The sequence below is a fragment of the Quercus lobata genome, chromosome 1 (assembly GCF_001633185.2).
Source record: "Quercus lobata isolate SW786 chromosome 1, ValleyOak3.0 Primary Assembly, whole genome shotgun sequence".
NCBI lineage: Eukaryota > Viridiplantae > Streptophyta > Magnoliopsida > Fagales > Fagaceae > Quercus > Quercus lobata.
This window is the reverse complement of record NC_044904.1, coordinates 9,737,200-9,807,002: the sequence shown is the minus strand read 5'-3', so window position 1 is coordinate 9,807,002 and position 69,803 is coordinate 9,737,200. Positions and strand designations below refer to the sequence as shown.

At 35.9% G+C, this 69,803-nt stretch overlaps 3 protein-coding genes across 3 annotated transcripts; 1 reads left to right on the top strand and 2 right to left on the bottom strand.

Annotated features, from left to right (window-relative positions):
* The first annotated feature begins 13,804 nt into the window (after positions 1-13,804).
* Positions 13,805-21,906, top strand: LOC115977670 (putative E3 ubiquitin-protein ligase LIN-1). The gene is made up of 9 exons (XM_031099689.1): positions 13,805-13,869; positions 14,640-16,381; positions 17,099-17,389; positions 17,491-17,530; positions 17,610-18,258; positions 18,936-19,080; positions 19,615-19,875; positions 20,511-20,820; positions 21,653-21,906. The coding sequence occupies exons 2-9, from the start codon at positions 14,666-14,668 to the stop codon at positions 21,769-21,771; spliced, it is 3,531 nt and encodes a 1,176-aa protein (XP_030955549.1). The 5' UTR covers positions 13,805-13,869; positions 14,640-14,665; the 3' UTR covers positions 21,772-21,906.
* An 8,465-nt stretch (positions 21,907-30,371) lies between these two features.
* Positions 30,372-32,084, bottom strand: LOC115994828 (signal transducer and activator of transcription C-like). Its single transcript, XM_031119109.1, has one exon. It carries the CDS (start codon positions 32,013-32,015, stop codon positions 30,372-30,374), a length of 1,644 nt encoding a protein of 547 aa, XP_030974969.1. The 5' UTR covers positions 32,016-32,084.
* A 23,360-nt stretch (positions 32,085-55,444) lies between these two features.
* Positions 55,445-60,855, bottom strand: LOC115977653 (delta(12)-acyl-lipid-desaturase-like). The gene is made up of 2 exons (XM_031099665.1): positions 60,714-60,855; positions 55,445-56,784 (listed from the first exon to the last, which is right to left on the bottom strand). The coding sequence occupies exon 2, from the start codon at positions 56,757-56,759 to the stop codon at positions 55,611-55,613; it is 1,149 nt and encodes a 382-aa protein (XP_030955525.1). The 5' UTR covers positions 56,760-56,784; positions 60,714-60,855; the 3' UTR covers positions 55,445-55,610.
* Between the last annotated feature and the right edge of the window lie 8,948 nt (positions 60,856-69,803).

Here is a 69,803-nt window from a genome sequence, read left to right as displayed (position 1 = left end):
TCTTTCAAGCCCATACCATGTTTTCCTTCTCTTTTGTTGGTATAATCAACGTCTTTTCTTAAATCCCTAGTGTTACTTTCTCTCCTTCTCTTCTTCCTTTTTTCTCTTCAGTTTTATGTGTGTTCTCCTTTTTTTCTCGATTCCCTTCTCCATGTTCCTCTTTTAGTTTATATACTCCCCTGCGCGATCCATCTTCACCGAACACGTGTAGATTGTGCCCAGGGGATTTCTTTCTGTCCCATCTGGCGCCTCCTGGAACTTCCTATGGGCAGCTGTAAGGCTGCTTTCCTGCTGCTCAGGTATCACCTCCACATTAATGCGGCCAGAGAGTTGGTTGAGAGGTCATTAATGCAGAGGCAGCTATAGTTTTAGATATTTGTTGGCCTTATCTCTTTCATCTTTAGTCGGCTACTCTACCCCTTGAGATGACCTACTTCTGAGGTCTGATCGTGGTGATACCACGTCCTGATCGTCTTCGGACGCGATTGTCCTCGGACGCATACTGCCGAGGAGGATGGCATCCTCGGACGGGTGCACGACCTCGGATGGGCCACTGGCCCAACAATCCTCAACCAATTCTGAATCCTATGGGCCTATCGACTGAATGATCCCCACAATAGCCCCTCAAAATCCTACTTTTCGACTCCTCAAGAGAAAAGGTGGGTTTTGACGTCATGAGCCTGCACCTGTGCGCGTTTCGGGGCATGCCCCTGACGCTTCAGCGCCCCGATTTTGGCAGTATTAAATTCTGACAACTCCCTTGTCTCCCACGTTCGACGGTTAGATCCAAATCGAACGGTAGGGGGCTTCTCTTGTTCTGTGAGCGGGAATTTCGCCGCTCACAATCTTCACATGACTATAAAGGCGTTCCCAGATTAAACCTGTACCTTACCCTTAATGGTTACGCGGTTCCAAGGCCTATACACTGAACCTGCCTTCTTCTTGTCTTCACTGTTCTCCTGGCGACTACAAATAATCGTACGTTGTCCGAGGTCCTTCCTTTGAACCTGTAAGTCCTCTCGAAGCTTTTACCATTTTTATTCAAAATCAAAAAGTTTTTTCTCTACTAAGTTTCTTTAGAAAAAAAGAAAAAGAAAAAATGGGGAAGCAGAGGAATCCCTTTCGGTGTCTCGTCGACTCCGAGGAGGGTATTAGAAACTTCCGCATGAAGTACAGTATCCCACCAACGGTAGGGATGAGGTATGCGGCCCAAGGGGAGTGGGTTGACGCCAGGCAAACTGGGGAAGTGGTTATCCCCATGATCGCCTTTATTGAAGGAGGGATGACCATCCCCATGGGTAGTATCACCAGGGGTTACCTTAATTTCTTTAGGCTATCTCCCACCCAATGCGCCCCCAATATGCTTAGGATTCTGGGAAGTATAGACGCTCTGAATCAGAGAATGGGTCTAGATCTATCCCATCACGACGTGAATTGGGTGTATAGCCTTCACCGCTTAGCTGACCAGGACTACTATCTCAAGTCGAGATATCCTGAAGTAAGGTTGATTCAGTGCCTTCCTACTTCAAATAAGCACCTAAAAGAAGATTTCCTCATTTTTTCTGGGGAATGGCATGATGGTCTATCTTGCCCGACTGTGGAGGGAACGCCAGGTGGGTGCGAAGTTATAGACCTATGCTACTTAGCTCATAATCACATTTTAATCACCTTTACTATTTTCGCGTCTCGCAACTTTTAACTTTAAAATCAACGGTCTTGCAGATAGACGCTACACAAAGCCCAATCTCAGATTGGTCAATAAAGCGAGCCTAGACAGATTATTGAGAGCTGAAATATACGTGAACGAGGCTGATGGTCAACTACGAGCAGCACATTTAATTCTCGGATATACCCCCCTTTCTTTTGGCTTTCAGGCACCGAAGTGCGTGATTAGGGCACGCGATCCTCGGCTTCGCCGTATCAGTGTTGCCTACGAAGGATTCATTGTCCCCGAGGGTATTCCACTTCCCGAACACACACCTCTCACAGAACCTCTTTCCGTGGCCAGCATCTCAGCGGGGCTTTCTTTACCCTCACCTTCCCTCAAGAAAAGGGGCACCAATAGGAGAAGGAAAAGGGAAAAAAGCAAGCAAACCGTTGTAACAGTATCGGAATCTACGGACAATTTTGAGATTTTCGATCAGCTCTCAAACCCCGAGGAAAGTTCTGACGAGATGGGGGTAAAAAGGATACCCCAAAAAAGCCTAATGGAGCTGATAGGAGGTCAACAGGGAAAGTCTGCACCTGCCCAAACAGTACCATCCCAGGTTTCATCTCTTCCAGCCAGGTCTCCTCCTCCAGTCACCCGCCACCCTCCTCAATCATCCTCGCAAACAGCACCGCCAAGCATTGCCGAGCCAGAGAAGCGCAGAGAGCAAAAAAGTAAGGGGGTGGCAGATGCGAGCAGATCCCGCCCCACTCGAGAGGAAGATGTCCAACGAGCGGCGAAACAGCAGAAAACCAGACAATCTTCTACGCGGGGCCAAGAGAAATCCGATTCCCCACATCCCGATTCACAAGCATGGCTGCCAGTTCCTATGCTCGGTGGGGAACCCCTGCGAAACGACGCCTCTGTAAGGGATTATAACGGCGGCATAGGGTGTCATGTGGCCTCGGCCATAGAGGAGGCCTTGTTGCTCCCAAAGGATATGGCCGAGCTAAAGAATGTGAGGAAGAATCAACTCATCCTTGACAATAAACGATATTTGGGCATGGTGGGAAGCTATCTTTTATACTGCTTCATTCTGTGACTGCTACTCACTAATGCGTACTTTTCATTAACTATAACACTAACTCACCCCCCCCCCTTTTATTTTTTACAGATCATCCAAAATACCTTCAAGCTAGATGAGATGCTTAATGCTTGTTCTAACCAGCTAGATGGTGAAAGGAAAAGAAGGGTAATGGCTGTTCAGACCTTGTCCAAATCTGAACAGGATCTAACCGTCGCAAGGAAAAAGCTACTGGTCGAGGAAGAAGCTCGCAAGAATGTTGAATCGTCATCAGAAGGCTACCAGAAGCAGGCCGAGGAACAGGCCAAGCTTCTGCGCGAGGCGAATGCCGAGCTGAAGAAGACTCAGGAGCAAGTTCTTGTTTTTAAGAAGCATCTAGAAGAAACTCAGAGGTTAAGGGAGAGAGCTGAAAAGCTTAAAGAACAAGCCGAGAAAGCAAAAATCGAGTCTGAGAAGGCAAAGGATGAAGCCGAGCAGAGGGGCTACAAAATCGGGATAGCTGAAACTGAGAAAGCGTTAAGAGCCGAAGTTCCAGAGGTTTGCCGTACTTTCTGTGCGAGAACCTGGAGCGAGGCTCTTAACCGGGCTGGGGTTGAAGCCTCATCTGAACTACGTAAGCCAGAGAACGTATACTACCCCGAAGCGATACGCCCCTCCGCTCCTCAACCACACCAAGCTGATATTCCAGCCCCAGCCATTAACCCCAGCGAGGAGGTTTTACCTTACACCTCCTCTCCAGGAGCTTCCCCAAGCAAATCCATCACTGCTTCGAAGACCTATACGGTCTCACAGGGTTTTCAACAAGAATTGGACTCTACAGTTCAATCGGCTGGGGGCATCATCAAAAAGTAAAAAGATAGAAACTGCTTTGTAATTTTAGTTTAGACACTTAATAGAGGACTTTCTTGCTTACTTTCTTATCATTCTAATGGTTCTAAGTTATCTTTACACTTACTTACTTTGTCGTCGTAATTTTGGATGGATTTATTTCAGACGCCTCTTTCATTGTACGCCAATCTTGCATTTGAAGCTCTCTCTTTCTGACTCCTTAACGAATGTTCATAAGGCATTACTTTTACTAGGATTATGATTTAGAAAAACTCATCACCACTTTTTCTGCCGTTTAATAATTCAATGCACAACTTAACAGGTAGGTTTCTACCGAATTAGTGATCTAAGAATTTGACATAACATAGTTTCTGTTTAGCAATTCAGTATGAATGACAGGATGTTAATTTCCACTAAGTTTGCGGTCCTGGGACCTGGCATAACTCGGTTTCTGTTTAACGATTAAGTATGAATGATAGGATGTTAATTTCCACTAAGTTTGCGATCCAAGGACCTGGCATAACTCAGTTTCTGTTTAACAATTCAATATGAATGATAGGATGTTAATTTCCACTAAGTTTGCGATCCAAGGACCTGGCATAACTCAGTTTCTGTTTAACAATTCAGTATGATAGGATGTTAATTTCCACTAAGTTTTGCGATCCGAGGACCCGGCATAACTCAGTTTCTGTTTAACAATTCAGTATGATAGGATGTTAATTTCCACTAAGTTTTGCGATCCGAGGACCCGGCATAACTCAGTTTCTGTTTAACAATTCAGTATGATAGGATGTTAATTTCCACTAAGTTTTGCGATCCGAGGACCCGGCATAACTCAGTTTCTGTTTAACAATTCAGTATGATAGGATGTTAATTTCCACTAAGTTTTGCGATCCGAGGACCCGGCATAACTCAGTTTCTGTTTAACAATTCAGTATGATAGGATGTTAATTTCCACTAAGTCTGCGATCCGAGGACCTGGCATAACTCAGTTTCTGTTTAACAATTCAGTATGATAGGATGTTAATTTCCACTAAGTCTGCGATCCGAGGACCTGGCATAACTCAGTTTCTGTTTAACAATTCAGTATGATATGACAGGATGCGGAAATCATAGAATGCATATTTGACGTAAGTTAAAAGAGAATATTTGAATTAAAACTTCTTTACTAATAATAATACCTTCTGAGATTATTTACATTCCAAGGATGGAGTACAGGTTTTTCGTCTAGATCCTCTAGATAATAAGCCCCTATTCCAGCTACAGAAGTAATTCGATACGGTCCCTCCCAATTGGGTCCCAGTTTTCCCCAGCTTGGATTCTTAGTGGCCCCCAGGACCTTTCTTAGCACCAGGTCGCCTATGGCTAATGGCCTCATCCTCACATTGCTATCGTAGCACTGCTTGAGTTTGTGCTGGTAGTAAGCTAGCCGAACCATCGCGCTTTCCCTCCGTTCTTCAATCAGGTCTAAACTTTTTTCCAACATCGCATCATTATTACTCGAAGAGAATGCACTGGTCTTTAATGTCGGGAATCCAGTTTCCAGCGGAATAACGACCTCGGCTCCATAGGTCATGGAGAAAGGAGTTTCTCCCGTCGAACGCCTAGGCGTTGTCCGATACGTCCAAAGCACATGTGGGAGTTCCTCCACCCATCTTCCTTTCGCGTCGTCTAGTCTCTTCTTAAGCCCATGGACAATGACTTTGTTAACAGCTTCAGCCTGCCCATTGCCTTGCGGATAAGCTGGAGTGGAATATCTGTTTCTTATTCCCAGTTCTGAACAGTAATTCCTAAAGGCATTGCTATCGAACTGGAGCCCGTTGTCCGAAACAAGAGCTCTTGGGATTCCAAATCGCGTAACAATGTTCTTCCAGACAAACTTCTTCACATCTATGTCCCGGATGTTCGCCAAGGGTTCAGCCTCAACCCATTTGGTGAAGTAGTCTGTGCCGACCAGCAGGTACTTCTTGTTTCCTATAGCTTTAGGAAAAGGGCCGACGATGTCTAGCCCCCATTGTGCAAAGGGCCAAGGACTTGAGAGAGGGTTAAGAACTCCTCCAGGTTGGTGGATATTCGGAGCATATCTTTGACACTGATCGCACTTCTTAACGTACTCCTGCGCTTCTTTCTGCATATTCGGCCACCAATAACCTTGCGTCAGTGCTCGGGATGACAGGGATCTTCCTCCTGTGTGGCTTCCACAAATACCCTCATGCAATTCTTCCAGGATTAATTCTGCTGCCTCGGGAGACACGCAGAGCAAGTATGGCCCAGAGAAGGACCGTCTATATAGCTTTTTATCTTCGGATAACCAGTACCGAGGTGCTCTCCTTCGTATTTTCTCAGCTTCTACCTTATCTTCGGGCAGCACATCACTGTCGAGAAATTTTAATATAGGGTCAATCCAGCACGGCGTCAAACTAGCTTGACGAACTTGGCAAATCTCCTTTTCTGGTGAAGTGGGAGTATGCAAGTCTTCCACGATAATTACCCGAGGGAAATTTCGTGCTGAGGAGGTGGCAAGGGTCGCTAAGGAGTCCGCGTGGGTATTCTCGCCTCGTGGAATATGTAATACGTCGAACGACTCGAACTCTGTTCGCATATGCCTAACCCGGTTCAGATACCCTTGCATTCTCGGGTCTCTGGCCTCCAACTCTCCAGTCACCTGGCCAACGACCAGCTTCGAGTCCGAGAACAGTTTTACTGCCTTTCCACCCATTTTACGGACCATACTCATTCCCATTATCAGAGCTTCGTACTCTGATTCATTGTTAGTAGCTGAGAACCCCAGCCTTAGCGACTTCTCAATGATGACCTCTTCGGGAGATATCAGGACCAATCCCAGTCCAGCTCCCCGTTGGTTTGCGGCCCCATCCACATATGCCCTCCATACCGGCCCTCCTGGCGCGGATATTATGCCAACCGATTTTTCATCCATGTGTTCTTGACTCCTACTAACTTCTTCAGGGCACTCAGCGAATTCCGCTACTAGATCGGCGAGTACTTGACCCTTCACAGAAGTGCGGGGCATGTATTTGATGTCAAAAGCACCCAGAATCGTTCCCCACTTGGCAATTCTGCCGGTATAGTCAGCACTTCTAAGTATGGATTTGAGAGGCAATTGGGTCAAAACAACTACAGTGTGAGCTTGAAAATAGTGTGGGAGTTTACGTGTCGCATGGACGACCGCCAGTATGGCCTTCTCCAACGACAGATATCTCACCTCCGCTTCATGGAGGGATTTACTTACATAATATACCGGCCTCTGGACGCCATTGTCTTCTCGCATCAAGACAAAACTGACCGCGTGTGGAGCTACCGCCAGATAGGCATACAATATCTCATCCACTTCAGGGCTAGACATGATCGGCGGTTTGGATAAATAATTTTTCAACTGCTGGAACGCCTCAACACACTCCTCGGTCCATTCGAATCCCTGCCACTTATGTAACAGACGGAAGAAAGGACGACACCTTTCGGCTGACCTGGAAATGAATCGGTTTAACGCAGCTGTCATCCCCGTCAACCTCTGCACTTCCTTTGGATTCCGGGGCGCTTGCAAACTGTTAATAGCCCTAATCTGATCTGGATTAACCTCAATTCCCCTATGGGTCACCATGTACCCCAAGAATTTTCCTGAGCCTACTCCAAAGGAGCACTTCGAAGCATTCAGGCGCAACCTGTGTTCTCTCAGTATCCCGAAGATGCTAGTGAGGTCCTCCACATGTTCAGTCACTACCTTGCTTTTCACCACCATGTCATCAATATAAACTTCAATACTTCTGCCCAGCTGTGGCTCGAACATTTTCGTCATCATGCGTTGGTAGGTAGATCCAGCATTTTTCAGACCGAAAGGCATCACCTTGTAATGGTAGTTCCCAACCGGGGTCACGAAAGCGGTCTTTTCTTGATCATCGGTGGCTAACGGTATTTGGTGATACCCTTGAAAGGCATCCAAGAAGCTCATTCTAGGGTGGCCCACGGTCGCGTCCACCAGCTGGTCAATCTTTGGCATAGGAAATGGGTCTTTGGGACATGCCTTATTAAGATCCGTGAAATCCACGCACACTCGCCACTTCCCCGTCTTCTTCTTCACTACCACCGTATTGGCCAGCCATTGGGGGTAAAAGACTTCTTTGATAGCCCCAGCCTGTTTGAGCTTGGCAACTTCACTTCGGACTGCCTCGGCATGCTCTTTCGATGGTCGCCGAGGAGTTTGCCTTCTAGGGGGAACGGCAGGGTTTACATTGAGTCGATGACAAATAAAATTTGGGTCTACTCCTGGAGCCTCATACGGGTCCCATGCAAAGACGTCCACATTAGTTCGAAGGAACTCCAGCAAACTCGCTTTCTCTTCCAGAGGCAACTTGGCCCCAACCCGAAAGAATTTCTCTGGATCATCAGCAACGGTCACCTTCTCCAGATCTTCACACTCTACCCCATTGGTTGGTACGTCTAAACCTAATGCTGGGGTCTTTAATTGCTATGACTCATTATCGGCTGTAGCCGAGGTTTCTTCCTCAGGCCGATGCAGTATAGCCGCTACCTGGCATTGCCGAGCAACCGCTTGGTTCCCTACTATCTCCAGCACTTGGTCTCCGGACGGATACTTCACCTTCTGATGCAAGGTAGATGAAACCGCTTTAAGTGTGTGAAGCCAGGGTCTGCCCAGGATAGCCGTATACGGAGAAAAAACATCTACGACAATAAAATCCACCTCCACCACCTCCGTGCCTGACTGTACGGGCAACCTGATTAGTCCCATGGGAATGACTAATCTTCCCTCAAAACTGACCAGAGGGGAATTATAGGTTGTCAAGTCCTGCTGCTTCAAACCAAGCCCCTTGTACAAATCCGGATACATCACATCCGTTGCACTTCCCTGATCAACCATCACCCTTCGGACATCGTACCCACTGATCCTCAGCGTTACCACCAAGGCATCCTCATGGGGTTGTATGGTTCCCTCCAAATCTTCGTCTGAAAAACCCAAAACCAAGGGGACACGCTTCTTGGCTCTCTTCCATGCTTGAGAACGATCCTCAGCCGGGGATCGGGACACCGATAACACTCTGGTGGGGCAAGATCCAGTCCTCCCTGGGGCCGCAAAGATGACGTTGATTGTTCCCCGAGGGAGCCTTGATGAAGCATCCCCACGCACCTCGGAACCTGCTTGGCTCACCCTTCCACTAGAGTGATGCAAGAGCTGCCTTAATTTTCCTTCCCGGACCAATTACTCCAAATGGTCCCATAAATTTCTGCAGTTGTCTGTCGTGTGTCCATGGTCCTGATGGTAATGGCAATACAAACTTGGGTTACGTTTTGTAGGCTCTCCTGCCATCCTGTTAGGCCATTTGAAAAATGGCTCGTCCTTTATCTTCTCCAAAACCTGCTGAACAGGCTCCCGAAATACCGCATTAACGACCTGGGCATCTGCCGAGACCGACTGGCCAACAAAGTCCCGCCTTGGTCGGTTGTTATTATAACGATCCGACCTGAAATCCCTCCTCTCCTGAGGGATCATCTTGGCCTTTCCTTTCCCCTGAAACTGATCCTCCTCTATCCTTTTGTACTTCTCTATTCTGTCCATCAGTTGGCGCACACTGGTAACAGGTTTACTCGTCAAGGATTTCCTCAAGTCGTGATCAGCTGGGAGGCCGGCTTTGAAAGTAGTTATGGCCACAGCGTCATTCTTCCCTCCTATTTCGTTGAACATCTCCCAGTACCTATCCGAATAACTCTTGAGAGTCTCGCCCTCTCGCATAGACAAGGTCAACAAGGACCCCAGCGGCAAAGGAGTCCTGCTGCATGTAATAAAACGAGCACCAAAAGCTTGGGTCAGTGCTTTGAAAGATCCAATAGAGTTGGCCCTTAAGCCATTGAACCACCTCATCGCCGTCGGACCCAAGCTCGACGGAAAAATCTTGCACATCAGGGCATCATCCCTGGAATGAATAGCCATCTTCTGGCTGTAATAGCTTACATGTTCCACCGGATCCGAATGGCCATCATACAGAGATAACGTAGGTTGACTGAATCGCCGAGGATGGGTAGCATCATCTATGCTTCTTGTAAAGGGTGACCTGGAAATTTGACTCAAGGCTTTGTTCATGGCATTGTTTCCCACGCCCCTACTGGTTGGACTTTTACGCCTACGCCTATGGCGACGCTCCTCTTCGTAGGAGAAAGTCTCACTCCGCGGAGTTCTCGATCTCCGCCTGTAACTAGTTCCATCCGACTCCCCGGATGATAGTTCGGAGCGAGGTGGGGAACGCTCCCACCGTGCATGACGTAACTCTCTCTTCAAGTCCGCAATTTCTCGTTGCAGATCCCCATCATGCTTCACGTGGGAAACGTGACTCTTCCCGCGTGTACGGGTTCTCGTGGTGTGAGTAGTATGTATGCTCTCCTCTTGGACCTCCCTCCGTTCGGGACTTTTTCGAGGACCATCATGCTGAGAGCCCCTTGACTCCGCCTGATGCGGGCTGATATCACCCTGATGCAGCCCCGCTGCGGGGTGAGGCAATTCCACTCCTTCCATCGAAAACGTTGTGTCGGAGGTTGTACAAGCTAACACAAGCTCTTCCCACAGACGACGCCAATTGTAAGGACACGATTTGGTGACGAACCTAAACAGTATTGGGTTCGTACGTAAAAGGCCCAGACAATATGATTTGTAGAGCGTGGGTGTAAAGAGCTAGATTAACGGTGGTATCTACCTCCAAAATTTTCTTTCAAGCCCATACCATGTTTTCCTTCTCTTTTGTTGGTATAATCAACGTCTTTTCTTAAATCCCTAGTGTTACTCTCTCTCATTCTCTTCTTCCTTTTTTCTCTTCAGTTTTATGTGTGTTCTCCTTTTTTTCTCGATTCCCTTCTCCATGTTCCTCTTTTAGTTTATATACTCCCCTGCGCGATCCATCTTCACCGAACACGTGTAGATTGTGCCCAGGGGATTTCTTTCTGTCCCATCTGGCGCCTCCTGGAACTTCCTATGGGCAGCTGTAAGGCTGCTTTCCTGCTGCTCAGGTATCACCTCCACATTAATGCGGCCAGAGAGTTGGTTGAGAGGTCATTAATGCGGAGGCAGCTATAGTTTTAGATATTTGTTGGCCTTATCTCTTTCATCTTTAGTCGGCTACTCTACCCCTTGAGATGACCTACTTCTGAGGTCTGATCGTGGTGATACCACGTCCTGATCGTCTTCGAACGCGATCGTCCTCGGACGCATACTGCCGAGGAGGATGGCGTCCTCGGACGGGTGCACGACCTCGGATGGGCCACTGGCCCAACAATCCTCAACCAATTCTGAATCCTATGGGCCTATCGACCGAATGATCCCCGCACTCCATATTTGCAAAATTTCAAGAAGATCAAAGATCAATAGTTATGCCATCAATGAAATATTTAAATTTCAAGTTTTTGTAGTCTAATTATACACAAAAAATAAGTTTATGGATTAAATAGTAAATAATATCCAATTGACATGAAATTTGATATATGTTTTAAGAACATAGAGAGAATTTGCAATTCAACTGTTAGATTTTCAAAATATGTAATAATGTTAATTTTTTTAGTGAGAGTTGTAGCCTTGTATTACAACTTAGTTTATAGTCAAACTCTGTCCTTAAACTTTAGTCCCCTTAACATATTAGGTCCTTACTAGAAAAAAAAAAGTCAATTTTATTTAGATAAATTTTTTGAAAGATATATAGCTTGCAACATTGACGATGAAACTATCCTGTAACAATTTCAAAATAAGAAAATTTGTAGAAGGAAATTGTAAGACTTTAAGTATTTGCATGTGTGTGTGTGTTTGTCATCAATATATGAAGATTTTTTTATTAGATTTTTTATAGTTTAAGTTTCTTAATGAGCACCCTCAAATAAATTTTTGGAGCCGTCACTATTAACTAGATCAATTATTTTGGTTCAATGATTATTTTTAGGCATTATTTTATTTGTAAGTGAGTGGAAGGATGATGTAACATAATCTTGACTTTTTATTGGTAAGGGAGGGTAAAGATTTAAAGAACTCTAAATGGTAGAGTACTCTAAGAACTTTAAAAGATCTTGATCGGTAAATTTATGGATAAAGGTGGCTTTGTGTATTTTGAATTTGGAGTTTGGTGATGACAACTTTGGTTGTCATTGGCTTTTGAGGTGGTGATTGATTTTCACCGGTTACCTCATAAACATGGATATTTTCATCGTCAACACCTTAAAATGAGTCTTTATTTTTACTGTCACTTTGATTTATTGTAATAATTATAGTGCTATTCAAATCACTCACAACAATGTCTTCCATGAATGTGCAAAGCATATTGAGATTAATTGTCACTTTATTGAACAAAGTTTCTCTCCAAACTTCTCATATATCTCTATATTAAGTGTGAATTTTGAAAATCTAGCCGTTGGATTGCATGTTCTTATTATATTCTTCATGCATGTAAAATTTCAAGAAGATCAAAGATCAATTGCTATCTCATCAAATAAATGTTAAAATTTCAAATTTTTATGATCTAAAATTGTGTATAAAAAATAAGTTTATTGATTGAATAGTAAAAAATATCTAATTTGAATGAAATTTGATATGTATGTTAAGAACATAAGGAATATGAAATTTAAAGGTTAGATTTTCAAAATTCACACAAAAAAATAGATAAATGAGAAGTTGAAAAGTTTCTCTCCAAACTTTGTTCCACTTTATTTGTCATCATCTCCTTCACGACCTTCTCCCACTTCAACCTATTTCCAATATCTTCACTATGTCCCTTTCTCTTTGTCGCTTCTAAATGCTTTTCTCCAAACTCAAGGTAGTCTTAGATTTGCTACATTGAATTTGAGTGAGATGTTAGATCTATTAGGGTCCAAGTTTATAGCAATATATCAATGAAGTTTGCTCTATTTTTACACCTCAACCATACAATCATCTGAAATTCATAATACATATATATATGTCGAGGCGGTGCAATATTTGCTGGGCCAATAGCCCCACAAAGCTTAACATTCGACTAAACCTTGAAGTTCAATTTTGCCTTTTCAACTAGCTGGACTTTCATTAACAGTGAACTGGTGAAGTAACCTTAACAAATGATTAAAAAAATAAAAATACGGTGCTGAGACATCAGCCACAGTAAATTGGCTGAGTTTTCACCCTGTTTAAATGAAAATTCAGCCACTTCAAAAAATGAACAATTCCATTGACCCCATTCAAATTACTTAAGCAGATAGATTGGGCTTAGGCCCCCATATTCTCAAAACTATTCCACTATTTATTTGTTTATTAGACATTTTTTTTTTTTTTTGGACAAATAAAGGTGTCAAAACTTTTTCAAATATTCCACTATTCTTTCATGTATATGCAATCTTTTATTTCATGAATTATTATAGAGAAGAATCCTATGAAGTGACCTAAGATGCTGACAAGAGGGATAAGATGGTCTATAAAATTTGAGACTTTCGAGTTTAATAGGACATGCATTTGAAACCTTCGAGTTTAGTACATGTCCTCTTTTTTTTTTCTTTTTTCTTTTTTAAGTCTATTAAACTCACCACCCGTGCCTAATGTCATAGAATACTTATAAATAGCTAGGAATAGTGGAATACTGCAAGAGTTTGAATAGTAGTAGAAAAATATGACAGTGACACCCTTACTACTAAATCTTTTTCAAAGACCCACCAGAGACTCGAGAGGGAGAGAGAGAAAGGACGGCAGTTGAAACAGTTACGTTTGGAAACACCAAAGAGCCTTTTTGAAGTGCAAAAATAAAAACAAAAACACGTACACAAGCAAAAACAATTGGACATTGAAACAGTCAGAAAAAACACACACACCAAACCTCCATTTCTTCAAAACACACTGTTTTCATTTGTCAACTTTCGTTTGTCTCCCTCCATAATAAGCTACTGTCACTCGCCATGTTGCCCTATTGCTACAATTCTCCACCTCCATCACTTTCTCCTCCACTTGTTTTTGTCTTTTATCTTGCTTTGCAGTCCTTTTATATACTTCTCTCATGTCTTTTCCTCACCAGCATCTCCAACATTACATTCTTCTTTTTTTTCTCTTCTCCCAAGATTCCTCCATATTCCTTGTTTCTTCTCTAAGAAACATCGATCAAATCCACAGCTGTGAAAAAAAAAAATACCCAGTCTCAGTTTTTGAGGTTTTTGTAGTGGAAACTTCATTGAGTAGGGATATTCCTTCAAAAAAAAAAAAAAAAAGGCCTTGGCTAGCATTTGAAGAATTGGGTTTTGCGTGAACTTTTGTGGTCTCTGCAGTGCTTTATAAAAAGGAGCTAAAAAGGTATACAAGTGACATTTTTTTGGCATGGTGTGTGTTGTATATTTGTATAGTTTTCTATGCTAATGATTTAGTGGATCTGTGTTGAAAGAAATTACTGGATGTTAATGAATAGTAGTTGAATTCTGTGGTCCTTACTGTTGTTAAAAGAAGCTCAAAATGGTAGAAAAGAAAAATGTTCACAAAGTGGACTTTTAGCCTCTCTATAACTCCTTTTATTTTTTCTCTGTTTTTTTTTTTTTTTTGGGTTCTATATTGATGAATCAAAGAGAATATGGTATTATTTGAGTTCAATAGGTTCAATTATAGGCTTCTAAATATGTTCAAGTTATTTTGGTTTTGAATTGTAACATGGAACTAATAAAGTAGGGAGAATTGGATTATGCAGTAGACTCTAGCTTCATTATTTTCCTCCAATTTTCATGATATTATGCAAATTCTAAAGTAATTTTAAGGTACAGGATTCAGAGAACTTTGCTTCATATTACATGAATGATATTATAGGTAGGTTATATGGCAACTTCAAAGTAAATTTAGCATTTGATGGATTAAACCTTCATTGCAACAAATCTGCTTGTAGTTAGTCTTAAATGAGTAATTTCAAGATGATATTTTTCTTCCTTACTTTTGGTAGCAAAATTTGACCCTGTCTGGATTTTCTTGGTTAATAAACATTCTTTCATCTAAAGAAGAGATTTAATATCAACTCATGAGTGTATGCATGTATTTTTTACAATACTATTCATTCATCTTTCCTTGTGGATCCGGTGTAGAGGACGAGGTTCTAATATCAGTGGAAATGGCATCATCTTTGGAGGAGCTTCTTGCAGAGGAAGGGTTTAAAAGAAGATCAATGAATAGGTCAAGTTCATCCTCCAAAGCAGTTGGTGCACGTATGTCATTCTACACTTTCCAAGATTCAGTCAAGAGTGATTCAACATTGGGTCACAGGAGTAGGACAGGCAGCGCAAGGTCTGATGTAGATCGATACAGTCCAAGAGGGGAATCATCATCAAGTGATGATGTTAGGGATCCAAGACCTAGGGATAGTCCAGTTAGAAAAGAGAAAAATGATGAAAAATTGAAGAAAGAAACTAGGGAGAGACTTTTTAGAGATATAAAGGAAGGTAAAGGAATTAGCGCTAATTTATCAAAAGATATGTCACGAAATGAAATAGATGAGGTTGGTAAGCATAATACTGAGAGATTTAGGGATATATATTCAAATAAAATGTATAGGTCAGATGTAGGGAAAGATAAGCATTCTATTGGAGCCAGGGAAAAGGAAGTACACAAAGAGAGGTTAGGCATGCAGACAAAAGGTGACAAGAGGCATGACTACAATTTGAGAATACAGCTGCTTGGACATACGAGTTTTATTGCTAACAAGAAGAAAAGCATTAAAAAGCCCACCACAACCTCTTATAACACATCTAATAGGGGTTCAGAGAATAGTAAAAGCTTTGAAAATAATCAGACTCAAAATCGTGATAATTTTGTACAACTAATTTCTGAACCTGCTCTTGATGAAGTTGCTATCCAAGCCATAGTTTCCATCCTAAATGGATATATCAAACGCTTTCTATATGATGAAGATTTTCGGACAATGCTCCGTCACAACTGCTTCTCTTCCCTTATTAATTTTGAACAAGGGCAAAGTACTGAGAGCAATGTCACGGCCAGCCTTGAGAAAGCAATTGAAACAGTAGAAAAAGCTGCTGAGGACACTTCAAGTGCTAAGGACTTGAAAAAGGCTTCGTTTCAGCTGAGGGAGATTACGGGGTTAAATTCAAATAATTTGAAGGATGGGTTCACATCTGAAATTCCTACTGCAAAGTTGTCAGCTTGTGCTCATCTCTACCTGAGTGTGATATATAAGTTACAGAAGAAAGACAGGTTTTCAGCACAGCATCTTTTGCAAGTATTTTGTAGTTCACCTTTTCAGGCCCGAACAATGTTGTTGCCTGAACTATGGGACTATCTATTTCTTCCACATCTTTCACATTTGAAGGATTGGTGCAACAAAGAAGCTGATTCTGTAGCAGATACACTAAGAAGGACAAGGAAACTGAAGCTTCTTGAAAAAGTGTATAATGAAATTCTGGATTCTGGTACTTATCAGTTTGCAGTTTACTACAAGGATTGGCTCACAGAAGGGGTTGAAGCTCCTTCTGTTCCTTCCATTGACATCCCATCAGTCACTCTTTGGGGAGCTCGGCAGGGAAGTTCATTTAGTCATTCTTCAGAGTTGTCTAGTTCAAGTGGTCCATTCTCTCCTCAGCCTATGGTCAGCAAAAGACTGTATGATGCTGTGTTTAGGTCTTCTACTAAAGCAGGAGTTAATGAAGCTGAGGATAGTGGGGAGGCAGAGAATATTGATGATTGTACAAGAAGTATTGGTGATTCTGATCTTGTTAAAGAAACATTAACGTACTCTTCTGAAGCAGTTAAATATTCAGATCGTGATCTTGAAGAAGATTCATACAAGAGTGTGCTGGATGATGCATTCCTTTCTGTGAGTGGCTTTTTTTAACATTATTGTCTTTAATTCTTTTTCTTTACATTATTTCTGTTTTAGCTAATAAGAAATTATGACTGGATCCTTTCAACAAGCACATAAAACAACATTTAAGGAGTATCTCGTTTTCCTACTTTAAAATGTGAGTATCTTTTTGTTTTTTTGGTGAAAAAATTATCACTTTTTCTTTAACAGCTTTCGGAGTATTTAGCATTGCTACCTTTTATTTTCTCTTGTACTATAATCTGCTTCATGAGATGCATACTTACCTGCCATTATGCCACAAATAATCTAAAGGAACTGCAGGAATTTTGTATTAGTGAAAGATTTTATTAAATCTGGTTTGCCCATCAGAAAAGTTTTTTGCTAGTTTCTGGCCATTTTTAGCTTGATTTCTGTTGTCAGTTGCTTGGCTATTGCAGTTTTCCCCTAAATGTCAAGATGGTACATAATAAATCATTTTGCATGTTATTCTATGATTGATCATTTTGCATGTTATTCTATGATTGATAGATGTCAGCATCCTTGGTTCTCTGTCTACTAACTGCTGTATTGGCAGAAATGAGAAAATATTTTTTCTTCAACAAATAATGATCCTCTCATCAAATTTCACTTCTCTTTTTACATGCAAGAAAGGTCTTTCTCTCTCTGTCTCTCTCACACATACAAAGACAGAGTAAGTTAATGCTCACAAGAAGCTTAACATTTTTGTAGGAAACTGAATTCTCATCAGTAGCTGATGAAGGATGGATGTTGCATGGGTTGAGTGCTTCACCCAAAAGTAATCTTGATGATGAATTTGGTGACTCTACTATATGGCAAGAAACTACAGGCAATAGCAAAATGCCTCATGCAGAAGCACATACAAAAGAAATAGATGAGCTTACACTCAAAAGCCTAGCGAAATCTATTTTTGAACTGCAACAAAGTGAATGTTCTGTTGATCTTGGTGCTTCTTCTTTTTCCAATTCCAGTGAGGCATCAACTTCCTGCTCAGTTGTAAATGTACTGAATTCTCAACCGTGTCTATTTCATAATTATGTTCTCATTGTTCTGTAATTAGTTTCTGATAGTTACTTCATTAACTTATTGTCTTTTAAGTGTAGCCAATCAGAATAAGTTCCTCTCTTCAGGGTGAGTTAAAAGGTACTTTTTTTAAGGAAAGATTCTCCTTTTAAACTAAAAATTTTAATCAATTGCTAACTTTTACATTTTCTTGGCACAGAGTTACAAGAAAGTCATGAATACTTTGATGAACTTTCTTTTTTCTCGAGCATTCCTCAAGACTTCATTTGCCCACTTACTGGACAGTTGTTTGAAGATCCAGTGACCCTAGAGACAGGTCAAACCTTTGAACGAGTGGCTGCCAAGGCATGGTTTGATAAGGGAAACAGAACATGTCCAGTGACAGGAACAACTTTAGAATATGTTGCTGTGCCACTTACCAATTTTGTTCTGAAGCGTGTAATTGACAATTGGAGATTGGAATATTGTAGGGATCTCTTGGATTTTTCCTCTCAAGTAATGGAAAACTCAGGAGAACATGGTCTTAGACACTTGGATGAAACTATTATTGTCATATTAGAGCAGCTTCTCACAGCTTTCAGTGAAGAGGGGAAAAGAACAAATGCCAAACATCTTATATCACTTGGTGGCTTGCATTTTCTTCTTCAAAGGTTCGAATTGGGAAAGATGGAGGAGAAAGCACATGCAGTAGCACTATTGTCCTATTGTATAGAAGCAGATGCAAGTTGCAGAAATCAGATAGCAAGAAATATTAACAAACGGTGTCTTCTGGAGCTACTTCAGAGCAAGCAGGTTAAGATGATAATGAATGCAGTGTCATTGTTAACTGAACTGGTTTGCCTGGAAAGGTGTGTAATTTTTAATTGTTGGTAGTCAGTTTTGCCAGAGCCTTTTTGGTTGCTTCTTCATCATCTTGCTTCTTATTGGTTATGTAAATGTCCACTTCTTGTTTTATGATTTGCACTGCCATTTTATCATGTCAAAGATTACTGTGCTCCTGTAATGACAAGAAACATCAATGGGGATTTAGTAAAGACACATTTGAAAGGGAAGTTCTAAACATGGACTAATGACTGAATTAGATTTCTTAGTATGCATTTAATATGGAAATTAAGGATCATATAATCTAAAATCGATCAGTTGTCCTGGTTTCAAAGTTTCTATTAAGTTTTAACAAATTTGTAGAATTGTTGGAAAGAAAAGTTGAAATGGATAACAAGGTAGGGAAACATTTACCTAGAAATGTTCTTGAGAAAAAACAAACATAGAACTACATGACCTTAATTGGTTTTAAATTACATACACATAGTCCAGAAGAATTTTCCGGAAGTTAAAAACCTTTTGACAATAGTAAAAAAAATTTTTGATGAAAGAAATTTCAGTTGAAATATTTATTGATACAAGGCATCGCATACTTTGACCTGGTATATTATTAGGTCTCTTCTTTAGGGCTCTGCCAGTGTGCTAATTAATTGCGTGTCAAGTTCGAAGTGGTTGTTGAAGCATGTGGTCTTTGTCATTGCAGGAGGAAAGATGTTAATTTATTTCTGAGTGGCTTGCTGAATGAAGGGATAGTGAATACCCTGCATGTTCTACTCTTTTATCTTCAGAGTTCTCCAAAGGAGCACAGACCTCTGATTGCTGTACTTCTGTTACACTTGGATCTTCTGGTATGCTTTTATAGTTCACAGAGGTTTTATTTATTTATTTATTTCCTAGTTTAATCTTTGTTCTCTGCAATTTTTTTCTTATTTCCATGTCAATTTCTTTGATTCTGACCTGAAAACTTCGGCCCAGTTAATATGAACCTGAAAACACTCTCTATATATAGTTGGACTGTGATGACATCCTTCCATGCTTAAAAATACATAGAAAAGTTAACTGTAGAAATTCCTACTTCAATATCTCTGTATTCATGGATGTAGGCAATGTTGAAAGGAACTTAAGGCCAGGTTCATCAAGGGGAAACTAATGTATAATCTTATACAGAAAATGAGTTTGATTGTTGCATATTTGACAGAAAGCATGACAAAACATGGTTATTTATCATAATTCTTGTCTTTGCACTAAGCATTTGAAGGGTGCTTTTGACAATTGAAGGTTAGAGAAGTAGTCCCTGGCACTCATGTCTCTGCTAATCAGTGGATATTTTCTGTGTCTGAGGGCTTAAAAAAATGTTGGCTGAGACAACCGGGTGGTTGCAGGTAGAACCTCAGAAACAAAGCATATATATAGAGGAGGCAATTGATGCCATTGCAGTGGCTCTTGAAGATAGCTTAGTAAATAAGAAAGTTCGGGAAAAGTGTTGCAGAGCACTTCATATCTTAGGAGGGCGTTTTTCATTCTCTGGGAAGTTATTGACAGAGAGTTGGATCCTAAAGCAAACAGGATTTGAAGATAGCTGTGAAGTGAATTCTCTTGAAAATGAAGACGAGAATTTATTAGTCGATGACACTATTTCATGGGTATAGTTTGATCTCTGTCTCTCACATTTTTTCTTTAATTGCTAATGATACTTGTCCAGGTTTTCTTATTATCTGTTTTCTCATATATTCTTTACAGTTGAAGGTAATTTTTACCAGAAGAAAAAATACAATTTCCTAAATCTTGACTCCTATGTAAGGTTAAGCTGGATTTAAATTGTTAACTTATTCTCTCATCTCAAACTGGTCATGAAGTGCATGCTATAATGCATATCAAAATCAACCTTTAAAGATTCTTCCAGTTTAATGAAACATAGACTTTGTAATCCACCATGTGTTGGGGTGGGGGAGGAGAGAACTCTTGTCTATAATGGAAAAATGAATTTGAAGGCAATAGAGCTGATTTGGCATTCCTTTCAGCATGGTATCTCTTATACATGTCTCCACCTGCACAAAATTGTTTTGACAGTCTATTATTAAACTGGATCTGATGTAGAAATTTGGAAGAATTTTTAATCTTAAAATTTAATTAGAAGTCAACTTTTATAGTAAACTTGAGTCTTAACTTGTGAATTACATATTTAAATGGCAATAAACTTATAAACTTGCAATCTTTTAAATGGTCACTTATATTTGAATGACTGAAAGTATTCTTTTGTATTCTGATTCAAATACAGGATGATGAAGAGCAGGAGAATGAAGAGTGGTTGAGGAACTTGTCAGTAGCACTGCTTAGTAATGGGAAAAAGTCACTCTTAGACACCATTTCTAAATGTTTAGCCTCTGGAAATTTGGACATGGTAAGGGTCTGCCTAACCACCGTGGCATGGTTGAGCTGTGCACTTTCTTCACTACCTGATGCTGAGTTCCAGCTATCTGCCTTCTCAGCTCTCATCTCTGGGCTGAAAGAAAGCCTAGAGAAAGGTGAGAAGATTGAGCATAAGATCCTTGCCTCAATGTGTCTGCTCAATTTCAGTAAAATCTCAGGTTAGCCCCTTATATAATCACAAATAATTTTTATAATTGAACTTACATCTGAAATAGAAAAAGAATCTGTTCATACACAATTTATTGTAATGATGCTAGTGTCCAAGTGCACAAAAGTTTCTTCTAGGAATCCTTCTATTTATTTTGAGAGGTACTTCTTAGGATCCATTATTAGGAAAGAAACTATTGATCACCTTGTCCTTTCTTTTACAGTCATATAGTTGGTCAGTGGGTCCTAATATTTTAGGATCTTGTTGTATGATGTTTTTATTTTTATCTTACAGACATTACATTATTTTTTCTCCTGTGTATTTAGGTGTTAAATTCATATTCATATATGTGTGTTTCCATCCATATCAATGCATATTCTTGTGGTGCATTAACTTGTGCCTGATCCAAACTGGATGGGCACACTTGGGGATTCTAAATCCAGAATGGTTGATCTGGATCAGTAATTTACCCACTCCAACTTATAGAAAACTTTTTGCCTTCTCCCAACTAGCTTACAATCATTTTTATCATATTATTTTTCACGGCTTATCTCTCCTAGGTGGTGGCTAGTGAGGTCCCAAGTTTCTAGCTGAGAAGAACACACGGCATATTTGGACCTTTTTAGAATAATGATTAAACAATTAAATTCACCATTTCCTAATAGCTTAAACTTTGAAGATAAGTGATAATTCTTCATGGTTCATGGTATTAGAGCATGTGATTCTAAGTTTGAACCATGAGAGAATTTATCAGACTTATTTGCAGCATGTAGTGCAGCTTTAGTCAATGCATAAAACTTTTGGTCTGTTGCTGAAGTGAAGACACTCGCTTTCTGTTGCAGAATGCAGAGTTCTTTTGATGACAATTGCAGATGAAATTGCAGCTCCTCTAAGAAGCCTAGCCGAAGTAACATGGACTGCGAAGCAGCTATATGCCAATATATCTGGAGAAGATCTGTAATCTGATAGGAAAGATGATTTACTTTTTGGCAAATACCAGCAATTTCTGAGGTTTCCAGCATTCTTGGAATTCTGGCCTTGGGTGATGATCTTAGCATTATATATCACCCTTCACAAAAGTTGCATTTCTTGAAACATATATATATATATATATATATATATAAAATGCTGCTTAGAATCTCCTCATTTTTGCATTAGAGTGAATTTTTTGGAGGAAAGAGTCACACCCCGGAAGGTCATTGATATATAAGAACATAAGAGTGACATTTCAGGGTCCCTCAAAAAAAAAAAAGGTTATTTTGTTTTGTTTGTTTGTTTGTTTTTTTTTAAAGACTTTACAGCTTTGTAAGTTTTATTTGGGTTCAACAGGGGTTGGTGATCGATGTAGTAGTTAGAAATATGAGTCCAGCTGACGAAGCTGATTGTATTATCCTTGTCCTATTTGTATGGTAGTATTAACTTTAGGCCTGCTTTAGGATTAGCAAAGGGTTAGTATTCTATGAATAAATTTAAATGAGTAAATTGTAATATAGTGAGTTCAATGGTTATTATGTAGTCGTTTGAGGCTTTCCGTTGTGGATGTAAACAATTAATCCTTGGTGTTCTGTCTCTCTTTCATCTCCTTTTTTATTTTATTTTAATATTTTAACATGCTTACTATTAGAGTTACTTTTCTGTGGCTTCTATTAACATACTGTTAGAAACTGCAAGTAATGATTTAACTGAATTTAGTTTATAAATAGGAGCAAAAGTATCCACAAAGTCAAAACCATATTCTTGAGTAAAGTCCTTGGCAACCGAGTGAGTTTTGTAGCGTTTCACTGATCCATCTACTCGAGTTTTGATTTTAAAGACCCAATTGCTGACATACCATGAGGCAAATCCATCATGTCTCAACTCTCAACTCTCAACTCTCAACCTCTTTTTTTTTTTTTTTTTTAGAATATTAAATATTTTAATGCACGCACTAAGTATTAGTACAAGTCTTATGAAGATTGACATGGGAAACATATATATTATATATATATTTTTTTATTAGCGTTGTTTTCCATGTCACTCTACATATTATAAAATATGTAGAGCATTGAATCCCCTTATTTATAGCTTTTTTTTGAGAGGACCCTTATTTATAGTTAGAAAAAGAAATTTCATGATTGTTAAGAAAAAACGCGACAGTCGCTATTTAATTGCAATGCCCTTCTGAAAGAAAAAAAAAAACTGTTTCCTCTCTTTTCATCTTATAATCAGGTAAATTGGCTCAAGATGGCATTGGGCTTTTTTTTGGTTGATTTTTCCTTTTTAGTAAATGAAGATATAACTAATAATGGTTAATGCCGCCAATTTTATTAATTAATCATACTTATTCTATTTTTTTTTTTCTCTTTTGGACTTTTCTATAACATAGTTATGGAAGTTCATTTCATGCCAATTCCACTCATAATCAACAATCTGTTCTTCTTATAATATTCTTATAAATTGAATCTCCTTATTTTTACTAAGGGTTTGTTTGGATATCGCTTATTACTGAAAACTGAAAACACTGTAGCAAAATAATTTTTAAATATGTGAATAGTGCCGTGTGACCCAATTTTAAAGTTGTTTTTGCTGAAAAAGTACTTGCGAATCCTGTGAACAATGCATGAGACCCACACAAAAATACCAAACGCTAGCCATGGCCTAACACAGACGCTATCCAAATGAAGGCTAAGAAAATGAAATGTTCATGATTGCGAAGAAACAACACAATGGTCACCACTTAATTACAATGCATTTTTCATACTTAAAAAAAAAAAAAAAAAAAAAAAATTCTTTCCTCTTATTTTTAAAAGATGGCATTGATTTTTCCTTCTTTTTATAAAGATATAATTAATGATAGTTAACACCGCCAATTTTATTAATTAATTATACTTATTCTCTTTGTTTTCTTCTTTCAGACTTTTTGAAGACGTGGTTATGGAAGTTCATTTTCGCGCCAATTATACTTATGTTCAATAATCTCTTTCTTAACACAAAAAAAAAAAAAAAAAAAAAACTCTTCCCCGGCTCCCTCCCCTTGTAATATGCTTGTAAGATCAAATCCCCTTATTTATAATTAGAAAAATAAATGTTCATTTTTGTGAAGAAACAACAAAATAGTCACTAATTAATTACAATGACTAATATATATATATATATATATATTGTAAGGACTCGATTCGTAACGAACTGCAACGGTGTTGGGCTCGCTCGTAAAAAGGCCCAAACAATATCATTTGTAGAGCATGGATTTGAAAGGCTAGGCCTTGGTCACCTGGCGGTGGGTTTTTCGTGGTGTTCATGCATGATTAAGTTGTTTTTGTCCCTGGAATCTTTCTCCTAGAGGCGGGCTGGGAGGCTCTGGTTTTTGGCCATTTTTCCCAGCCCTTTTTTGGCGCACACACTTTTACATTATATAGTCCCTCTTGGTTGATCCTATCCCTCCATTTGTTGGTCAGGCAGGTGCTTACTTCTGTACCTGTCCCATCAGCTGTACCCTCTTACTTTTCTGCTTAGTCGCGAGGATCTAAGTTACACCGTCCAAGCGTCTTTTCTCATTAACATGGTCAGGATGTTTGCCGGTGCATTTAATGTGGAGGGGACGTATTTTCCTTGAACCTATTTCGCACCGTACCTCCATGTGGGCCCTATTTCACTCACATCCCCTTCAAGGGGCTGTTTGGGGATGGCCTTCACCAAGACGTTGATCTTCCCATTGAAGTCCTGGAGTGCCGAGGATAGGGTAGTCCTAAGCCGTTCCCCTTGACACCTCGGCCTTCGATCATTCGTCCTCGGCACATGACATCCTCGGCACGGGCCCTGGGCCCCGATAGAGTTTGGGCCGGATTCTGAACTTTCCGGACCCACAATAGCCCCTCAAAATCCTGTTATCAGTCTCCTCGGACGGATAGGAGGGTTTTGATGACATCAGATATCCGCCAATGCCTGCTAATCCTTGTCACCTATCGGTTCCCGAGACTTTTTCATCTGCCCGAGACACGTTCCTAGAGCCCTTGGAAGGCGAAACGTGGCCTCATTAAATACGGGCGGCTTTATGTTTCCCACGTTCTACGGTATGATGGAAATCGAACGGTGGTGATCCCTTAGTCTTTATGGGCGGGAAAATGTGTGCAGTTATCCTAGAAAGTATAAAAGATTTTTTGGGGATGGATCCGTCTCTTCAGTTCTGCACTTAAGAGTTCTAGCGCGTATATTCTGGGTTCATCTGAACTTTCACCCAAATTCAAGTCTATCTCAAGCACAAAAAGCCTGTCCGAAGCGTAATTCTTCTTTTATGTAAGTTCCCTACTTCCATTGACTCGTGCTTTTTCTTTTCTGAGTTTATTTCTCTTTGGCTCCCTTTCTTCCCCAGTCGCGTGTTGGGTTTGTTTAGTAAATCACAGAGATGACTAAATTGAGACTGAGAAAACTAGTCGATACTGAAGAGGCGATGAATAAGTTCATCGTTGATTATAGGATTTCCCCCCAACGTAAGCCTGAAACACTGTAAGATGGGGGAATGGCACTATAAGAGGGAAACGGGCGCAGTAGTAATTCCCGGCCTCGCCTTTGTAGAGGGGGGTATAAGAATCCCTATGGGGCCAGTGACGAGGGGTTACCTCAGGCACTTCCGTTTAGCCCCCACCCAGTGCGCCGGCAACGTTTTTAGGATTCTGGGTTGCGTGGACGCTTTAAACGAAAAGATAGTGTTAAAACTGACCCACCATGACGTGAACTGGTGCTATAACCTCCAAAAATTGAAGGGGAAAATCTACTACATGAAGTCGAGGGGCGAAAGGGTTCGGTTAATCCAGTGCCTCCCTGACTCCAACAAGGGACTGAATAAGGATTTCCTTATCGTCTCTGGCGAATGGAAGGGGGATGACCCTTTACGCCATTCTGATCTAATGTTGTTCGGTAACTAACCATGCATACGTGTTTGTCTTTTTGTAGATCCACACGCTTACACACGACATTTTCATTTAGTCAACCGGGCGGACTTGGAGACTGTCTTGCAAGCAGCAGTTTTTGTAAATGATGAAGATGGTCAAGTCCGAGCTGCTCACAAGATATTAGGGTACCCTCCTGTTCAGAAGTCATTTGCGGACGCAAGGCACGTGATCAGCGCCAGCCGTCCTTGGCTTCCAAAAATTACCGTGGTTGAGACGGGATTTCTAATCTCCCAGGAACCAGCTGTCCCCAGGAACATTCCACAGGTGGGCCCCTCCTCGTCTCATCAAGTAGCAGAGGACAAAGGCGAGCCAGATCGGCCCGAGGAAGGTTTTGGGGTATTTGACCTAGCCCTCCAATCCGAGGATCCCTCTGGTGACCTGGGTGACCCAGCCTTGTCCAAGGCGGAATTGTCATCAGTAGGCCCCTATTTTCAAGCCGAGATGAGATTTAAGAGAAAGCCCCTGACCCCCTTTCTCCAACTCCTTGAGGGCCAACCTGGGAAGGATACGCAGGGGACGCCACAACCTGATGCTCCTTCCCCACCACCTCGGCCTCAGATTATCCAAACCAGGTCATCTTCCACCAAGTCACAGCCACAATCCCCCCGCCCCGAACCTCCTGCTTCCTTCCAACCAGCTCGGCCTCCTCGACCCGAAAGCACTGATTCAAAGAGAAAGAGGAGCCCCAAGGGCAAGGACGTCATGGATGGGGGAAAATCCCAACCTTCTAAGGAAAAGGAGGAGGCTCCGTGCACTAAACAACTGAAGATTGGACACCAGAGCAAGGGCAAAGAAACTGAAGTCCAATCCTCTCAAGGCAAGGGGAAGGGGATTGAGGCCCAGTCCTCGCCGAGTGCCTAGCTTCCTGCCCCAATGCTTCATGGGGGTTCGCTATTGGAAACTGCATCCATGAGGGATCCTGGAAGCGGCGAAGGTGGCTACGTGGCAGATGCACTAGGGAGAACCATGCTACTCCCTACTGATATGGATGGTCTAAGAAAAATGAGGATGCAGGAGGTCTTCCTCAGCACTAAGAGGTACTTGGGCATGGTAAGGTTTCTTGAAACCTAGAACTTTATTAATTCTCACTCCTGGTTCGTTATTAACCATGCGTTTATCTTCCTTACCAGGCTCTTCAGGCCACCTATAGGATGGAGGAGGAGGTGAACAATAAGAGTAAGGCGGCCGAGAATGAACGCACCAAGCACATAACGACTTCGAAGACTCTCCAAGCCTCCGAGGATGAACTCGCCAAGGTCAAGGCTGACCTAACAGCTTGTACTCGCGAAAGGGATAACGTCTCCGCGGGCCTAGCTAGTGCTCAAAAACAGGCCGAGGACCAAACAAAACGTCTACTGGAAGCCGAGGATCAGTTGCAAATAGCCAAAGATCTGATTGAGGGTTTAAATAAGAAGCTCGCTGCGGCCGAGCATAAGAAAGGGGTGGCAGAATATGCCCGTGATGAAGCCCTAAGGGCCAAGCAGGAGGCCGAGTTTGCCAGGAATGATGCAGAGGCTGCCAAGGAGACGGCCAAGGATGATGGTTATAATGCGGGGGTGGCTGAAACCCAAGCCACCCTTAAAGCCCAGATTCCTGGAGTATGCAGGTTTTATTGCTCCCAGCCTTGGAGTGGATGCTTCATCTGATCTATGGAAGGCGGAGAACATATTCTACCCTACAGCCATCCGCGAGGCCACCTCCTCCAACTCCGTGGCTACGGGTGACCAACCCGAGGAAGGGGTCACTCAGTCGGAGGACTTACAGGTTAGAGGCTCTCCTGGCAAGATGCTCAAAGAGGGAGAATTTCAGGATGTGATAAAAACATCTCAGCATACGGATCTTGAGGTACCTAAAGAGGTTACTGAGCCTGTGGTTGGCTCTCAGATGTCTAGTGCTGAGGAGCCAGCCACAGTTGCCCAGCCCCCACAGGCAATTCCCACTTCTGTGGTCCCCCAGAGCGCCGATACTGACCCTGTTCAGCCTTCCCCAGAAGGGGCTATCCTCCAGGACGCCAAAGCTGATTCTGATTCGCCTTCCCAGGACGTGGCTGACGCAAAACCAGAAAAGTAGAAATCTTGGCTAGGCTTTTGTATTTATTTGTAGTTTAACGATTAGCTTGCTTCTTTTTATTTTGAAAACTTTCTAATCTGTTAACAATTTGAAACCGTTTGAACATGTATATATGAAATCTTTTTATTCCTTTTTCCTTCCGGTTACTTGCTAATTGTCCTCGCTGATACTTAATATTTGTTTATGAATCCTACACTAATTCATCTTAACATGTACGAATATTTGTGCATGCGATACATTCAATACCATGTTTCAAAACCTTTAGCTTATTTGCACCCGGAGAGCCTTTAGACTCATTTCTAACCCTCATTCAACTAAGATATAGGTATCATTTTAGATATCACATGTAGCTACTAAGTCCTGCTTAGTGCCCAGGTTTCCTGAAGGTAGTTGGTTTCCCTATAGGCTTGAGTCCGAGGACCATGCAATGCCTTGGTTCTGTCCAAAACTCAGTTTTCTCGTCCAAGTAGTTGGTTTCCCCATAGGCTTGAGTCCGAGGACCATGCAATACCTTGGTTCTGTCCAAAATTCAGTTTTCTCATCCAAGTAGTTGGTTTCCCCATAGGCTTGAGTCCGAGGACCATGCGATGCCTTGGTTCTGTCCAAAACTCAGTTTTCTCATCCAAGTAGTTGGTTTCCCCATAGGCTTAAGTCCGAGGACCATGCGATGCCTTAGTTCTGTCCAAAACTCAGTTTTCTCATCCAAGTAGTTGGTTTCCCCATAGGCTTGAGTCCGAGGACCATGCAATGCCTTAGTTCTGTTCAAAACTCAGTTTTCTCGTCCAAGTAGTTGGTTTCCCCATAGGCTTGAGTCTGAGGACCATGCAATGCCTTGGTTCTATCCAAAACTTAGTTTTCTCGTCCAAGTAGTTGGTTTCCCCATAGGCTTGAGTCCGAGGACCATACAATGCCTTGGTTCTGTCCAAAACTCAGTTTTCTCGTCCAAGTAGTTGGGGGAATTATCCCCTCAGCTATGGCGTAGGACCTTGGTTTAAGGGGACCAGCTCCTCGGCCCAGCCCCTGGAACCATCCGTGCTATTGACGCTACAACACGCAGCCCCTAGTGAAGAAACGTAGCCCCTAGTGAAGAAACGTAGCCCCTAGTGGGACTTTAGTCTAAAACACTATATCCAACTACTGAAAATGATGTGAAGGATGGTATCAACCCACCACCAATGCCAAGACACAAACCTTCCCTACAGACGGTGTCAATTGTAAGGACTCGATTCGTAACGAACCGCAACGGTGTTGGGCTCGCTCGTAAAAAGGCCCAAACAATATCATTTGTAGAGCATGGATTTGAAAGGTTCGGCCTTGGTCACCTGGCGGTGGGTTTTTCGTGGTGTTCATGCATGATTAAGTTGTTTTCGTCTCTGGAGTCTTTCTCCTAGAGGCGGGCTGGGAGGCTCTGGTTTTTGGCCATTTTTCCCAACTCTTTTTTGGCGCACACACTTTTACATTATATAGTCCCTCTTGGTTGATCTTATCCCTCCATTTGTTGGTCAGGCAGGTGCTTACTTCTGTACCTGTCCCATCAGCTGTCCCCTCTTACTTTTCTGCTTAGTCGCGAGGATCTAAGTTACACCGTCCAAGCGTCTTTTCTCATTAACATGGTCAGGATGTTTGCCGGTGTATTTAATGTGGAGGGGACGTATTTTCCTTGAACCTATTTCGCACCGTACCTCCATGTGGGCCCTATTCCACTCACATCCCCTTCAAGGGGCTGTTTGGGGATGGCCTTCACCAAGACGTTGATCTTCCCATTGAAGTCCTGGAGTGCCGAGGACAGGGTAGTCCTAAGCCGTTCCCCTTGACACCTCGGCCTTCGATCATTCGTCCTTGGCACATGACATCCTCGACACGGGCCCTGGGCCTCGATAGAGTTTGGGCCGGATTCTGAACTTCCCGGACCCACATATATATATATATATATATATGATTTTCTTTGTTCTCTTCTTCTTATTTTATTTTATATTTATTTTTTTATAATGATATAAATAATGGTCGTTAGCGCCATCAATCTTATTAACTAATCATATTTATTTATTTATTTTCTCTCTCTCTTTTTAATGAAGATATAACTAATGGTTGTTAGCGCTGCCATTTTTATTAATTAATCATATTTATTCTCTTTTATTTTTCTCTTTTGAACTTTTCCATGGCATGGTTATGGAAGTTTATTTTTGCGCCAATTCTACTCATGTTCACCTACCTTTTCTTCTTATGATATGCTTAGAAGAGCATCGGATCCTCTTATTAACACTTTTAGAAAAAAAAATGTTCATAATTATCAAGAAAAACACAGTAGTTGAATTTATAACACAATTCAAATCATACACACAAATATATATTTTTTCCAAGAAAGTTAAAAGATGTTCTGTTAAATTCTCTAGAGTTCATGACTTTAGCACATCATAAATTTCAAATAGCTGAACACCAAGAACAGCTCTAATGCATAAATAAAAAGTTCCAAACAGGCAAACACTAAGAACAACTCTAATGCATAAATAAAATAAAGTTCTAGATAGGCAAACACCAAGAACAACTCTAATACATCAATAAGTTAATCCATCAGCTCCAAAGGCTCATCCTTTACAACAGCAATTATGGCCTTCTTGTCTGGTAATGCTGGAAGTGCAGCTTGTTCTTGCATCTCAGCCTTGTCTTTCTCTTCAACCTCCTTAGAAGCCATTGTTGCATCTTTCTCTTCATCCTCCACGGAATCCACTTTTGCATCCTCATCTTCAACCTCCTCGGAATCCTTTTTTGCTTTCTTAGGCACATTCTTTTGCTTGGGACGATTTTTCTTTGGTGGTAAATCGAAGGACACAGGCACTACAGTAAGTGCATCACCTACCTGGACAAGACGCAGATTTTTCTTCCTGTATTTGGCTATTTGTCTTCTTCTCTTCTCAGCCCTACTTTCATCCTTGTAATGAGTTCCCACGTGAGCTGCAAATAGTTGTGATGTATGGAACACAGACTTGCATTTTGGGCATGTGTATGGACCATATTTCTTGCAAGGGAGGCTATGAATGCGGCCGTCATCTTCAGTTTCATTATCATCACCATCATCGGAATCATCAGAAGCAGCATTTGTTGTATCAACTGACTGGTTTTGTGAAATGGTATGATTTGGTGGTTGGTTTTCCTTAGGATCTTGATCCATTGTGTTTGGCACATATGAATTCAGTGGTTCAGCATCAAGAACCTCTTTGACTTTGCCCTTATGATCAGAATGTTCATCTTCTTCAATAAGCTGGAGTGTAGCTTTCCTTGGTTGGTTTTGAAAATTATAACAAGGGATATAGAATTGGTTTTGCACATTGCTACCAAAAACTGGTTGGTTTTGCATAAGGCTAGGATTATTGAAGCTAGGGTTTTGGTATTGGTTAAATTTCTGACTATAACTTTGATAATAACTGGGGTGTTGGTATTGAAAAGGGTTTCGAAAATGATTACCCTGAGGGTCCCTCTCAGTGATCAATGGATGATTCACCTGCTGCTGCTTGGACATAGGCAAACAATTCAGGCTTTGGAAGCTGTTGGGTTGTTGACCTTGGATGTGGATTTGATCATTTGGATTTGGAGGGCTGAAAAAATGATCCCTAGTTGAGTTTGCAGTGAGAAGTTGAGTTGTCCTATACTCAGTGATACTCATCTCAGATTGATGAACAAAAGGAGCTTGGTTTTGGACTGGAAAATAGTCAACAACACTATGGACTTGTACCCTTTGTGGTGTCACATAGGTTCTTCTCACTTCAGTCACTGTTGGACATAGACCAAGTTGGCCAAAACCCAGTTGGCCTAGACCATTAGTACTTGGCTGATTCACATGAGAAATCATCTCATGTTGACCCAGACCAAGTTGGCCATGACCCAGTTGGCCTATGCAATTAGTACTAGGCCGATTCACATGGGGAACCGTTTCATTTTGACCCAGACCAAGTTGGCCTAGACCAGGAGCACTCGGCTGGTTCACATAGGAAGTGAACTCACGGTTTTGGTGAAGCCCAATGGAGGGGTTATTAGCATTATTGGTACCACCCATTAGCTGATGAGAGCTAAAGAGTCCACCACCTTGCTGCACACGGTTATTGAGGCCAAAATTCGATTGTTGTGAAAACATTTGGCCATGATCAATGGAATTGTTTTGAAAGCCTAAACCAATTTGGTTAGACTGGGAAGAATTGAAGTGCATCGACATGGTTGGAAGTGAGAGAGAGAAGGAAAGGAAATTCAGGGTTGGCAAGGATGGTGAAAAGGGCTAGCTAGTTGTGATGTACATTGGGTTAATGGACTCCCTTTTATAAAGAGGAGTGATACCTTTTTGAGGGATAGAAGTTTCACTAGGCCTTGCCATGTTAGTAAGACCACGTTAAAATGTGCATATTTGACTAGCAAAAAATGTTCATTGCTTCTCTGGCCTTTTGAGAATAGATGGCAAGTAGTAATTGCACATTTCGAATGCCTAGCTTTTAACGCCCATGCATGGGTTGGCATTGGCTTTTGCATTGTGAGATTTAATGAGTGTATCCTCAAAGAGGTGAAAAAGTAATTAATTTTATTAATGAGTACCATGTAAATTAAAGGACTAAGGGTATAAGTAAAGATGCATTTAATATGTTAAAAAATAAAATTTTAATTTTTTTTTTCATAAAATAGAGTCAATTTATATAGTACTCTTATTAAAAAAAAAAAAAAATTGATATGCTTGCTTTGAATTTGTTTGCATAAAGTGCGAACAAATCGTTCACAAATATATGCCAATAGTTTTGTAGTGTAATGGTATAGTTTGCATTTTTTATTAGAAGAATTAAGGTTTGAATTTACCATCTTTTAGTATTGTAACTATCAAAATATTAAAAAAAATTGTTGAAATATATATTTGAAGAATATTTAATGTAATTCATAATTAAACATTTAATATTCCTTAACAAGGATACTTGTTAACAAGGCTCCATAATTAAATGCTTTAATTGCATTTAATTGTAGCATAATGTTTAGCACTAAACCTCATTTATAAGAGCTCTAATGTGATTCTACTAAAAGAAAAAAAGAGCTCTAAATTTGTACCACCTTAATATATTGTCACCTGATCTACTAGCGTTGAGGTAATTGTACAATTATTAGTAGGACAAAGTTTAGCTCCAAACTAATTTGAAACTCTCTTCCAACCCATTATGTGGCGGTTTATAAGACTATATATATTGTAGGGATAAAGGTCCAGGATAATACGTTCGGCCTTGGGCTTTTATCCGAGGACGCTGAATGATTCGAGGAGGGATAAATAGTCATTTATGGTCTCAATTTAAAGTCTCATGAGTAAGGAAGGAATGAAAGGTAATCCGAGGAGGAATTACTCCTCGAATGTGGCGTGTGCAGCTCAAATATGTATATTCCAGCAAGTAGAATAACCTTCTAAGAAGCTGCAATGATAGAAACATGCTTTATGAACATATAAGAAGGCAGGAAGCCCAAAAATATCTAGGAGAAAGTTGCTGTCACCGCATTAGATGCATGACAGCTACTTTTCTACCCGCATTTATGTGGAGAAGATCTCTGAACAGTGTTATCTTGGCTACCACAACTCACAGAAAGCCAGAGAGGGTGTCTGATGGGATAGGTACTCAAGTGGAGGTACAGATGATCAACAAGTGTAGAATCAAGATATTCCAGAAGGAGCTATATAATGTGAGAGACCCTCCCTGAGAAAGGGGGAGAGAAAAAGAGAGAAATAAGACTGTAGCAATCTAAATTGTCTTTGTATTCAATTGTGATCAATATATATACAAGTGTGATCTCCTCGGACTGAAAGTTTATTGATATCAGAATCTCTTATTTAGTGTTTGATTGCCATTTAATTCAGTACTAGTCATTGTTCAACTTATTAAGGCCTAGTTCTTCAACTCACTCTCTACAAATTTATTGTATTGGGCTCATTTGACCAATATCCCATACGTTTTGGGCTTGGACTGTAAATTGAGACCCTACATGTATTATTTTAAAAAGTTACATATTCATTTAAAAACTCATATAACTAAAACTACACATGGACGGTCTTTTCAACCATCATGTAATAGGTTTGAGGAAGATAACTTTAAATTGGTTTAGAGTTAAACTTTCTCATTATCAGTTATCAGTAGGTCTAGAGTCAATATTTTATGACCTGTATTGGTGCTTTTTGTACAGAGGCGTTGTCGGCTTTATAAAAATACAAGTTTTACTAATTAACCTTTCTTTGGGCATGAGGATTAGTTGTTTTGGACTTTTCAGTTATCAATTTACCCTATACAAATTAAATTGTTTCTAATATATAGAGCAATCCTAGCATGCAATTTCACTTGGTTTTAGGCCAGCATTTTGCAGAGTTACCATGGTAAGTGCTGGGATAGCTGGTACACTTCCATCTAGAATGACCACGATTCAACCATAGAAAGCTTGAATGACTAACTCTTAAGGCTAGTTAGTCTAAAGTCTAAACTAATAACTGAGTAGAAACTTAACAAAAGGATGAGTAAGTTAATCCATTTGTATCAAATGTTTCAAATTAAATTTTAATCTCAATCTAATTTTATGTTTAACGTCCTCAAATTTGAAATTATTTACAATCCATTTGAAACTAATGTAAATTTGCTTAGAACTTTAATGAAAATTTTAGGACAAATTAAATATAAACCTATAGTTTAGAGGTAGTTTCAAATCAAACCCCACACTTTTTAAAGTTTCAAGTTAAACCCTACACTTTAGAAAACATTTAAATTCAAATTATTCACCTATTTACAGTGACAACGTTAATGGAAATTGTTTAAACAAACAATTCTATATGATTATTTCACATATGTACATTATTTATGGACATTATTTCAATCCAACCAACATGACATCATTTTGTTTAAGCATGAAAAAAAGGATTTATGATTTGGATTGAAATGTTTTCGAAAATGTAGGATTTAATTGAAACTTTTGAAAGTACAAGGTTTAAATTGAAACTACTCTTAAATTAATTATGAGATTTAAATCGTAATTTACCCAAAAATTTATTGTAATACTATGTGGGGTTTCAACCTATGATGTCTGCTCTTGATAATAGCTCTTTATCATCAGACTAAGACACTAATTGGTTTTTCGTGTAGGCGGAGATTGAACCTCAGATCTCTTATTCAACTATAGAGATTTTACCAGTTGAATTAACTAAAACCTACGAATGTTTCAAAAAACTAATTGTGCCTTTTATAGGTTTTCATAATGATATAACTTTTAATAATTTCTTTGGAAAATGTAATCACCATTTAAAAATTTATTATGTAATAATAACAAAAATTACGTTAAGAACTAGTAAGTATATAAATAGGTCAATAAACCATCTTATTTTTCTTACTAAAATGAAATCCAATTTTGCATGGTCTACCAAATAATATCCTATGCATTTGTTTTTTCAAAAAATGACAAATATTAAACAAAGAAAATCCATATAGTGTTAAATTTAGTATAAATATTTCGTATTAGGATGATTATACTAGAACTACAACAAATTGAGCAGGTTTTTTTTTTTTTTTTTTTTTTTTTTTTTTTTTTTTTTTTTCACTTATGTCCACCACTCATAAATTATTACGTGACAAATTATGACAAAAGTTATGAATTTTTTTGTATCCCTAGGATTTTCATTATAGTTAATACAATGTCATTTTTATTTACACTAATCACAGCTTATCATTTTAATAGTTGTAAAATTTGTTGTGTATTTAAATTTATTGTGTTATTAAATGCACTGTGTGTGTTTGCGTGCACAAATTCAAATTAAATTAGGCTTTCTATTATTTAATGACTTATTAAATGTACTTTAAAATAATTTATTTGTTCACTGATTAACTCAGTGATCATGTAATTATAGCCTTATAGGGCCTATGACAATAAATGTAGCCATCTATGGAAACTTTGCTAGTGTTACAATTGCACTTGCAATATATGGAGCCTTGTTATATATGGTAAGTAATCAAGAGGCACATAAAAGAATTTATAGAAATATATTGATGCCATATTCCAATGGAATTGAGGCTCTGGTTATATATAGGTTTTCATCTTTCATGAGATAAGAACCATTTCATTTTGGTAGATCTTTTATTATTCTTATTACTTTTTGAGGTCAAAACGATATTTTGGTAAGTCTTTTATGAAAGCATTAATCATGTGCCATTAATTTTTTTTTAATGTTTCATGTGCCATTATTAATATTTCATAAAACATATTCAGTATCTTTTTTTTTTTTGAAAGACATATTTGATATCTTTGCCTGCATTAGTTATATGGAAAACCAATTTATATTATAACTTGGAAATTCCCTCTTTGTATTAAATGAGAAGTGTCTCATGCATCAAGATATGCATCTCCCATTTATAGTATGTGGGTCATACTAAATTGTGGGGAACACCAATTATAAAAAGGAGGGTTTGAAAATTGACATACTATAAAAAGGAGGATGCGATGTTAAATGTCGATAATTATTGGTATTAAATGTATCATAGCCTCATGAGTCATGCCCATAGTTACGAATTAAAAATTGTTTAATATTGAATCATTGATACTAGGTCATGCATCTTGTTTCATTTCTTCAAACTTCTCTACAAAAAGATACTTTTAGGGAAAGCTTTATTAGGTGGATAGTACTAAAATTAACATCTTTTCGTTTTCAAAATTCTCATCTTTTTTTTTTTTTTTTTTTTTTTTTTTTTTTGTGTGGATAATTCAATATATATACATACAACAATATCTAGGAGAGAAGAAATTTGAATATGATTTTCCTCATAGAGGAGAGCAGGCAATATGATTGAATTATAAGGATAGTCTCTTATTCTTATTTTCAAAAGTTGATGGAAATTAATCCTATTTCACAAAAAATATGATTAGCATCCACATTGGAACAAGGATTAACCAACACACCATATCCAAATATATTTAAGTTCTTTTTTTTACCTGAGATATTTGTCCTTTTTTATTTAATAATAAACCATGCATGATAGCACTTTGTCAAGAAAACATTTGCATTAATTGTTTCATTGATTTAGTTTGCTCACAGATGTTAGCGCGGCATAAATATTATATAGGTCCAATATTGCACCTTTTGGAAATTGGAACGCTTTTGGATATATTAAAGTAATTACTTTAATAATTCAGTAAATTACCTTCTTTTAACAATGTTAAAGTAGTTATTTTTTGTGTATTGGTGGGTGATAGATTAGACTCGTTTCCTATTAGGTGTAGTCAAATTTAAACTCAGAAGTCAGAACCAGCTTCGTCTAGCATGAGAAAGAGCACATTCAAATTTAATACAATTTCATTGTTAACAATAAAAAAAATAAAAATTTACCAATTGATTCTCAAAAAAAAAAAAAAAAAAAAAATTTAAGTTATTAGAATGAATTTAATTATTTAACTAATATTTAATGGTAAAATACTATTTTGGTTTCCAAACTTTACTAAAAGTTTGTTTTTCATCCCTAAACTTTAAGAAATTTATTTTTCGTTCCTAAACTATTGAAAAGTTCATATTTTGTCCCTAAACTATTGAAAATGTTTTATTTATGTCCTTAAATTTTATTAAAAATTTGTTTTTCATCTTTAAACTGTTGAAATTTTTTTTTTCATCTTTATTTTTGTCTCTATACTATTTAAAAAACTCATTACAAAGTTTAGGGATGAAAAAAGAGTTTTTTAAAGTTTAAGGACGAAAAACAAATTTTTAGTAAAATTTAGGTATCAAAATAGTATTTTACCCAATATTTAACAATACAAACATTGAAATACTCACTTTATATTTTACCAAATAAAAAAAAGAAAAAGAAATACTCACTTTTTAAAACATGTACTACAACAACAAAAGCAAGAAAAACAGTGTGTAGATTCACTTTCATTTTTTTTTTTCTATCACAACATTCACTTAAAGCACTAGTATTGGGGGTGTAAATACCCCCCAGTTGTGATTTTACAACCAAAACTTCAAAAAACACCCCACGCCCGGGTATGTGTTTCTAAAACTTTTTGCAACCTATGAACAATAGAACCAACTGTTCATTTGGATGCAAAATAAATATTAGTATTATAATTGAAATATCTGACATTCTCTCTTTTCAATTCAGCTACATGCAAGCTCCTTCTCTCTAATTTCAATTTAGCTACACGCAAGCTCCTTCTCATTTCAATAAATATTAGTATTATTTAAATGATTATTTAAATGAGATGGAATAAATATAGAAAATGGGATGTTGAGTGTATTGTAAAGTGAGTTGGTATATTAGATAAAGTAACTTTTGAGGTGGTAAAATAGAATTTTTTTAGCCACCTGGATGCTAGTGCTTTTACATGTTAACATTATTTAAGAAGCTCCATTTGCTATAGGTTGACATCATTTCCTGATAGTTCATAAGAATGTAGATTACCAACGTTAAATTTTATTTTATTTATTTTTATATTTTGTATATGTGTGTGAAAGACTAAACTCAGAACCAATTTTGTTTAGCAATGAGAAAAGACAATCCATGTGTATTATATATGAATGATCTATTCAATTGTCACATAATAGATTGGACTAAGGTAGTTCTAAACATGTTTAAAACTAAACTTTTTTGGTCTTATAGAGAGTTGGAGTAGATAACTCAAAACCGGTTTAGAGCTAGACATTGTCGTTTGAAGAATGTAATTGTACTTTTGTTCGGGATAAAGTAACCGGTTAAGAGGAATCTTCTCCAATCCATCATGTGACGATTCATAAAACCATCAATATTGTATACTATTTTTACAAGTCACATGACTCAATATATATATATATATATATATAGGTCAAGTGACTAAAAGTATAGGTTGATTTTATCAATTGTCATATAGTGGGTCGGAGGAATTTTTCTCCATAATCAATTTGGAGGTAAACTATTTTTTCGATTGAGAGAGAGATAGAAAGAGAGAGAGAGAGAGTTGCATCATATAATGTTCCACAAGAAGTTAGTGCAATTAATGGAAAGTTTACTTTGAAGAATTTCGATAGATAATATTTCGGAAATATATTGAATGTATAGTTGTGAAAACGATGACTTCAAATACTTTTGATTTATGAAGGCTTTAAAAAAAATTGTGTTAAGTTTTGACATAATGTCAAAATTAAAGTAAATTGTGTAGCTTTGAAAGTGTTATTCAAAGTTCTTCATAATTTTTTTTGGTCCTTGAATAGTAAAATTAACTATTGACATTGTTTTGTGGATTTTAATTAACTTAATTGGTAAAGTCACTGATGGTTGAATAAGAGATCTGGGGTTTAACTTTACTCTCCGCCTACACTAGAAACCGATTGATGTCTTAGTTTGATGATAAAGAACTATTATAAAAAATGAAAGCCATAAGTTGATACTCTTTTAAAAAAAAAAAACTATTGACATTGTCAACGCTCTTTTAAGTTGTTTTCAATTATTTAACTAATCAACACTTTCAATTACAGAATTGTGAAGATTTTAAAAATGATTTAACTAATCAGATTGCTTCACAGGTCTTTGTGGATATCATCCCCTCCATCAACGTCTCTGTCATGTTTTTGTCCCCTCAACCACCAAGGTCAAGCAACCTAGATTGGTTCAGATCGATGTGCTCTGTAGTTTTGTTTTGTTTTTGCTTTTGTTCTAGTTTTATGTGAGTAGAGATTTTGTTTCAGTTTTATTTAAGCAAAGGATTGCGTTTTATGTGTCTCCCTCTTGAGCAAGGTGTGGATTGATGAGAACGACACTGAAAGAGAGGAGGAGGAGAGCTAAACATTTAAATTCTCAATTGTTCAATTTTATAGTGCCAAAATAATTAGTATTTGGTTATTACAACACTTTATTTGTCTTAAATTATTATAACAAATTTTCTTAATATAATAAGATATTAAGAACTCTATTGCAACAAAAATACATATGTTATTGCAAATTATATTACTATTGATGTAATAACATACCACTTTTTAAGTTATTAATGCAACGACTTTTAGCTTGTAGATTCAATTTTGTGTCTAATACCATTATATATAATTTTACTACATTAGAATTTGATGTAATAGACTCATTTTAAAGTAGTCTCATTTTGTGTTTTAGTTAGGTTAATGCTCACTCCACTCCTAAACAAATTAAGGAAGTATATATTGATGTTATAGACATAGTGGGAGTCATGTATTTTGCAATTTAGTTAGCTTAATGCTCACTCAGGAATTAAGCAAGTGTTATTTGCAAAAAAAAGAAAAGAAAAGAAAAAGAAAATAATTAAGCAGGTGTGTTTAATTTATGAAATTAAGAAAGCAAATTAATAAAGAGAATCCATTCAAAATTATGAAAATGTGAATTTAGGGAATTAATTAAGAAAGTCAATTAATAAACAGAATTCACTCAAAATCATGAAAGTGTGAATTTAGAAAATTTAGAAAGTAAATTAAAAAAATCAATCAGTAAGGAGAATTGCACAGAGTTGAAGAGGGTGACAATTTTTAAAGAATTTAAAACTAGAATTTCATGAGCCCAAGTTATGGCTAGGGCCTTAGGGGTGTCCATGGGTTGGGTCTAGTCAAATTTCCTCTAAACCTGCACTCGACCTGATTGGATCGGGTCTGAGAAACACTCACCTATTTCCAACTAGAGGAATATGGGTTACGAACCAATAAAAAAATTCCATTGATCGGTCAAATCTGATATTTTGCTAGATTCGGCAAAGATCTCATTAAATTTAGTAGATTTTTGCTGAATTTGGTGATGTTCTTCACGGATCTAATGAAGATGAAAACTTTAACGGAGAAGAGCAATGGAGAGTGGGGGAGGACAACAAACAACAACCATGAATAGCTTGTGACACTTGGATTGGGTCTTTGCATGAAGAATCTGCGTGCTACTCGAATTAATAAAATCAATTTTTGCAAATCAACACCCGCCGTCAACTACACCATTGCTTGGATTGGACGAATTTTAGGTCAGATGGCTTTGAGTCTAGTAGGTTTATTAGGTCTGGTTGGATGTTGGACAACCCTAGTATGGCTACAAATTAGTTACCAATTTTTTTTTCATCCCTTTTAAATTCAATACATTCGAATAAGGCCAACGAAACCTACTTCTATGTATGGTAAAAATTATATGAAGCCATTAAAAGGCCAAATAACGGCAGAATTGCCATTGGTGTGTTGCTACCTTGAATGTGCATATATATGTTAGCATTGATGTGGTTCTCATCCACAACTCTTCTCCCCTTTCTCTCCTTGGTATATATAGCTCCCCTTTACCCATAAGAGGCAGAAGAGTTTTTCTCCCTCTAATGGACATTGATCTACAACAATATAGTGATGAATGGTTCGATATCATCAATGTTCCTATAGGAAAAGAATTTGAGCTCCCAAATATATCAAACACCATGAACCACCAATTGATCTATACCATCAACAAGCTACCAGAAGATAACTTTGAAAATCCAATCAGTGAAACCGAATTGGATGTTTCATGCAGTACTGAAATTCATCTTGCATCCACACCTACAATTAGGTCGGTTGTCAATGTCAAGATGAAAAACAAGCAAGTATGTGAACCAAATCCTCCTCTTCAAACACCAAAAGGTACTGAACTCTATCTTTCAGGTAAAAATCAAGAACTTGTGTACCATTTCTAATACCATTTCTTTGAATTTCTCTACTGCAGGTTTCAACTTCCCCATGACAAACCAGCAACCCAACTTTCGTACCACCTTCAACTCATCTCGGGTTTGTCCAAACAAATCAAAGCATATGACAAATCAAACAGTCCATTTTCAAGGCCTTAGAAAGCCCCCCTTGCCTTGCTTAAAGGTTGGCCTTGTGACTAAACAAGAAAATCCAAATAGCTCCACACATAGGGTTAATCAGTTCTCAATCATGTCAAATGTTGGTCCTCAATCATCATCTAGCACCAATGGAAGCCTCACTAACAACCAATTCAATTTCCCATTGTTAGACCCCAAACGAGAACCCCGAGTTCTACCTGAAAATAATTCACCCCCATTGTTAGTTCCCAAACGAGAACCCCTAGTTCTTCCTCAAAATGATTCACCCCCAATGTTAGTCCCAAAACAAGAACCCCAAGTTTTTCCAGAAAATGATTCACACAAAATGTTAGTCCCAAAACAAGAACCCCAAGTTCTTCTAGAAAATAATTCACCCCCAATGTTAGTCCCAAAACAAGAACCTCAAGTTCTTCCTGAAAATCATCCACCCCCAGTGTTAGTCCCAACGCAAGAACCCCAAGTTCTTCTTGAAAATGATCTACCCCCAGTGTTAGTCCCAAAACAAGAACCCCAAATTCTTCCAGAAAATGATCCACCCCCAGTGTTAGTCCCAAAACAAGAACCCCAAATTCTTCCTGAAAATGATCTACCCCCAGTGTTAGTCCCAAAACAAGAACCCCAATTTTTTCCTAAAAATGATCCACCCCCAATGTTAGTTCCAAAACATGAACCCCAAGTTCTTCCAGAAAATGATTCACACCCAATGTTAATCCCAAAACAAGAACTCCAAGTTCTTCCAGAAAATAATTCACCCCCACTCTTAGTCCCAAAACAAGAGCCCCAAGTTCATCCAGAAAATAATTCACCCCAGGTTGATATGGATAGTCAAAATCATTCTAGCCGTGTTCTTGGCTCAACTATGAAGCCAAACAGCTCTAAATCAGGCGAGCCGAAGCCAAAAAAAATCAAACGAAAAAATCCTATTGCCAAGAAAACCAATGAAACTCAAACTAAACCCCCACATCCAGTTGAGCACAAATGCTTTCAGTGTCACAAGTTATTTCAAAGTGGAAATGCCTTGGGAGGGCACATGAGTTCCCATGCAAAGAGAAGGAAAATGGAAGCAATGCGATATATTTCCAAACAATTCGGCTTAGGCAACTCATTTTTTGACTTCATTGACAGTCTTGGGTTCGAAGATCTTTCAAGTCCTTGTGCCAACCATTATGGCCGCCGTTACAAAGTACTCCATGGCAGCACCAGCCAATGTGCGTGAAGATCAAAGGATATGAATGTTACAATGAAGGGGTTAGAATTTAGGTGTGATATCAATCTTTGTAATTCTGCATAATCTGCGGATGCTAGCTATCTTTCTGTTTCCCAATTAATGCATAATTTGATTAGCCATGTTTTTGTTGTTGATTTAATTTGTGTTTTTGCATTGGCTGTGGTTAGTCTTTGAGCGTTTGTGTGTGCCTTGATCATTGCGAGAGTGCATGGTCTTCTTGAAAAAGTACAAATTCAGGCAGTGCATGTTATGTTAATTAAGATGTAGTTCAACAAATTTTTAGTCTCCTTTCTTTTTATGTTAAGAATTACCATAACGTGATTTTAATTTATTTGAAAAATGTATTTTTTTATTATTATTATTATTATTTTTTTTTTGGTGGTGAAAAGATGAATATATTTATTGAAACTTATGTGCTAATACATCTATCTGTCCGGAAGCATACATTACAAATTAATGTATGCTTTTGCATTCTTAGTTTTCTCTATACTTTTTTAAAGTTTATTTACTATTTTATTTTTGCTAAACAAGTTTCTACAATACATTACATCTTTTGATACTTGAAGTAGAAAATATCTATATGACTATATGTCAAAGAAATGGAAGAATGCTTTTATGAATTCTAAAGGTAATTTGAGAGACATGCATTTCAAAAAGAGAGATTTGGCTTGATGGATATATTTGAGAACTTGTGTTTCTGTTTCCTCAATTAAAAAGTGAACTCAATTTTGAACTCTCTCTTTTTTGGCATCTAATGGTGTATTAATTTGGTTGTGACCACCAATTTATTGTTATAAAACTTTAGTTTAATTGCCTTTAATTAGTCATGGAGTAATAATAATATCGTTCATTGGCAATTAATCAACAACAGAAAGTGTCCAAATTTTTATTTGGGAAACATACTTAAGATTCCAACCCTCATAATGAAGTTATCTGCTCATAGAAACTATGATATGTATTGATTAATGATTATACGATAAACACATAAAATATTTGTAAAGTGTTTCGATAAGTGATCATGTAGGTTGAAACTGAAGTCTAAACTTGGATAATTAACCTTAAATAGCATTAATCTGACAAATGTATGTTCAGTACAGTCTTAGTTTTTCCTTTTCTTCTTCTTCTTCTTTATTTTTTATTTTTTTAAGTTTCCACAATATATTTCATCTGTTGATTCTTGAAGTAGAAAATGTCTATATGACAAAAAATCAAGCATGTTCTTAATTATGATTTCCAAGGTAATTTGAGAGTCATGCATTTTCAAAAGGACTTCTTCATTTCTTGGCTAGATGGATATATTCTGAAACCTGAATTAAAAAGTTGCGAAGTATATTGATTTCCTCTTTTTATTATTTTTAATTTGGCATTTTTGGTGGATTTAATTGGTTCCTACCAAAAGTATATCATTATTAATATTTAGTTCAATTATTGCTTTTATTAGTCATGGAGTAATAAGAATAGCTTTCACTGGCAATTAATTAACAACAGAAAGCCTCCAAATTTTTATTTTTCCAACCTTCATAATGAAGTTATGAACTCATAGAAAGTATGTTATAATTAATGATTACATGATAGCCACTTTTAACAAAAATGTAAAAAATACATCTGGTATAGTAAATAGAGATTACAAAAATGTAAAGAATACATTTGGTATACTAATAAATAGTGATTATGATAGTAAGGGTAATTTTTTTTTTTTTAAATGTGAATAGTAATTTTTATTATTGGGAATTAAAAATGTTGTAATAGAATAAATTTTGGGAATAAACTCATTTTGGTATATTTATTTGACTGGATCCACAAATTCATTATGATCATAAATATTAAGTTCAATTACTTTAATTATTTATGAGTAATAAATAATAATAATAATAGCTAGCTTTTTCTGGCAATTAATTAGGAGTAATGCTAATTAATTAGAAGCAATATTACAGATACAAACTATTTTACAACATTTTTACAGGAGCAACACTACAACCATAAATTATTTTACAACATTTTTACAAACGATTGATGTGACAAATTTTTATTACTTCTAATATGGGTCCACTACTAACATCACATTTATGTTTATCAATAATTATTTGAAAATTATTAAAATTACATCAGCAATTTGTAAAATTGTTTGTGTTTGTAGCACTACTTTTGTAAAATAGCTAGCAATACTCCTGTAAAGCAACATTATTATTATCATTAATAATAATAATAATAATAGCTAGCTTTTGCTGGAAATTAATTAAGAGTAATGCTAATTAATTAGGAGTAATACTACAGACACAAATTATTTTACAACATTTTTACAGGAGTAATGTTACAGCCACAAACTATTTTTTAACATTTTTACAAACTATTGATATGACAAATTTTTATTAGTTTTAATATAGGTTCACTACTAACATCACATTTATATCAATAATTATTTGAAAATTACAAAAGCCATGTCAGCAATTTGTAAAAATGTTGTAAAATAGTTTGTGTCTATAGCATCACTCTTTTTACAAGTGTGGCTTTAGCATTTTCCAAATAGTTATTGTAAGTAAAAATGTGATATTAGTGATTGGCCAATATTAGAGCTAATAAGAACTTGTCATATCAGCAGTTTGTAAAAATGTTATAAAATAATTTGTGTCTGTATCATTATTCATTAATTAATCAACAACAAAATGTGAAACTTTTTTGTTTAGCAACATACTTATGTGTTCCAATCTTCATGATAATAAGTGTTTCAAACTTTCAATGAGTCATGCATGTAGTTTGAATCTGGCTTGGGATGAAACATATACTAATTACCTGTTCATTAAAAAAAAAAACATATACTAATTACCTCAAATAACAATCTCTGAAAAAAAAAATGCATATTTATCGCAGTTTTAGTTTTTCTTTTTCATTTTTTTTTTCTAAATAAGTTGTGGGGATAACAGACCAGGGAGCCCATATCAATATATACGTTGGGTTAAGGGCCCAGTCCAAGGAAGAACCCCTCCTCGGCTATAGGAAGAACCCCTCCTCGACCAGGTATGGCCGAGGACAAAGGGAATGGCCTACCACTGAGAGTGATACTCCCGGTCATTCCACAGAATAGGATAAGTACTAAAACAGAAAAGGACAACGGAAGGAATGGAAATACCTAAGGGAAAGCTGTCATTATTGCATTAAGTGTTCTGCACCTAACAGAGCCATGCTTTTGAGCCTTTACAACCACTCCCAACGACTTTGGGGAGGGGCTGATGGGACAAGTATCAGCACTACAAATCTAAATCTACACGTGGACGTTGGGGGGAGGGGGGAAGCTAGTATAAAATGGAGGGTGGGAGGCAATTTGAAGGGCCGGAGACCACTACCACTTAAGACATACTAGAAAAAAGCTCATTGGATTGTGCTGAGGACCAACCTTCTTTGATAAATTCAATTCATCTCTGCTTGATTGTCGTGAACACCATATTAACTGTTATTCACGCACTAAGGCCTAGCTCTTTGACCCACTCTCTACAAATTTATTGTATCGGGCTCACTAGTCCACGATCCAATATATCTTGGGCTTGGGCTGCAAAACGTGTCCCTACATAAGTTTATATAATATATTTCATCTTTTGATTCTTGAAGTACAAACAAACATGCTTTTTTACTTGGCTTGATGGATATATTTGAGAGGGTGATTTTCTAATCTGAATTAAAAAGTGAAGTTTGTTTTGATTTCCTTTTTTTTTTTTTGGTTGTTGTGTGGTAGGCATTTTTGATATATTCTATTGGTTGTGTCCACAAATTTATTATTATAAATATTTAGTTCAATTGCTTTATTTAGTCTTTATTATTATTATTATTATTATTATTATTATTATCATCATCATCATCATCATCATCATCATCTAAATAATAACTTTTTCTTGCAATTAATCAACAACAAAAAGTATCCAATCTTTTATATGGAAACACATTTAAGAGTTCCAACCTTCATAAGAAAATATCTTATTAATTATGGTAAAATAGCCTCTTCTTTAAATAAAAAAAATGTAAAAGGTTTTGATAATCCATGAATAAGTTGAAACTAAAGAATGTGCAACATATGCTATCCTTAAACAATTTATTTAGTGGGTTTCAGTTAACTTAATTGGCAAAAAAATTTATTGTTGAATAAAAAATTTAGACATTTATTAGGGTGCGTTTGCGAAGCGCGTTTTGCGCTTCCCACTTCAGCGTCTACGTTTCTTTCCTTTCCTTTTTTTTTTTTTAAAGATCAGTGCCTGAACAGTAAAAAAAGAGTGAATAGTAAATTTTTTATTATTTTTTTAATTGTTTTCAGTTTTTAGCAAAATAAGTTGTATCCAAACGAACCCTTAAATGTTCGTTTGGGAGTTGATGAAACTTTCAGCTTATTTTAAAATTTTAGCTTCTTTTTTGTACTATTTATGAGATTCATTGTACTATTCAGTTAGCTTTTAATTTTTTTTTCTAGACTTTTAGTAAAAAATTTTCAGTTTCAGCTAAATAAGTTATTTTCAAAAAGACCATAAAAAATTAATTAATATCTTAACTTGATGATAAAAAGTAATCATCTTGAGCAATGTCCTAGATTAAAATACATGACATGGATGGAAAGACATTTGGAATATTCTTTCATTAAATTAGTTGTTAACCCGTACGATGCACGAGAAAGTTTTTAGTAACTATAAGACTTTAGTAAATCAAATGCCTTAAAATTTGAAAATCTTAAAGAACTTACATTATCACTCATCAATTTGTTTGCAAAGCCAATGCTAAATAGATCTACCAATTGCATTCTCATATCCTCTGTCATTTGCAAGGTGAAAGGACTCTTCTGATTACGGTTTGCATCCTTCTATCCTTCAAAAGCTTTAAGAAGTGCCATGTGGTCATTGCATAAGGATGTGTATAAGGTTATACAAAATTTTGTCATTATAATCAACATCCTAAAGCTAATATCCAATCCAAAAATGTGTAACCAATGTTACATATTATAACAAAAACTCAAAGAGACAACAAAAACAGTCGTAGGTATATAAGAAAGAGAATCAGATCAAACATGTATTTCTATCTTTGCTTTCTTTGAGATTGAATTTCAAGACTGAAACTTAAAATCTAGAATTCCAACAAAAGCACAGAAAAACCTCTCTATCTAACAGATCAAAAAACTCTATAGAAAAGTACCAACTTTGCTTTGAAAGAAGATCACAAAGACATCACAATAAAGAATGAGATGGAATTACTCCTTCAGTCTACCATGCTTCCAATCAGCTAGTTTTCTTTTCCACTCTCCCAACCACAAAATCCAATGCTAACTTTGCATTCAGAGGAACTTATAATAATAATAATAATAATAATAATGCAAACAACCAAATGAAACTATTCATCATTTTCATCTAATATGTAACTTGATAGATGGTCTTAGGCACTTTTTGCACATAGATTCTTTAAATTGTATATCAAATTAGAAGAAAGAAATTACATGTAATATATATATATATATATATATATATATATTGTAGCAATCATCATTGTGGGAGCAAGATTTCTAAATATGTATATAGATATATAATTTGCTCATGCGAGTTCTAGCTTTAAAACATTCAAGTTAAGTCTATAAAAATCAAACTCCAGAAGATACAACAATGCAATTGTTTATAGGTAAAGCACACATATAATCAACATGATCATTAAAACAGAGTAAAATTCAACCAACCTTGATGACTCTTTTACAATTTTATTTGGATTGTGTGTCTCAACAGCATACCAATGCAATTATTAATTACTTAATATTCAAAAAAAAATTATTTATACATGATAAGTTACAATTCAAATTGTGTTTCATGAGTTCTTTAAATGTAAACAGAACACTACAACATTTAGAAATTAGATGTACATAGACAAATAGTTAACCCTATACTAAAAAAAAAAATCAGAAATTTAGTATAGAGGCAAACAATACCATACCTTTAACCTTGATTCGAATGGAGGAAAAGACTGAAGAGAAAGGCAATAAAAAAGCAGAAATTAATCAGGAATATTAAATCTAAATAAAAGTTAATGGAAAAGCAAAAATTAAGAATGAAACCTACTTTAAAACAGCAAACGAATGTACAAAGAATTAAATCTGTTGCTGTTTGGTATTCATTGAAATTTGCTGTTTTAAATTTGTTGCAGAGAAGGAACAACACATGTACAAAGAATTATAAACTGAACAGTCGTGAATTGGTTTGGTGCACAGAAAATATATATAATATTAAAAATAAATAAATAAACATTATCGTAAAAACTATTTATAAGATAATGGTTATAGAGTCCTAATTAAATTTGTTTATAGTTACAGATTTCTAAACAAATTTGATTAAAAAAGACATGAACTTGTATAGAAGAGGTAGAAGGTTTGAAAAAAAAAGGGGGGGGGGGGACTGAAGAAGGCTGACGTTTTAGGTGTCCAAATAATTATTCAATCAAACAAATGATTAAGCTAAGCTAAATCAGATGTGCTACAAAACTTGTAGGATTGTTGTCAAATTTTGAAGGTTGGGAGGTTCTTCAATACATCTCCACTTTCTTACAAAACCTGTAGAATTTGAATTTCTATGAGTGTTTCCCTGACTTCAACAAAAAAGAATAGGGAGAGAAAGGGGTTAGGAATTGAAATCCCTAAATTGACAAAAAAAAACCTAATTAAAGACGAAATCCTTAAATTGGCAAAAAAACCTAATTAAAGACAATAGGAAAAGAGTTTATTCATAGATTAATTGAGAGATACCAAGAGAGAATGCTCTGATGCTGGGTCAGAGATTGAAAACGTTGGCTACCATGGTCGTGCCCTTGTAAGCTTTCTGTGAAATAGCTTGGATCTGCGTTTGAGCGAGTGTATAGGTTCTGCGTTTGGTGAGTAATGTCGAAAGGAGGGGTGCTGGGTTTAGTTTTGTCGAGAGGAGAGGTTCTGCCTTGCGTGTTTTGGTTTCAAAGGGTTTTGGTTTCAAAATTATATCAGGGAAGAGTATTTGGTTTGTGAAAGGAGAGTATATATATTTAATAAAAAAGAAATAAATTAGATTTAAAAATTAAAAATTTATGACATTTTTTTTTTTGGTTTTGGTTTTATTTATTTTGTTTTATTATTATTTTTTTAATATTGTACTGATGTGAAAAATTATGGGAGTTTCAAAAGTTTTGGTTTTATATATATATATATATATATATATAGATTAAGGGCAATCACTATGATTCACACCACCCAACAACATAAAAGGAGGCTCGATTGAGGAGCTCTAGTTACTATTATGGTTAGCATGCAAAGAAGCAAAAAAGTCCCTATAGAACCAACCCACATTGCTACCCCAAATTACGGAAGTATATTCCTTTGAGGAAGAGCATTCAGATTATTAGGCTATTAGCCTATGACTATTGAGCTATTATAAAGCCTTCTCAAACCACAAAAGTAAAAAGCTTATCTATTAATGCAAGAGAGTAAAGGGCTGTTTGGTAGTGTGTCTTGAGCAATAATTTCAGTGTTTAAACAACATTACACGTATTTTCACACCCACAAGTATTTCTAAAAAATACAAATAACGTTACTAGAACAACATTACTAAACGGCCCCTAAGTAGTCTATTTTGTGAAAGAACAAAGCTCCTTTAGGATGGATTATGATGTACAATTGCAAGAATTCTTGAAATCCCTCACAAATTAGGTGTTTACTTGGTTTACTAACATCTCATCAGGCAAGTTCAACCCCACATAATTTGAGGCTTTTTATATGTTAATATTAATTAAATAGAATTATTTAATACAAATTAAATTAAGACTTGTGGGAGGGGAAAGCTCAAAGGGAGAGGATCATTGAGCAAAATCAACTCGAGGGGCAACTGGGCCCAACTATTCATCAGATCAGGCCCAGTCCAGTCAGGATAACCCAGTCAGGGAAACCAAGAAGGGTGGCCCGCTCGAGAAGCAGATACTCCTCAAGAGATTGGAGACAAACCACCAAGGCCATAAGGTTGAAGGCCGAGGAAGAAAGTAGTGACGTGCAAGCAAGGGAGGAGGAGGCTTCCAAGTAAAGCATGTTGGGGATATTATACAAATTAATAATGGAAGAACAAGATTAACACAAAAGACAAACAGAAAATAAATAATTTGGAGGCACAATATCGTTTTCCTTAGACAATATTTGTCTCTCACACTATTGTTGTTAAAGAGTTATCGCAAATTTGTCCGCAGGATATAACCAAGATGTTGGGTTCTACAGATAGCAATTCTGGAGAATAACCACAGAATTTCTTGTATTTCTCTCTAACTTACTATTTTGTAGAGTGAACATAAGTCTCTATTTATACCCATAGTGTTATTTTTCATCAAAAAGGCACGTATTGAGAGTTAAAATGTTTCATAAAACCGTTCACAAGGCTTGAAACCTCTTCAACCTTTCTGAACAGTCACCAGAAAATCTTTCGATCGATCGAATGCTCTTTTTGATTGATCGAACAGGAATCGACTAGCGATTGAACCAAGCAGAAGCTCCAGGATTTTTTCCATACCATTTCGATTGATCGAGCCAAAGTTTTGACCAATAAAAAATGTCTAATCCAGAATTTTCACTTAGAAAATTCAGGTTCAGAACCTGAATTTTCACTTTATGAAACAATATTTTCTAAATTCAAACAACATTATTACAAACTATCCTTGTATATACCTATATATACAACAAAACATCCATCATCTCCACATTTAATGCACTATACCAACTCAACTTGCCACATTATTGGCAGAATGACTCCTAAATAGTGCCCCCATAGCTGTAACCTACTCTACCACCACCAACAAGGCAATGATGGGACAAGTATCTAAGGAGAGATCAACGGCCATCCAAGTGGAAGACTGGAATGCAATCAAAGCAACTATATATAGGAAGGAGGATCCTCCTGGAATGGGATTGGAAAAAGTTTAGAGAGGGAGAGATTGAGAAATAGAGAGAGAAAGTGATCATTGTATAACCGAGAACTATGTATCAAAAGAACCATCCATCCTGGGCCAACCCGAGGAAGAACTTAAATAAGAATCTCTCTTTCCTTGCTATAATTCTCTTCAAAAACGGTAGTCCTTGGCAATCTTCTTTCTTTAAATTACTAAACCAAGGCTACCAAGGCTTAAAAGGTTGACATTGACCATCCACCTCTACGAATTAGTTATATTGAGCCTCTTTCCTAACCCAATCTCATTCCAATCTTGGGCTAGGCTGTAAGTTTTGCCCCCCTACAAGACTAATTTGATGTATTAAATACAAAAATTGATGAATAATACTAACTAAACTAAGGTTAATTTCATATAGAGGATTAAATGCATAGTTGAAGAAACTTACTTTAACTTGGATACATGACTATACATAGTTAATTAAAGTTGTAATCTAAATTTTAATTTTATATCTTTTTTTTAAAGAGGAAGGGATAGATAGATATATAGTATTTGGTATGTGGCTTTGTAGGTGATTAATTTACAAAAATTGAAGTTTCAAACTATAGTATTAGGGAAGATTAGTCATCATTGATGATCTAACAAACTTGCAACATTTTTTTTTTTTGAAACATTTTATGATTCAATTGGGTTAAATTTATATTGGTCTCCTATTTTGGAAGCCTTGTTATATATGAAAAAGAAAAGCAATAAAGATACTACAAAATGTTCACAATATAAGATGATAATAACTATGATTAATGAACTTCAAAAATCTAATTAATGAGTGTTTGAATTGCTTTTTTAGGTAATTGGTGACATGTCAGTTTGTAAGCTTGCAGTAAAATTAGTGGTATTGCTTTAGCATCATTCATTAAAAAAAAAGTGTTCAATCATTTTAAATTTTTTATATTTTTATAAAATTTTGGGCTTTTACAATGGGGTCTTTTTTCCTAGGGAACTTTTTGTTGTTGTTTTGGGGGCCTTAGGCCTAGGCCTTGGGTTGGCCCTGTGACCCTATCGTCAAGGTCAATAAGGACCTAGCTAGGTGATGGTCTTCAAGTTCTATGCCAAGTTCTTTGTGAAAGAGGAAAGGTTCCACATTGTAGATCTAGCAGGAGAAAGGTAAAAGGAGCATGAAGACGCAATGGATTGCAAAGAAAGCTATCCAGAAGAAGAATTCCTTCGTTTATTCCACCCCAAGAAGTCCATATCCTCCCTAACTTGAAGTTTCTAGCCAAGATGGATGTAGAGGCATGGCCTTGTTTAGCTTGGGAGCACCCCTAAAATAATGATGATCATTTATGTAGTGATTGAAGTCTTCTTTGTTATCGGGCTAGGGACCTTAATTATTGCTCGGAACATAATGGGTGTCTACAGCCATCTAACCTAGTCTGTAGGGAAACCCTAGTGCTTATGCTCAAGACTCTAGTATAACATAATACTCATATACTGAAACTATATATCTTATATAGTACGGTAATTTTATTTTATTTAAAAAAAAAAAAAAACCATGAAGGGAATTTTCTTTCCCGTTTTCATTGATATCATATTAGTGTCACCATAAAATTCAATTCCTAATGTCTAGAAAAAATTACACATAAAGATAATCGTATCTGGTAAAATAGTCCCGAATGAATTACACAGTTTTTAGTGGGGAGGGCCGGGGTGGGGATTCAATTTATGGGATAAAAAAACACAGGGATAGTAAACAACTTAATCCCTCCCTGATGTGAGTGAGATTCAATCCTACATTTATAGTGAAAAAGAAAAAGAAAAAGAAAAAGAAAAAGACTAGCACTTATAGATTAATCAAACTACAAGCCCTTAAACCCTAAGAGGTTGGCTTAGTGGTTCCTAAAGCCTCACGATATTTATGACATCCTACGTTTGAAACCTCTTACCAGTATCTTGGGGCCAGTGCCAGCTCAATAGTATAAGCAATTGATGCAGTAGCCTAAAGCCAACTAAAAAAAAGGCCCCCAAATTTTAACCAATAGTGCTATTTCTATCATTGTAATAGTATTAATTAAGTCCAAATATTAGTCAATACATAAAATAATATTTTTTTATCAAATGAAATACAAAAAAAAAAAAAAAAATGTTACATCCATAACATTTTACTACAAATCCTAAGTAGTAAGTTGTTATTGATGGCAAAAAAATAAAAATTTAGTGGTTGTGGGTTTAAATTTGAACCAGTAACAACTTAAAATCTTGAATTTGTTATGAAAAATATTGTGAATGCAACACTTCTAGAAAAAAAAAAAAGTAATACACAAAAAAATTCACAACATTTTCACAATAGTTGAGTTGGCAAATTTTTATTAGTTTTCATTTAGGTTCACCGCTAAATCACTCTTTTACTTATTGCTATTAATCTGTCACATCAATAGATGTGAAAAGTTTTGTCGAATTTTTTGTACTTATAGATTTCAAAAAAAAAAATTTATATGTGGTTCATGTTAATTAATAGTAATTTTGCATCTAAAACAAGATAATCAGTTTTCGTCTTAGGCCCCCAAATGTTTCAAGCTATCCTGCTCGGAGCCCATTCCCATGGGATTCCTTATTATAATAACCTGGTGTGTGTAAGATAAGGAGACTACATACACCTAAGGGCTGAAATAGTTAAATACTTGAAGAGGTCTAGACACTCTCGCTTGTCAAAAAAATAAAAAATTACAAGCCTTTAGAAATGAAGAATGTGACTGGGAAGGTAGCATCTTCTGGATTTTTAGTAGTGTAGATCTTCATATGTCGGGCAAAGTGGTATGTTGGGCCTCATAGTAGAGTTAAGCAGGAGGGTTAAGAAAGTTCCAATTTAATCCCGAGTTATAGAGCAACCCATATAATTAATTGGATTACAGGCTTTAAGTTTGTATAGTAAAGTCCATAGTAAAGTGAGCTTCAATGATAAAGTTTATAATCCTATCCGAGAACCCTTCACACTTGTGACAAAGTGAGGTCCAAACCAAAATCAATTGCCCTTCTATTCTAGTACTCCCCACCCCAAAAGAAAATCTATATATATAAAAAACTATTTGGTTAGGTAAAATTTCTGCAACTATTGTATAATTTAACAAAATATAGAAAGTCTAATGTTTAGTCAATTGCCTAAAATGGGTTGATACCTCAATTTGTTGTTTCCTATAACAACAGTAGTCTTATGCTTAGCCCAACTACTCTACCACCCAATCCATAATGACCAATTCAATACAATTAGAACAATAATCTAATATGAAACTGGGGAGACAATAGGCAGAATACAAGATAGTCCAAAATTTTTTGGTGTTTATTATTGGACAAACGCTATAGGTGGAAATCGATCTTATTTATAAATAATAATAATTTATAAATAATAATAAGTTTAAGAGATTAAGAATTGGTCCTGCAATAATATTAGTACAACACATAAATACTCACATTTTACCACAATTGTTTTAGGGCAATTGTAGCAAAGTGTGTTTGTTTGCACGTGGTAGTAGCATTATTATAAATTAAAAGTAGACTCAATTATGTAATCAAATGTTGTTTTGACCATGTTGACAGAGAACTATCATTCCATTCCATTTATTTATGAACTCCCAAACGAAGACTTAGAGAAATCTCAAGAACTAAACATTATTGTTTAAAGTTTAAACAGAACTTATACCAAAACAAAACACAATTCATGCTTGGGAAGGTGCATCACATGTCCTTACAAGTTACAACACTAGCATACTTTTCTTTCTTCTTCTTCTTTTCATCATAATTATTACTAATTTTATTAGCACACTACAGATTCTCCACTAATAATAATATTTTCTTTAGCAGCCGGTATCACAGCTTATTCTGGTACCAGAAAACGCCTTTGCTAGAGGCACCCTCATCCGGCTCAACATAAATACACTCTTTAGCCTCTCTCCACATTGCTTTGTAAATTGGAGTGCCATCAAACTGGTAGTACTCACCGAGTATTGGCTTGATTGCTTTGGTAGCCTCCATCGCATGGTAATGAGGCATTGTAGAGAAGAGATGGTGAGCCACATGAGTGTCTGTAATATTATGGAAAACCTTATTTAGCACCCCATAATCTCTGTCCATGGTTGACAATGCTCCTCTCAGCCAATCCCATTCCGATGAGTCATAGTGTGGCAATGCAGGGTGAGTATGCTGCAAGTATGTGATCGTCACAAGGAAGCCATTCACTACAAGCAAAGGCATGCCATAAACACATACAAGCCAAGCCAGCCCTTTTGCTATTGCAACTCGGTAAAGCACAAAAGTTGTAGCAAAGATACCAGTATCCGAGATAAATATTTGAAGCCTTTCACGATCAGAATAAATGGGGCCATAGGGATCATAGTGGCATGCAAAACGGTCATAGGGGCGTCCTGAAACATTGAAGGCCAAGTACAAGGGCCATCCTAGAGTGAGCGTGACCAAAAGAGTTAAGGCCCTACCTGGTGGATTGTTCAAGTACTTGGAATACCATTTCATTTTGGATTTAGGCTTGGGGACAAACACCTCATCTCGATCAAGGGAACCCGTGTTGGAGTGATGGCGGCGGTGACTAATTTTCCACGAGAAATATGGCACCATAAGAGCAGAATGGAGGATGAGGCCAACTATGTCGTCAAGCCATTGATAGTCACTGAAGGCATGGTGACCGCACTCATGTGCAATGACCCAAACACCAGTGAGAATGCAGCCTTGGAAAGCCCAATAGATTGGCCATGCAAAGTAGGAAAGGGGATATGGGAGGATTTGGAAGTAAGAGGTAGCAATGTAGTAGAAGAGGTAGGCTAAGGAGAGGTCGTAAACGACATAGGAGAACGAGCGAATGAGGGAGCGTTGGAAGCAATGGGGTGGTATGGCTTTCTTGATTTGGCTAAGTGTGAATGGGGGCTTCGTGTGTGGTACTCGTTGGAGGGTATTCTTCTGCTCTCCATTCTTCATGGGGGAAGACATTCGGCCCCCAGCTCCCATTGTTCTTCAAGGCTTATGTGCGATCCTGAAAAAAGGTCAATATGTGTAAGTTGCTAGACATCCTAATCAAAAGTTTCAATGAAATGTCACATACTTTTCTTTAGAATAAGAAAGAACTATTTCCTTAATTTAACACCTAGATGAAAAAGCTCAAAGATATCGTTGCTTAAACACAAGTTCGGGTTATCTATTATTTCACTGAAAATGTAAACAAACCTAACCAGGAATTTCCAAACAGTGTTACAAGGTGTGTTATGTACTATGCCATTGTGCTTTAAAATAGCGTACGCTCAACAAGCTAGCAGGTAATCGGCATGGTGAACACTAAACAGAATATTATGGATTGGGAAACGCTAAAGCTTCACAACTGAAGTTAATTAAACCCAAAATTCTTTCTTACATTATCTCAGTTTACACAAGGTTAACCCACTCATGACTCATCCAAACACAATTTAACCCTCACAAAGTTAACCCAGAAAGCAATTTCTCCCTCTGGCTCTGTTCCAATACACAAACACATCTTTACTATTTGATCAATTAACTTATTTTTTATATACAACTTTAGATTACAAAAACTTGATATCATAACATTCATTTGATGACATAGCAATTAATTTTTGATTTTCTTGAAATTTTGTAAGCATTAAGGATGTAATAAGAACATGCAATTTAATGGTTAGATTTTTAAAATTCACACTCATTATAAAGATATATGATTAGATTGTAGGGTTTCTCTCCGAACTAGTTTGGAGAGAAACTTTGTTCAGTTGACATGCACATGAAACTATATTAATCTCTCACTCTTTCCTCCCCTTTTGTTGATTAAATTATCTTTAGTTAAACATGATCATATGACTTCCCGTGTAGGAAAGTAGATAACTACAACAAAGAAATGCGTACAAGATTTGCATTTCACTTAGTGTTTGGGATATTTTAAATTCATTGGTTTATTATGCTTAAAATTTAAAAATGATAAACTCATACGAATGGGTCCTCAAAATTATATTATAAAGCTATTCAAAAATCACCCAACCATTGATCACACCAATGGTGACCTCATCATTGGTTTCTTCTTTTAGAGAAAAGGAAGAAACCAATGTAACAACGATTTTAGTGAGCTGCAAAAACACCTCCAAAAGGGGGCCAACCACATCAATGAATACCCCTACTTTATAAGGTGTACAACTTAGGGGGTCCACTGAAATTCAAATGGCACATGGTGAGACTAAAATAAATCATGCAAGCAATTGCTAGGTCATTCCTTTCAGAACTTGAAGGTAGCATGTTGTGCAACAATTGTACATTTAATGTGCAAAGTTGTACGAAAAATTTAAAAGCTGAACAAAAGAAGTTGAAGGCAAACAGACATTAATGTTCCTTAACTTTCTTTCATATAATAGTGGATCTTATGCCTAGAAAGAACATCTATATTAAAGGGAGGCTGTGTACAACGTTATGAGTTACAACTTTCAGATCCATGGGATCCACCATATGAACTCCAAATCAATAAATTGATGTCATCCAAATCGTGGATAGGAACATCCAACTCTCAACATATCTCATCAATGTTTTCTTGTCTCTATTATGGGGTATTTGAGACAGTTATACATCAGAGGAAGGAAATTTCAAAAATCAATTTCATTTTTCAATCAATCTTTTCTTGTTATTTTTCAATCAAACTACATTGCATTTTCTTTGGCTATTTAATTCACTGCTGGACTTGAATTAGTTTGATTTGAAACGGATGGTAGGTGAAGCACCAATAATGACAAAAGCCTAGTTTATTCTATTAATAATACAAATCCTATCTCAAATTTTGTGTTTTACTTTATATTATACTAACCACAACTTTCATGTATTCTGATTTATTTATTTATTTAATAAAATAATCAAAGTTTAAAATGGAAGACAATCAAACACATGGCATACCACAAATTCAAATTCTATCACACTTTATGTATTCAACTTTGTACTCCACCAATTATAATAGACCATGTATTAGATTTTTTTTTTTTTTCCCATTTTAAACTTTGATTATTTTATTAGGAAAGTAAAAAAAAAAAGAAAAAAAAAAAGATACTCATATATACATAGCAAGTTGTAGTTGGTGGAATATAAGGTATAACACAAAAATTGGGAAAATATATATGTGCTAAGACTAATCCAGTAGACTTTTACCTAAATATGAAATACATTACAAATGGTATCTACTTTTCATGGCAATATGATACAATACTTTTTTTTTTGAAACCACTCTAGGATAAAATATATACTTAACAAGAGTGTATTTCATTATTGTTGAAAACTTTGTAATTTAATTAGTTCGCACCTCCTAGTTTTTTTTTAAAAAATATTCAACTCAAATCCCTTTTCTTGGACTATTGAATTATTAAAAAAAAAAAAAAAAAGTACTTCACCATTGATAATATCGACCAGAATGTAACCTATACCACATATGGAAATACCAACCATAGCAGGATTCTAGTTGTCAATAGACTTAACTTAGAGAAGAAAAAAAAAACAAGTTGTCATAGACTTATTATTGGTCCCAAAACGTGCATAATCAAACTCCTCACTTGTCATCATCTTATTCTTATGAATTACGCTTCATGACAAGGGATTAGGATTCTCAAGTTTTAGTAAACCTCTACTTTGTATTAGAATCCTATTCAGTACATTAGAGAAATTATTGATGTCGTGTGAAATTTTGTTTCACCTATTTTACACCGAATACATAGGATAGGGTTTTAAGAATTCTAAGTTACATAACATCTTTATTCATTAAATCCATCAAAAAAAAAAAAAAAATTCCCAACTTTTTAGAGAGAGAGAGAGATCCTATTTTTTGTATACAAAATTCATTGTTTTATAAAACTAGTTTTTTTAAGAAAATAATACAGTAATTATACGAATATTCTGTAAGGCTAAATCCATCAAAAAAAAAAAAAAAAACTTTCCCAACTTTTTAGAGAGAGAGAGAGATCCTATTTTTTGTATACAAAATTCATTGTTTTATAAAACTAGTTTTTTTTTTTTTAAAGAAAATAATACAGTAATTATACGAATATTCTGTAAGGCGTTGTTTCCAAGAAGAAAATTTTGGTAATTACAAATCTAAACGGCACTGCATTGTATCCGGAGAAAATATAAAAGGAAAAAAAAAAAATAACAGCAAACTATAAAATTGCAGAGAAATAAGTATATTAATAAAGAAAGAGTCATATATGCTAGAGAGATTCAACCAAAATACTCCGCATAAAAAATTATATGACTACAGATGGTGAGTGGTGGAGAAAAATAAACAAATCTATATATAATAGTAATAGACAAATAGACATAATCTACCGAGTAAGATAGTTGTGATCAAAATTATGACTTTTATGTAATTCTAAAATTACTCAAATTTTATTATTTGTCCTTAAAATTATTGTAAAAAATAAAAAGTCAGAGAAGCAAAGCAATACTTTACTGTCAAGACTTGGAACAACCCAGGATAACTTCTATTTTTAATTCAAAATAGACGGCGGCATGCAATTGCAATGCATGGCCATGAAATTTAACGAGTCAACCAAAAACAAAACCAGAAACAAAAAATTAAGGAACGCTTATTTGATTCACCCAAAAAAAATAAAAGTCATTATCAATCATCACCATCAGAAATAACAAAAATAAAGAGCAATAATTGCCAATTGGATCTTATGGTTGAAAGTTGAAACTCGAAGATTGAGAAAAAGTAAATCTTTTGCATTAATGGAATAAAAGAAAATTCTCAACCCCATCAGAACAAGAAGTCTCTATACATTATCTCCTTTAGAAAAGCTTAACAAAGCTTAACACAAACATCTCTGATTGCACCCACAAGCCACATATAAAGAAAAAACTAACAAAAAAGCATTATATATAATCCATGCATGTCAAACACAAAGAGAAAGAGTATATTATATAGAGACATACCTGAAAACAAAGAAATAGAGAAGCCCTTTTAATTTCCCGGAAAGCTCTCTCTCTCTCTCTCTCTCTCAAACACAGTATCAGAGGCTGAGTTATTTGTTCTCTGCAATCTGCATTGGCTTTGTGTTTGTGTTGTGTTTCACAAAAGAGAGGGTCGCTATTTATTTATGAACTCTCTTTCGGACTATATTAGACAATGGGTCCCACAACAAGATCCTCAAATACTTAACCTACCCTGCCTTATTTTATTTTATACGTGTAGAATTAATTAATGGCCTTGATCTTTCAATGTTTTGTTTCTCCTAGTTGTAGACGAATTAAAATTGCGTTTTAATCACGAAACTACCACAGTTTCTGTTCAGAATTATACTACTACTATTCCGTTACGCATGGATTGCAATCACATATTCACATGTCTATTTAAGCATGCACTATTGTTTGGGTACATTTGTTGATTATTTTAAAAAAAAATAAAAAATTTCTTCTTAACTTCTTGTCATCAAATACCGTAGATTTTTTTCCTTTAGTATATTAACAACCTACTTTTTCTATTAATCACTTTCCATTTTCACTAACATCATATTTCTTTTATATATAAATATATAAAAAGAAGAGTATTGTATAACAGAATCCTAAAATAGGAAACTGGTCGGGGATTCTGATGTGAGTTTTTAAGGTGATTCTTGGTTTTATTTACTTATATTGAACCCTTACCTTAAAATAGGAACGTTGCTACTATTACTCTTGAGCAATAGAATAACTTTTTACAAAGAAAAAAAAAGTTATAAAATAAGAAAAATGCTATGTTTATAATATTTTCACAACAAATCATAAGTTGCATGTTGTTATGAGTTGTTATTGGTGGACAAAAAATCATTTTAGTGGTAGATTTAAATTATAACCAATAATAACAATTTACCACATCTGATTTGTTGTAAATATGTTGTAAACATAATACTTCTCATAAAATAAAAGAGAAGAAATATAAACATTAATAAACATTCGAAGTGTGTTAAATATTTTAATTTTTTACTTTATCAATGACCTTTTTTCTATTGGACCTATGAAATGAAGTATGCGTGTGGGAAGTGCAAATGAAATGAAGTGTGCGTGTGGGAAGCATGTTTTGTGCTTCCCACATCCACGTTTTGCATTTTTTTTTTCTTCAAGACGTGATTGTTGACTTTTCTCTTGTGAATAGTGCACTATTCACGGGACCCACAAATTTTACTTTTCAGCAATTTTTTCATTATAAATGAGTCACACGGTACTAATTACACATTTAAAAATTATTTTGTTACAGTATTTTCAGTTTTCAGCTGTATCCAAACAGACCCGAAATATGTATTCCTCTTTAACCATCCTAAATCTTTAAAAATAATGTTATAGTTTGATTGGTTCTGGGCATGACAGAGAAATTTTTTCATCCCTAACATTTATAAGTGTCACATATTATACTATTTTTTCATCCCTAACATTTATAAGCGTCACATATTATATTTTTACATGCTATTAGATGGATAAATAAAAGCGAAAATCAAGAGACTTTTAAAAAAATCCTTTTGGGTCCTTAAGGAAATTGAGAAAATTAGGAATTGACTTTTGATTTATTGTGGTCGTACCGTCATAGTTATTTTGTTTTAATAATTCCATTGGTCCATATCCAAGACCAAGAGAGAGAGGAGAGCAATAACAGAGACAGTATCTCATGCGCACATGAGACTTATGTCTCACGCAACCCTAAATTCAGCATGTACCTTATAAAGTTAGGTAAACTTGCACAATTGCACTTACCGCAACATAAATGGAATAAGCTTGCGTACAAATTATAATTCATAATAAGTTCTGATATTTAGTGAGATGAATGAACACAACAAATGTTCATCAAAGAAGAATGAACACAACATATCATATTATATACTTACCATATAATAAAAATTGGCTTAAAAGCTGTGTTTGTACCAAGTGGCTATTCTCTTTAATTGCCAAGTGGTTGCACCAAACTGTAGCTATTTTTTTGAATAGAAATAACAACTTAATTGTTCTTATTAACATGTATTGTTTTAAAATTTTAATTTAATGTGAACTTTTTTTTTCTTATCTATTACTTAATTGTTCTTATCACGTATTTGTTAAATGCTTTTATCAATTTTTATCTTTTTTTGAGGGGGATCAATTTTTATCTTAGACTCATTTTTTTTTCCACTTAGTTATTGTTTTTTAAATAAATTATATACTCTATAAGTTTATGACTAAAACTGTATAACGCACGGCGGATAGGCTTTCAACTAGTTTACATATAAATGTAATTGCCCTATGCGGTATTTATGAAAAATCTCCTGATGCTAATGTAGTGGATAAAAAATTTCAGCAACGGTTGTGATCTACTTACGGACAAACTGTGAATAGACCAAAGGGGCCATGATCATCTAAGGTGTTATTTATTTTTAAAAAGTATGTATAAATTTATAATTTTTTAATTAAAATTTAGGTGAAAAATTATACCTACCCTCTCAAAAACTGACAACTAGTCAAACAATGAAAGTACATATAAACAAATGGACACACAACCCATTCCTATGATTGGCGATCCCTCCCAAAGCAAAACACCCTCTTTTACCTAACAAATTCTTGCATATTGGGATCGATTTGTTTAATTAAAAAAAAAACAAATGATTATGTATTTATTTATTTATTTTGAAATTCAAGTGATTATATATTCGATACTTTTTGGATATCCTTTTGGATATAAAGTTAAAAGTTTGGAACATTAAGATTGAGATTTAGATGTTATCACAATAATATTTGGGTCTACACACCTAAACAACTTGTTTGAGTGTGTTCTACTTGACAGCACCAAGGGCGTAGTTAGAAATTTTTACTTAGGAGGCCAAATTGCAATATTGATGAAATAATGATAATTTATAAATACAAAATTATCAACTTTGATATATTGTCATATTTTTAAACATTGATGAAAATACAAAAAAGGGTCTAGTTAACTATATACATATACAAAAATTTGTAAACTATTATTTTAAGCACCATCAACCCATCATTATCCAGAATATTGAAATTTCCTTTTTTTTTTTTAATAAATTATTCAGCACCTAATTTCAAATTTAAAAAATGATGATATGGAGAGAGAATATAATATATTATCATATAGCAATACAAAAAATTGAACAACGTATTCTTAGTACACGAACCATATTCATAAAACTAAATGACCATTATCATATACGTAGCAAAGCATAAATCTAAATGGCCATATGGTGTTGAAGAAAAAAACAAACTTGAAATGCTGAGACATAATTACTTTCTTGAAGGCTAAAACAAAAAATTAAAAAATTAGCAAGGAGAAGCTAGAACTGGAAGCAAATATGGACAGTTTTTTTAATAGAAAAAATGAGTTTATTTGGTTCCTACCCTTGTTGAGAAGAGAGTTTTAAGTGTAAGAGCAATAACCAATGAGAGGAAAGAAAATCAGCAGGGAGAAAATATAGCAGTGGTAGCTTCTTTTTTTCTTTGAGAATCCCATTGGTGGCTTCTTGAGATTGAGAAGGATGGGAAAAAGTAATTTTTTTGTTTGAAAATGGGTGGTAAAAGATGCTATTTTAAGAGTGTGGGTTATTGTCTATTGGATTGACAATAAATCATTTAGACAATTGGGAGAGCTAGCTAGTATTTTATTTGAGGACTTTGGGTTATTGTTATCTATTGGACTAAGTAGAGATCCTAGAAAGAATTGGGGGGGCTGGTCATATTTTTCTAAGGGTGCCATAGTCTTTTACTTTTTCTGTTGCTATCAGACACATAGCCTAACAGTAGAAGAAAATTAAAATTTTGGAGGGCCATGACATAGCTCCGCCCCTGGACAACACATTAGAAGAATATTTGACATACTATAGAACCTAATGCTTAGTGGCTGAAGTTTTGAGCATAGTTAGTTAAATATGGTACGTGTATCATACGACAAGTATATGAACGTGTATAATTCGAATTCTTTTAAGAAAAATATGTTTCAAGAATTTGGAAATGGAAAAGGAATAGTATATGTTTAGTATGAGTATATTACGTTTATATTTTAAATTTTTGTAACAAAAATACGTAAATATTTACTATATATTGTTTAAGGTATAAACACAATAATTTAACATATTATAGTCATATAGAAAATTTTGAACAATTTAACTTGAAATAATTTTCTTAATAAGGAAAATTATTTTAGTATCATGAATAAATAACGAAAACACTAACAAATAAACGCGAATATATCTGTAGCTTTGAAAACTAAATGGGAAACACCCGTTCCTCTCAACCTTATCCTTATGTTCGTACGTGTATCATATGGGTATCTTGTGCATAGTTACATTGTCAAAACTATTATACTAAGTATCCGTTTCGATTGGGCTGATTTTCCTATGCGTCTTGTGTTTGGTGTTTTCAGCACTGATCAGTGGGTCCCGTGCACTGTTCACGGGACCCACAAGTTGTCTAATTCAGCAAATTTTTCTTCAAAACCGGGTCCCATCTTGTGCATAATTACATTGTCAAAACTATTATACTAAATATCCATTTGGATTGGGTTGATTTTCCTATGCGTCTTGTGTTTGGCGTTTTTAGCACTGATTAGTGGGTCCCATACACTGTTCACGGGACTCACAAGTTGTCTAATTTAGCAAATTTTTCTTCAAAATTGGGTCCCATGGTACTTTTCACACATTTAAAAATTATTTTGTTACAGTATTTTTAGCTTTCAGCAATAAGCAGTATCCAAACAGACCCTAATTAGTAAATAATTTAAAACGCTAAATTAACTAAAGTTATATATATATATATATATATATACACACATATAACACTTAACGTAATGACAATATGTAGAGATAAAAAAAATGTAGCATACTAATTTCAATATATTAGAATACAAGATTATAATAGATGATTACAATAAGTTTAACAATAAATTTTGTATCTGTTTGAATTGCTAAGTTATTAATGATAAATAATAAAATAGGAAAGATTCTTTGGTACTTTTAGACTCTACCATGAATTTAATGAATGGAACACATTATTAATATGAGAGGAGTAAGCACCGTTCTTCATGTTCCAAAAAAACCTAAGAATTACTCACAAAAGATTATCAAAAAAAGAATTACTCATAAAATAGTCCTATACAAGACTAACTTAGCAAATTACGAAATTTTTTACGAAATTAAAAAAAAAAAAAAATTGCTGAATAAGTTGCTAAAATTATTTCTGTATATATAGCATTTCCCTTAAAATATTCACCTGACTCTACTCGAGGCGACTCTCTATTTGTTTAATATATACTATATAGCATTTCCCTTAAAATATTCACCTGACTCTACTCGAGGCGACTCTCTATTTGTTTAATATATACTATATAGCATTTCCCTCAAAATATTCACTTGACTCGACTCGAGGCGACTCTCACTTGACTGTTTCCACTTCCGTGGCCAACTTGGAATATCTCCTTTCCTAATGGAGGATCTTCTCTAGGTTTTATCGCCTCAACAAAAGGGCTTTTTGGTTCCAAAGATTTTTTTTTTCTAAAATAATATTCTATTTCTAGACACCTAGAATATTTGAGGAGAGTAGAAAATGGATCTTCTTGTGATATTTTTAAGCATATAGCCAGGTTGTTCTATTTCTTTTTTTAATTTTTTATTTATAATCACCAGGTTGTTCCATTTCAAATTTTCAATAGTTTGCAACTTTCAATGAAACAAAAAAGTTATATATGGATGTTTTAGAAAGTCAAACTTACAACATTGCTGCATTGCATGACACGAAAGAAAGATTGTTTCTAGGATCATGACATGTTTTTTAAGTAAGATCGTGACATATTTAGTTGGGAAGAAAGTAATTAATTAATTAATATGACAAATTATAAAAGATTTTATTACTACTAGACTATTACTTAAATTCTAAACTAAAATATACTGTTGATCTTTAAAATTTGGAGTTTTTTTTTTTTTTTTTTTTTGTACCTATATATTTTAAAATTTTCATTTTAAGTTGTTTGATTTCGTTTTCATATTTGTATTGCTGTCATTTTTTGTCCCCACCTCCACTTATCGTAAGGAGGAAAAAAGTGGCCAACAAATTCTACGACTACGATTAGAATTTAGGAGTAGATATGGCAAAACGAGTCAGAATTTTCTGACCCAATTTCGACCCAATCCAAAAAATACCAGACCCGAACTTGATTTTTTTGACTTGAAACAAAAATGGGTTGACTTGTGACCCGACCCGTGTTTTTTGCAAGTCAACTCAACTCGACTCGACTTGCGACATGAACCATTTTTTAAAACGTTTTTTTTTTTTTTTGTAAAAATAATAATAAAATTAAGACAATATTAGTTTATTTGTTTATTGTGAGTTTTAGGGAAACAATTGAGATATTTACATAACTGCATGCAAATAAATTGAAAGATGAATGGTTGAACATTCTATAATGAGTAAAGATTTTTAGATATCAAATAGTAAAGTATATGCTAAGATAATTTGGTTATAGTAGAGTTAAAAACATTCAAAATAAATTGTAGACATGTATGACAAACATTCATAATTGTGAAAATAGTGAAGCAAAAGTACCAAATTAGTATAAATTATGAATGCTTAGACTTATTTTTTAACAATTTATATCCAAAATAAACGGCTTTTCAAAATAAATTATGATATTTCTTAGAGTGTGTGTTGTTTAATAATGATATGATATTCATAAAAGAGACCATGTATAAATAAGTAAACAATCAAATTTTAATGTATATTCTCAAATTAAAATAGAGTGTCAACCAAAGTTGATAATAGATTATAAAATTAATTTTCAAAATTGAAAATTTCTTATATGTTTTTATTCTTTGTCAAATGAGTTATCCAATAAGTCATTTGTAATTTTGTTTTATATTTTGGGATGTTGATATTGTGTAGAAATAAAATTTGTGTATTTGTTTTACTTATCTTTGTCTTATTTTGTTTTAGTTAGCAATGTTGAGATTTATATAATTTTAAAATTATTGAATAAGTATTAATAAGTTTAACTGAGTTCATTCTTGATATAAGTGGTAAATTCAAAATAATGCATTTTACATCAAGTAATTTGTTGCATAACTTTCCAAATGACAAATACATGTTGTTTTCTTTATTTAAAAAAAAAAATTCATGTGAAAAATATGGGTCAACCCGACACGCAACCCGATTGACTCGAATCTATTTTTAACTTGCTTAAAATGACCCATTTTGACCCGCAACTCGTTTGACCCACAACCCGATTGACCCGACCTAACCCGTCCGTTTGCCATGTCTATTTAGGAGGGAGAATTCGGTGACTATCTATTGTACAAGATATTTGATGGATTCTTTATAACGACCATTGATCATAGATATATATCCAATTATGTGCCTCATATTTCGATAGCTACAAGCATACGTATGATACAAAACTTTTTACACACGATACGATACGTATTGCATATCATATGACACTGATAACTATGACTACAAAGATGTAATTATAATTAATTGATTCTACAACAAACTTTAAACATATGCACACACAAAATTTAAAATATTTTCACTTTAATACTTTTTTAATAATTCGATAATTATAGATGTGGGGCCAGAGAATTTGTGGCCCCGGCTCACTTTACATTAGGGCCCAAAACCTGAGCCGAGGAGAACTATTGTTGAGGACGCATAATGAAAGTCCAAAAAAGGGCTAAGGATATGACCGAGGACAATCTTATGCTCGACACCCCATAAAGCCCTCAAAGGAAAGGACGAGCCCAGTGCAGGAACAAACCAAGTGAAAAAGCTGTCAATACTGCAATAAAGAACTATGCATCTGACAGGTCCATGCTCTTCACCATACTATTCAACTTTTACAACCACTCCCAACTACTCTAGGTACGGGCTGATAGGACAAGTTTCAACCCCAAAAAGTGGAGCTTACACGTGGACACTGGAGGGAGGGTAAATGTTAGTATAAAAGGGAAAAAGAACCAAGGGAAAAGGGGTGGTCTCTTGGACCATGAAGTCTTAAAGAAGGAGAATAATAAGAGCACTAAGCTCCTCGGACAAGGTCTAAAGACCGGACCACTCATGTCGCGTCAGAAGAAGGTCTTGTCAGACACATCAGGAAGGTCTTGTTAGACACATCAAGAAGGTCTTGTTAGACATGTCAAGTTCATCTTCATGTAAATTTCCATAGAAACCACGACTAACCGCTGTTCGGTGATCCAAGCCTAGCCTTTCAAGCCCACGCTCTACAAATGATATTGTTTGGGCCCTCAAACGTACGAACCTAATATCATTTTGGGATCGCTACTAATTGTGTCCTTACAATAGATATCTCATTTAAAAACATTAGGATACGGTAACTGGTTGAGCTACAAAGTTTCCTCAATTTTCACCTTAATTTTGTTTTACATCTATGTTGCCTTAAGGTGAAATAACTAAAAAATTCTGCATGAATTATGATGTGAGCTAAATTTAAGCTCACTGGCCCATTAAGAAGAGAAAGAAAAAATAAATAAATAAATCTGCAATTCTTTCTAGTTCGGGCTCTCGAGAACTAGAAAAAATAATAATCCTCGTTCCACCTAAAAATCTAGAAATTCGTTGATATTTGAATGGATTCTTAGACCAAAGCAACTACTTTGTTTTGAATTTAGAACATATTATATGACGTTTTCCTATTCCTTCTACGTCGTATACGGTTGAAATGAATATATATATATATATATATAATAAAATAAAAACTTACTCTTGATGTTTTCTCACATTTTCAATAAAATATAATCGTATTTCAACAAGGTTTTTTGTGTTAGAAGTTAGTTTTCAAAAAGAAATTAAAAATAACATGTGGAAAACAAAAGAACCAGTTGACATTAAAGAACTCTAGCAAAAACATTACAATAAAGTAAATAGAGATTAAATTTTATAAAGATTTGGCGTAAACACTTTGATTTACACCGGTCAATAAGGACATATTACATCATTATATTACTAAGATATAAATACATTTGATAATAATACCATTTCAATACACGTTATATTTCAAGT

Coding starts and splice junctions, on each gene's coding strand:
- LOC115977670 (XM_031099689.1), top strand. CDS start 14,666: ATGGCATCATCTTTGGAGGAGCTTCTTGCAGAGGAAGGGTTTAAAAGA. Junction 18,259..18,935: donor GAACTGGTTTGCCTGGAAAG/GTGTGTAATTTT, acceptor TTGTCATTGCAG/GAGGAAAGATGTTAATTTAT. Junction 19,081..19,614: donor TGTTACACTTGGATCTTCTG/GTATGCTTTTAT, acceptor GGGTGGTTGCAG/GTAGAACCTCAGAAACAAAG.
- LOC115994828 (XM_031119109.1), bottom strand. CDS start 32,015: ATGTCGATGCACTTCAATTCTTCCCAGTCTAACCAAATTGGTTTAGGC.
- LOC115977653 (XM_031099665.1), bottom strand. CDS start 56,759: ATGGGAGCTGGGGGCCGAATGTCTTCCCCCATGAAGAATGGAGAGCAG.